This window comes from Armigeres subalbatus, unplaced genomic scaffold (genome assembly GCF_024139115.2).
Source record: "Armigeres subalbatus isolate Guangzhou_Male unplaced genomic scaffold, GZ_Asu_2 Contig138, whole genome shotgun sequence".
Lineage (NCBI taxonomy): Eukaryota > Metazoa > Arthropoda > Insecta > Diptera > Culicidae > Armigeres > Armigeres subalbatus.
In genome coordinates this window covers 28-51,125 of record NW_026942154.1, presented here as the reverse complement: position 1 = coordinate 51,125, position 51,098 = coordinate 28, and the positions used below count along the sequence as shown (strand labels likewise).

At 40.0% G+C, this 51,098-nt stretch overlaps 1 protein-coding gene and 1 long non-coding RNA gene across 2 annotated transcripts; both read right to left on the bottom strand.

The window, feature by feature from the left end:
• Positions 1-9,023: 9,023 nt before the first annotated feature.
• LOC134202732 (uncharacterized) lies at positions 9,024-9,440 on the bottom strand. The gene is made up of 3 exons (XR_009977317.1): positions 9,305-9,440; positions 9,168-9,237; positions 9,024-9,105 (listed from the first exon to the last, which is right to left on the bottom strand). It is a non-coding gene; the product is annotated as an uncharacterized LOC134202732 (long non-coding RNA).
• Positions 9,441-36,377: 26,937 nt separating this feature from the next.
• LOC134202730 (CTTNBP2 N-terminal-like protein) lies at positions 36,378-49,068 on the bottom strand. Its single transcript, XM_062677732.1, has 5 exons — positions 48,233-49,068; positions 47,965-48,128; positions 47,450-47,647; positions 45,910-46,070; positions 36,378-37,025 (listed from the first exon to the last, which is right to left on the bottom strand). Exons 1-5 carry the CDS (start codon positions 49,057-49,059, stop codon positions 36,378-36,380), a joined length of 1,998 nt encoding a protein of 665 aa, XP_062533716.1. The 5' UTR covers positions 49,060-49,068.
• Positions 49,069-51,098: the final 2,030 nt, after the last annotated feature.

Below are 51,098 nucleotides of genomic sequence, written 5' to 3'. Positions count from 1 at the left end.
CTGCGACGAAAAGGGACTAGCGATTGGAAACTCGGTTCGTGGAACTGCAAATCTCTCAACTTCATCGGGAGCAAACGCATACTCGCCGATGTGCTCAAGGACCGTGGATTCGGCATCGTAGCGCTGCAGGAGGTTTGTTGGAAGGGATCAATGGTGCGAACGTTTAGAGGTAATCATACCATCTACCAGAGCTGCGGCAACACACACGAGCTGGGAACAGCTTTCATAGTGATGGGCGATATGCAAAGGCGCGTGATCGGGTGGTGGCCGATCAATGAAAGAATGTGCAGGTTGAGGATCGAAGGCCGGTTCTTCAACTTCAGCATAATCAACGTCCATAGCCCACACTCCGGAAGCACTGATGATGATAAGGACGCATTCTACGCGCAGCTGGAACGTGAGTACGACAGCTGCCCAAGCCAAGACGTCAAAATCATCATAGGAGATTTGAACGCTCAGGTTGGCCAAGAGGAGGAGTTTAGACCGACTATTGGAAAGTTCAGCGCTCACAGCCGACGAACGAAAACGGCCTACGACTAATTGATTTCGCCGCCTCCAAGAATATGGCCATTCACAGCCCTACTTCCAACACAGCCTCCCGTATCGGTACACCTGGAGATCACCACTGCAGACAGAATCACAAATCGACCACAAATCTACCACACATCTATCTGGTGATGGTTAAACTGCACCCAAAACTATCCGTCATACACAATGTTCGGTGGCAACGACCGCCGCGGCGAGCATGGGACGCATTTGAGGAAGGAGAGATGCGGCCTCGAACCGCGTATTGTGGCGTCAAATTGTTGATTCAGTGTTATCTGTTCAGTTTTGATAAACTAAATAAATGAAATGAATGAATGCTGAGAGTGGCTGGGTTAGATTCCCGGTTCGATCAAGGAGGGTTTTAGATAGTCTCGACTTCTCTGGGCAAAAACAAATTATCTTATTAGGCACATGATATACGAATGCAAAAAGTGGCAATTTTGCTTTGAAAGCTCGCAGTTTATGAATGCGAAAGTGTTTGGCTGCGAGGCGATAAAGTGACAGTAATACCAACAAAGAAGAACAACAGGTACTCATGATCTTGATATCTACGGGCATGTACGGAAATAATGGGTTGCTATATTTATTGAACTCCAGAGTGATTTACAAAATCTGTGGGAATATTTTCCTCATCACGTAGGTATACTTTATCCTCTCCTCTTACATTTTTGAGAAAAATCAAGAACATAATAGTGGCTGCGAAGCATTATTGTGTAATTTTTGTCTGGTGGCAATGTGGCTTGTTCACAAATTACATAATATTGTAGTGTAGGGGTAGGGATGTGGTCAGTTCAAGCGTTCTTAATTTTCTATGGCTCTACATTCCACCTGGAACTTGGCCTGCTTTTCAACTTAGTATTCTATTAGCATTCCCAAAATTATTAATTGAAAGCTATCTATGCCCGCTAATGCATGAGTATGCATCTTGTGTGGCAAGTACAATGGATACACTATGCCCAGGGAGTCGAGAATGTTTCCCACCTGAAAACATCCTGGACCGGACCGAGAATCGAACTCGCAATCTCCGGATTGGCAATCTTACGCCTTTGCACGCAAGGCTAATTGGAGACCCCTCAGTTCACGCATTACCATTCAAGAAATAAATTGAAATAATAATACAAATGATGCAAGTACCCGCAAGCAGTCCCTACCGAAGCGACCGTGTGTCGTTCAGAGCGCATTTATTCTGTTTTTTCTTCATTGGCATTACATCCAGCATCGCAGCTGTTCATTAAGCACTTCCACAGTTTATTAACTGTAAGTCAATACCATTTTTGCATTTGTATTATCATGAGGCTCACACGATGATACTTTTATGCCAGGAACACTGATTAGGACCATTACGATAATCCAATGTTATGTGCTGACTGACGTTGCCGAGTTGCAGGACAAATATTTTGACTTTTTTTTAGAGTAAACTGAATGCCGTCGTGCCAATGCCAATTACGAAGGGCAACATCAAAATCTACAATGGCGACTTCACCGGCCACTGCAAAGATCGGTTTCAAAATATGTTTTCGATTTGCGCTCATCGATAGTAATCATATAATCGGCGATTTCACAACATCAAAACAAGTTATCGATTTGCTCTCAAGCTTTGCTCGGGTAGTCTCTCGTGATGAATATACTGAAAATCAAATTAACCACATCTACATGAACTAAAAATAAGGACCTTCTCATTAACTACATTAACTACCGACTACGAATTACTCGGATTCGGCGGAGGGTAGAGAGGTTAGGCCGACGATTCAACACTTTCCACTGGCTTTCCTTGTAAATACATGATGTGTGCTGAAAAGAACGAAGAAGGAAATTCAGACTCAGATAACAAATACACTGCAAAAAAAATTGACTTCTACTGGTAATGTAATCAATGAAACTAATGTAAATGCAGATCATGTAATAGTTTTCTCAATGTGATTATGCGTTGGAAATCAGGCACATAAACAGAGCATTAATCAAACCGTATAAATACATTACCTTACCATTATTACTACACTCTGTTGACAACAATACTTTATTCACCATGAAAATTCATTTACAAACCATTAAGTTTACATGATATTATTTAAACCGAAATGAAAGATGGCCACGCTTGCGACAATCTCGGTAGAATGTAAACAAAACAAATAATTCCATCACGGCAGCTGCAAATGCAGCGGGAAACCTTCGTTTTCGACCACAGTCATACCAAAGTGAAGATTTTCCATTACGACTACAAAGCAACATCCATAATGTTGCATTTCATCGGTGTACTTCATCAGGCGTTTACTTAAATCGTTGGAAAAACTTCGAATTCTTGCACTTCATCCAGTCAGATGTTTCCCCTTGACGATGCGCATTGCGCATGCGTTTACTCAAAGCATGTAAAGTTACATTACCCTCGACATTACCTAAACAGGACCCGATCACGACGGGTTCGATACTGGTATATTTGAATCGCCATAACTCAGAACCTGTTACTCTTTGGGCAACATTGGTTTCAAGAAGTGAAGACGGTAGAGTGGTATCAGAACGGGCTATCACTCTGCGGACCTGAGTTCGATTCTCATGATAACCATTTTTTATTTAAATAGGATAAAATAGAACATGTAAATTTAAAACAACACAAAAATTTGAGATGATAAGTGATGTAAAAATAAAATGAAATGTAAATTTCTATCGTTTATCATGCTCCAATTATGTGCATGATATTTGATGTAAATGTACATGATTCGTTCGAACAGTGTAGGGTAACCGGCGGTAATGTTGGCTCTGGATGTAACATTGGCTCATCACGCAAATTAATCAATATTTCAGCGATAATACGTCGATTTGTAGGGAGGTATTAACCACTGCTTCTATAGAAAAGTGTATCAAACATATCGGCACCAACATTTCAAAAGGGCGAAACTGCTTTTGTAAACAAGAGCTTCTCACGTCGCTGGTGGGCTAATTTGAGTCCACGCACGCAGTTCAACACCACTGACAGAAGCGGCGAATCCTCTTCTTTCATTCGATAGCGCTGGATTGCGTGGGCGGACACAAACAAGCCCACCAGCGACGTGAGAAGCTCTTGTTTACAAAAGCAGTTTCGCCCTTTTGAAATGTTGGTGCCGATATATCTGCTTCATAACTCTAGATTTATACACTTCTTAAACTATTACAAGCATTTATCTTGCGTGAAAAATCACTTTGACTCGGTTTTTTAGCAGCCATGTTTCGTTGACCTAGAGTTTTTCTTTTGCCCAATAAAAGAGTTTTATGAATGAACATACCTGCTTTCGAACATCAGATGAATGGATAACAAGCACACTATGTCAGCTATCATTTTAATTTCACAATTTCCATTAGTATACACGGGTAAAAATCCGTTCCCGGAAATGAGAAAATAATTCATGATTTCATGAATCCAACGTGTTTTCATGTTATGAAAATACACCATGAATATAAATCATGATTTCATGATTTATTTTCGCGTAACGCAACCAATCCGATACGATTTGGTTGTTGAGATCGAAAAATTAAAAAAAAGTTCAACAGGGGTTTTGAGCTCGAGTACACCGAGTGAGAGTCCGGCGTGCTACCTTTCGGCCGTTCTCGCTTCTTGGGAAGGGAGTGTTCGAAGTATAACCGGTTATGCATTTTGTCGACTGTTGAAGATTGCGCAGTACCATGAATAATGTTCCTGAAATCATGAATTATAATCATGATTTCATGAACTGGCATGATTCATGATTTCATGATTTTTTATTCATGATTGTGGGTATGCATTTGTTTCCGTGTAGCGACATAATTAACCAAAACTTTTTTGTCCAATACTGGGGGCACCCGTAGCCAACTGTTGGCATGCGCTTTCGATTTGTAGCACTACGTTAGTATAGGTGAAACTCTAAAATCAAAACATTCTCACCAATAACCCGTACTGGAGAAAATAACCGAAAACTGCAGATAGAATATCCGATGCTTGCGATTAGGTTGCTAAGAATTTTTCCCTTCACTTGTCATAAGACGAGCTTGTACAATCCCATTGAATTCCACCACTTAATTGTATCTTGACAGATACGTATTTCGACCTCAACAGTAAGGCCGTCTTCAGTGTCTCGTACTTTACTCAACTTACTTACGACTTAAGTGGTGGAATTCAATGGGATTGTACAAGCTCGTCTTATGACAAGTGAAGACATTCCACTAAAAAGCTCAAAATAATTTTCTTAAATAATATTTTTTGTTAAAACAGGTTGAGTTTCAGTGGTTAAGTTTCATTCACAAATTACATAACGCTAAACTCAACCCACACCAAGCCTCTAGTAATGCTTCATGTGTGGTAGGATTCTGAAATTTATAAAGTCCCTCACGCTCAGACAAGTTCCCTCCCAGAACCTGAAACATCATGTAGTTTGTAAATGGGCCCTCATGATGCTTTTCTCGAATCACGATATAACCGAACATACCAAAAATAATTGCCTACCTTACGGCTTCCAAACACGATTCAAGCAAAAGCGATTCAAGCATCAACTTTTCGTGGTTCGATACACCATTTTCTTCATAATTTCGCAAATAAATGATTCAAAGTGTAAGAATATTTAGTTTTATCATCTTTCGCACGCAACATTTTCTCGTTTAATAAAGAAAAAAGAAAAGATACAATGGATCGTATGTTTCATTAGATAAACTTTCAACGTCATTTCATGTGAATAATTTCAAGTCAAATTACTTGACAAAGCTTCATCATAATTTAGATTTATTATTGCTTTACGTTTCTTGGAGAGTATCGCGAGGGCCAGAGCAACACAACTGCCATGGTTTCAACTAGCAGTAAATCTCAAAATTATGCGGCAACCAATAATTAACGTATGCAATTTGTTTGAAGGCACAACAAGCAAGTGCAGTTTTAATACAGTTTTATTTTTTTTAAAGTTCTACACTTGCAAATATGGTAAATATTTGGGAAACAAATGATTCATGTAATAGTATTTTCGTTAGCATGTCCTTGGTAAGCGTGCTATTGGGAGAATCTGAAACGCACTTTCACAGTCAGTGTGGTAGTATTTTACATTAGAGTTCACGCTCAATAAGATGATTTGATTTTCTCTATTAGTTTGCATGCTGCCTTTATTTAACGCAAGCAAAATGACTGTTACTATAAACAGCAACCCATCTTTATCTCTCGTATGTTCGAAATCAACACTCACTCGTCCCAAGTGGGCTGAAAAATTATCCACCTGCTAAGGACAACGATACCGACATTTTGTCCATTTCTCTCGAGACTTTCGCTGGTTTAAATGAGATATTGCGGACATTCATCGTCGTTTTTTGCTATTTGGCGTCAAAACCAAATGTAAGCAAGCTGGCTGGTGGAATAATTCTGGTTGGAAATGCAATATATGAAGATTTATAACGATAAATGTGCTCAACCGTAGCATAATGGGCCAAGGTTTGAGCCGTTACCCCTATGTAAATCAGCAATGCAAAGCAAAAGTATTACCATCGTATATGGTACAGGTATACCTCGATTATATGGACTTTTTCCATGCAAAAAAGTCCATATAATCGAATTTTCCATATAATCGAAGCAATTTTTTTTTCTCGAAATTTGGGTTACACGATGAAATAAGTCTTAAAAGTTGAAAGAAAATACCCATATATTGCCTTGGGCTAATTGGCTAATTTGGTTTGGGCTAATTTTATGATAACTCAGTAAATGATGATTTTTTTTTATAAGAACGTAACCTTTTTCCAGCCACTAGTTTCTAAGATTACGTTAGTAATGAAGATTTCGCCAAGCTTAATGTGAGCACACTAATATTCTTGTTCACGAGTTCTAACTACAGTGCCTTGCTGTTGCAGCAACAAGGCAAACACTGAGTGGTCGAGAAAACTATATGTTCGCTTCAAAAACAAGTTTTATATAGAAGGACTGACACTTGTCCTCTTTCTATTTGATCGCATCAAATTGAAACCGATGGAAAATTTTGTCCTATTGCCTCCTATTGAAAATTGGCCGGATTGGACTATGGGCTCAGAAGATATGACCAAAATCCATTTGTTTATGCAAAAATCACGTGGAACAGTCTCTCTTTTCTGACACTTATCTTTAACAGATCTCCTTGCAACAAGTTGCGTTTGATTGATATTCTTAAAAATAATTTAAATGAATGTAAATAAAGAGTTCTATCCACGTATCAGTGTCATTTTTACAAGAACCAATTGACACGCACGTGAGCACGCACGCAGTTGTATTTTGTACAAGGCTAACGAAAAACACATCGCTCACATTACACAGCATGAACGAGTTTGCATGAGCGTTTCAGGAACACGCTTTGCTGAATGGTAAGGCAGCAATTGATTTAAGAACTGTTAACTCACACTAACTTGTGGCAACATATATTAGGCATTTAGACTGCTCGAAGATTTTTGAGTTCTTTACATTAAAATCATAATCAAGTTCGTCCAGAAGAAATAATGCCAGATTTTAAAACCATTTGAATCTTTATGTAGGGTAGAATACGGCTTTGGCAGGGTGCGACAGTTGTTGGCACCCTCAACAATATTTGCGTTTTCCAGCAAACATACACTATTTATGAACATACTTTTGATTCAATCACACAATTTCAAGTCTAAGCTTTCATTTAAATAAGTTGTTTGTGTAGAAGTAACAAGATTTGATGTGTTAATCACCGAAACAAATTTGCACCTACGAAATCCTTGCCATTATTGCATTGCCAAAGAAAGCAGCGCATGAAAAGCAAACTGTTACTTACTTTTTTGGATCGCCTGTTTCTCCTCTTTATTCCGTAAGACATGACAAATTAGGTACGTAAACTACTTTTTACACTTTATCACCACTTGATTGTCACCACAAAGAGCAAATTTATGCAATATTTGCTCTATGTTTTACTAAATAAAATCGAGACTGTTCGTTTTCTTTGGCAGCAGCACACTTCGGAATAGAGCGAGAGAATGTGTTTGTGAGCATATCAAACACACGCTAAAATAATACCACGCACAATTCTTTGTGATTTGATTTTAGGAAAAATACGAACAAAAAATCCGGCAATGGCATTTATTTAAAAAAAAGTGTTAACATACAAATGCTTCTATTCAGATTTTTACGCAGACCATGAATTATATCAAAAGTGATAGCAACACCGTAGTATTTTTACCCTTATATGGCTGACAGGACCGTTTTCCTTTTGCAACTTCAATACTTTCCAAGCTCATCAAAAAAATCATAACCATCCCCGTTCCTACATAGCGCATTTCAACCATAAATAATTGCCTACTTTTAGGGTATTATCTATTATTCAACTGTGAAACGTAGTGTAAGAATAGGGTGGCTCCAGCGGCTGGATAGGACAGTGCTGCCCATTATTCAACATATGAAGACTCACGAGGTGGAATATATTTTTAATATACTGTACTATTAGAACCGACTAGCTTCGTTTCACCTAAAAGTGATTAATTATATATTTGTAACATTATTTAAAAGACGGTTAAGTATTCGAAATTCGCAAATTTGGATTCCATTTTTTGGATTAATTTTCTATTAAAGCAGAAATTCGTACTTCATTTGTATGGGAATCTCCCTTCCAGAAGAGTACACTGAGCTGATTTCCCATCTAAAATTTATGTGCAATGCACATATATTTTTGCAATCAAGCTTTGCATATGTATTCTATTGGTCTTGCACATAGAATGCGAGGCTTTGCTACCCCTATATTTTATGTGCGGGCATAGATAATATGTAAATGCATGTTGAATATTTATTATTAGTTTAATTTTATATATTCTATATGCATCAACTAATGAGAACCAAGAGAGCTGTTTATAAAACCGTTTCAATATTTGTAGCGTTTCAATTCATAATTCAATAAATAATGAGAAGTGCTTTGGAACGTTGGTTTTATTTAGAAGATGTTGCTGATGTTGCATTTAAACAATTCACAAGAAATGTGTTAATGGTTTCTCTAGATCTAGGTATGTGTATCCTGTGCCTGTGTTGCGATCGGTCATCTAATGTTAGATACCTTTCTATACTACTGCCAGTGCCAGCTCGTGGAGGGCTGCTGCTGATGTTGCTGGGTGCTTTGAAGGTGGATGGCGACGCTTGCTGGAGTGGAGTGGGGATCACGCACGTATGGCGTCACCCGCTTGCCCGTCTGCGGAGGCGGAGCTGCTGATGTTTTTTGGTAGGTGCGATCAAGCGGCTCCGCTCCAACAGATGAGCAAACGGGTGGAACCACCCTTCGTCTTCCGGAGCATCGAGGACATTGAGCACCATACGTGAAAGGTCTTCAATTCGGTAGCAGGTAGCTGGGTGCCCCCATCCTTTATTTGTTGAGGTAACTAGCAGCAGCGGCAGCAGCTTTCTGCCTCCATTGGCAGTGGGGTGGAAAGGTTACATGACCGACCGCGAGCGATACTCTATAGAGATACATTCCAAATGGAACGGATTTTTATTTCCCTGCCGAAATGCCATCGATCCGTTGCCGTCTATTTTGGGATTTTCCTGCCAGAAAAATCTGTGTCATTGATCTCGTCTCTTTCCGAAAGACTTGTTCTCGAAAGTAACGAAACCTAAAATAAAACAAGTTTGTTGCAAACTATTATTGATGAAGAAAATGGATTCCTAAACATACTTCTAGCGTGTATAATTCGCATTCTCGTATAGAAACCACAACGGTGATGTGTTTCGGTATCACATTTTTTCTGGAATGAATAATGATAAATGTTTCCAATAGCCATCAATGTTTCCAATAGTCGAAAAAAATATTACCTGCACCAATCTTAAAAGGATCTGTTTGAAAGAAAAAGTCAGCACAACAATGAAGTTTCGCGTTCCACTCCTCCGCCATTTTTCGCGTTGTGAAACAAAAAATGTTTTATTAATTTTCAGAGTTTGATCGTTGAGTTGATGCTGGATTGGTTATGGGTCAATGCATTGGATATTCATTTACAGAATAAATAAATTTTAAGTGCCCAGCATCCCCCTTTTACGTGTATATACTATTGACATTAAATAAAATTTAAATGCTGCACATAAAACGGAGTTGGAGAGAACGAATTCGATTTTATATGCTTTTCGCACATAACAAATATTGTTGATTTGATTTCAGTGTAGGGGTCTAATACCATCATAAGAATCTTTATCGTTTCCAAAAACCTTTACATACAAATGTTCATGCCGTTTCCTAGTCTATAAGGGCAGACAGACAAAAATTCATTCTTACACTCCAAATAATCTAAACGTTGTTTCCACCTGATTTTTCAGGTACATTTTACGTGCACACGTAACTACAAATGCTTCAGAAAATTCAGGTGAAACTAACGTGTCCGGTGAATTCTATCCAAAAACTCAGGTAGAACTTACCTGACTTTCACGTAGAATGAAAATTTTATCGGAAAATCAGGTAAAAGTTACGTGAATTTCAGGTGGAAAAATTCTACGTACTTTTTCAGGTGGAAACAACGTGAAGATTTTTTTGGGTGTATGTGTATAGATTTGGTTTTACGGAGTTATGTCAGAGGGGGGACAACGATTTTTTTTCATATGGAGTTTGGCAAGTATGACAGTACCCTCTTATTTGGCGCATAAATTTATACTCCAATGTCAAAATGCTCATATACTTACATAAATTGTCGTGGTATTTGTGAAAATTTGTATTGTTTACCATTTTTACAAGAGAGAGTGGTGTCGAAAGCACATATTAAATTAAAGATTGCAACGAACAAGAATACACCAAATCTAAAAAAATGTAGTGTTTTCACTTTATTCCGTACGCGAAATATGCAGATAAATAAGTATGCTGGTAGAAAAAACTCTGTGCTAAGCAGAAACAGTTGTTTCTGGCATTATCCAAACTTTGTGCGTTTCAGAACATTCTCACTCACTGCAGTGTTTATTTTTCATAGACTACGGCGTAGTGTTAGTGCCGTCGGCATTCGCTTGATTTGAGGCAACAAATATTTGACACCTTAGCACCCGCCTGAGTTATGTCGAGCGGTCGTATCTTGTACACAACCACCATGATTTTTTTTGATGAAACAAACATATCATGTAAGGACCGCAAAGAGCAAGTTGTTTATTTGAAACTGGTTGATAGACTTTTAGCATTACAAAACTCTAAGACTCTAAGACTCTAAGGCATTACAAAAGACAAAAAATGTAAATCTTGGCAGCGAACAAAAAGCATTTAAGTTCTTTTCTCTAAAATGGCCAACATTATTCAAATAGGTTGAAAATGGTAAAAGTTATGAAACGGTAAATATCTGGGTACACGGGTGCCCTATCTGCCATTCACGTCTGTTTTTTGTTGGCCGCATAAGGGTTAAATTTGTTTTGCAATGTGTTTAAATGCTTTTGCCTATCTGTCTACATGACATAAAATTTATGCCAAGGCTAAAAATTCATGTTTTGCTTTAAACCAGTTTTGATAAACAATAAAGTTTGTTTCAAAATTGAGTGAAGCGAGATGAGCGTGCGGCCGATTAATATGAATGAATTTTATTATTGGAGAATATAAACAACCAGCATTTGGCACCAATACATTACCAGTTTTCTACTTCCATGTCGAGTTGCTAAAGGGAGCAAACTCATTGCTGATATCAGGGCTGGTAGCGACGGATGGCGCTCAAAATAGTGACTTTAGTGACCAGAGCCGACGAAAAAAAGTGACTAAATAGTGACTTTTAGTTTCAGTTGCAAGTTCGATGAGATGAAATCAAGCGTTTTTGGGTTGAAGGTGAATCTTTTTTTTTCGTGATTTGTGGTGGAAACATCTTACACTCACCACTCTTTTCTCTTAGAACGAAGTCAGAACCTCATGATAAATTTCTTTCAAAAAGCTCAAATTGCGGGAAGCACTGGTTCTGATGCATTTCAACTTGTTCTACACAGCAGTGAGGCCCGCAACACAAGATGAGCGAGAACAAAGCGAAAATCATCACTTCTCTGTGTCAGACCGCATCGTGCTTTCGTGCTGTGCGGTTCTTTCTCTCTTTGCGGAAGGAAGTTTTTAATACTACCCGAAGCTATTTTAATTTCAACGGTGCTTCTTAGCGCTATTTGTACCCACTGATCCCGTTACGATCTTTGCAAGGACCCGTGCCTTCATTTTACGTTGGACCCGTTTGCGGAAGTAAAATTCCGACAAGCGGTGGTAATCCTGCAGGGACACCGTTCTGGGAAAAAACCTCTTAGAAGGTCACGTCTCCACGCTCAGCAATGAGTATTAACAAAAACAAGAGGAAGGGGGAGTCTCTGAATTCTCCACTTCCTTCAAAGAAACAAGGTTTCAAGACCGTCCTGCCCAAGCGCGGAAAAATAGAAGGAAGCTGGAGACTTCAGATATTCCTTCTAAATCTAATGTTGACATTGTTTCTTCTCCTATCGAACTGAGCAATCAGTTCGATTTGATTAATGATGAAATTGAGCAAATCGAATCTACCTTTAGCCCAGGTGATTCGATTCATGCGAAGAAACAAAGGATTCCGCCAATTGTGGTATCTGTTGCCGAGTTTTCTGGCTTTCGGAATGAAATCTTGAAGTAACCTTCAGGGGATCAAGGTTTCATTTCAGATTGCTAGGAAAGGTGACTGCCGCGTTTTGCCGGGATCCTTTGACGATCGCAAACGTATTCTTCACTATTTAACTGAGAAGCGCCATAAATTCTTCACATACGACGACAAAACTGAGCGTTTGTTCAAAGTCGTCTTGAAAGGTCTCCCCAGTGATGACAAATCACTGGATGAGATTAAAATTGAAATTTCTCAATTACTTGGATTTTCACCAGTCCAAGTAATTAAGATGAAAAAGAAATCCCATTCTGGTACTTCCCAGAGGGGCATTTCTCAAGAATTTTATTTAGTTCATTTTAACAAAAGTGAACTAAATAATATGAAAAGTTTGGAAAAGGCCTGTATTATGTCTCATGTCCGTGTTACATGGGAACATTTCCGCAGGCCTGGAGGAAATTTCCAAAACCCTACCCAGTGCCGTAAGTGCCAAAAGTGGGGTCATGGAACCAAACATTGTCACATGGATGCTAAATGCATGATTTGTGGTGGAACCTCTCACGCCAAGGACGCATGTCCTGTGAGAGAAGATTCCAATAAATTTAAGTGCGCAAACTGTGGGGGCAATCATAAATCCAATTTCTGGGAATGCCCTTCACGCAAAAAAGTTTTGAATTCCCGTGCAAAATTGATGACGGGAAATTCCAATCGGATCCCAGATTCGACGGGTAGAAATTTTTCAAACGCTCAAATTTCGAAACCGGTTACCGGTCGAGCAATTCATACCCACCACAATTCACAAACAAATTTTGCGGCTCGTCAACGGGTAGCAAGCACTTCAGTAAATTCCCATTTTTCGAATGTACCTACGTATGCAAACATCGCTGCTGGTAGACAAAATTTCTCTTCTCAAAATGAGGTTTATACCCATGTCCCAAAGGAAAATAACGGTCATGTTGCCGATTCAGGTAGCATGACTGCTTCCGATTTTGATTTTTTAACTGAACAATTGCATCACATGATTGATGCAATGTTCAAAGCAAATACCATTCCTGAAGCTGTTCAGGTTGGTATAAAGTACACACAAAAATTGTTATCGGACTCCGTTTCAATGGATCCAAATAATTGTGTGAAAGTTCTAAATTGGAATGCCCGCTCTCTAAAGGGTAAGGAAGATGAATTATTCAACTTCCTTTCAGTTCATAATGTGCATATTGCCATTATAACTGAAACGTATTTAAAACCAGGACTCTCCATTAAAAGAGATCCAAACTATTTTATCTACAGAAATGATCGTCTTGACAGCGCCTGTGGTGGGGTCGCCATTGTCATTAATAGACGTATCAAACATAAATTATTTTCTTCGTTTGAAACCAAAGTTTTTGAAACCTTGGGAGTTTCTGTTGAAACAAATTTTGGACAATTTTCCTTCATTGCAGCCTACTTGCCTTTTCAATGCAATGGGCAGCAAAAGAATTTGCTGAAAGCTGATCTTCAAATTCTGACTCGCAACAAATCAAAATTCTTCGTAATTGGTGACTTCAATGCCAAACACCGTTCATGGAATAATGCTCAAAGCAATTCCAATGGTAAAATTTTATTTGAAGATTGTTCTGCGGGATATTATACTATTCAATATCCCAATGGACCAACTTGTTTTTCTTCCAGTCGAAATCCTTCTACAATTGATTTAGTTTTAACGGATTCAAGTCAGCTGTGTGGCCAATTGGTAACTCATGCTGACTTTGACTCTGATCACCTTCCTGTGACGTTTGAAATCTCACAAGAAGCCATTTATAATCCAATCAGCTCTACTTTTAATTATCATAGAGCTGATTGGGATTTATAATCGATAGGAATTTTGATGTTGATATTCCTCTCGATACCAAAAGTGATATTGATAATGCTCTCGTATCTTTGACAAATTTAATTGTCGAAGCCAGAGGCATTGCAATTCCGAAATGTGAAGTTAAATTCAACTCCATTATTATTGACGACGATCTTCAGCTACTGATCCGTCTTAAAAATGTGAGAAGAAGGCAATACCAAAGAACTCGCGATCCCGCGTTGAAAGTTGGCGAGATTTGCAAAATGAAATTAAAAAACGTTTCGCTATTCTGAGAAATACCAACTTTGAGAACAATGTCTCGAAGTTGGATCCCAGTTCGAAACCCTTTTGGAAATTAACAAAAATTCTTAAAAAACCTCAAAAGCCAATTCCAGCGCTTAAAGAGGGAAATAAAATTTTATTAACAAATGGCGAAAAGGCTCAAAAACTTGCTCAGCAGTTCGAGAGTGCCCATAATTTTAGTCTAGGTCTCACTAGTCCAATTGAGGATCAGGTTACACGGAGTTTCGAAGACATTCTCAATCAAGAGAATGTTTTTGACCCTTCGTTGGGAACCAATTTGGATGAAGTGAGATCTATTACTAAAAAATTTAAAAATATGAAAGCCCCGGGTGATGATGGTATTTTCTACATGCTTCAAAACTTCCTGAGAGCTCTTTATCCTTTTTGGTTAATTTATTTAACAAATGTTTTCAATTGGCATACTTTCCAGATAAATGGAAAAACGCCAAAGTTGTTCCAATTTTGAAGCCGGACAAAAATCCAGCTGAGGCTTCTAGTTATCGCCCAATCAGTTTGCTTTCTTCAATAAGCAAACTGTTTGAAAAGATTATTTTAAATAGAATGATGGTTCATATTAATGACAATTCTATTTTTGCTGATGAGCAATTTGGTTTTCGCCATGGGCATTCAACCACTCATCAGTTATTAAGAGTTACGAACTTAATTCGGCTCAACAAATCTGAAGGATATTCGACTGGAGTTGCTCTTCTTGATATAGAGAAAGCATTTGACAGTGTTTGGCATGAAGGTTTGATTGTAAAATTGATGAATTTTAATTTTCCACTGTACATCATTAAACTGATCCAAAATTATTTATCAGATCGCTCACTGCAGGTAAACTATCAGAATTCTAAATCTGATAGAGCTGGTGTTCCCCAAGGCAGCATACTGGGGCCCATATTGTATAACATTTTTATTTCCGACTTACCTGATTTACCACCAGGGTGTCAAAAATCTTTGTTTGCAGATGACACGGGCCTTTCAGCCAAAGGGCGAAGCCTTCGTGTCATTTGTAGTAGATTGCGGAAAAAGTTTGGATATTTTCGCCACTTACTTTCAAGAATGGAAAATTTCCCCAAATGCTCCTAAAACTCAGCTTATAATTGTACCACATAAGCCGAGAGCTTCTTATTTGAAACCTTCTAGTAGGCACATTGTCACTATGAATGAGATTCCAATTAATTGGTCTAGCGAAGCTAAATATTTAGGACTTCTGTTAGATCAAAAAATAACTTTTAAAAGTCACATTGAAGTCATTCAAGCCAAATGTAACAAATATATTAAGTTTATATATCCACTTATAAACCGAAAATCAAAACTTTGTCTTAAGAACAAACTTATGATTTATAAACCAACCATGTTGTATGCTGTGCCAATATGGACTAGTTGCTGCAATACCAGAAAGAAGGCACTTCAGAGGATTCAAAATAAAATTTTGAAAATGATTCTGAAGTTGCCTCCGTGGTATAGTACCAATGAACTTCATAGAATTTCTAATATTGAGACATTGCAACAAATGTCCAACAAAATAATTTCCAATTTTAGACAAAAATCGTTGCAATCTTCTATTGCAACGATTAACTCCTTGTACCCTTAGTATAAAATAGGTTAAGTTTAGTTTAAGTTGAAAACATTGTAATTCCTACATGGTTCAATTCAACCAGAGGAAAAAATTCTAACTGCCAGAGGCAATAGAAATGTATTAATAATAACTAAAAGCGTAACATAGCAAATAAGGATGATAGTGTTAGATAACACGGAACACCTAGTCTGAGAGATGAATGCACGTATTAAATAATTAGCAAATAAAATTAGTTAACAAAAAAAAGAAAAAAAAATCACTTCTCTGTGGGGGCTGCCTATCCGAATCTGTTTTTCGCAGTTGTATACAAGTTTGATTAATTTGTTATCTATTTCTACAAACTCTGATTGCCCTCTCTTTTAAACCCACTCAATTTCAGTCAAAAGCAAGACTACTCAAAACTATGAGTAGTCTTGCGAGCAAATCAAATATTTACGCCACTGGAAGTGAGCGAAACATGACTATCATAAGACCTGTTTTTCTTCCCCAAAAAATGATTTCTCGGCGAAAATCTGCGTGAATGAGCATGATGCATGAGCATGGGCTCTTCTCGTGTCGTGAGAATGAGTGAAAATTACGATCACTGGTTTAGCCGAATACCTACTTAAGAAAGTTGCAAAGAACTCTACGATTTGTCATAGGTGTCACGGAAGTTTTTGGAATCTTTAGTGCGAAAGAAACAACAGTACGGATTGTTTTGGTAGAAAACGAAACAAAAAAATTTAAGATTCATGTACAACGAGCCTGGGATTGAACGCTCGACCTCCTGCCTATAATGCAGGACCATGATCTCTGAACTTTTAAATATTTTTTCCCTAAAATACGCAGATTTTCCGACTTGCTGTGCGTATTTATGAACGATTTTTGCTATGGAATTCGACAGCGCATACAATTTTTAAAAATGGTGAGACTAGATCTCTTTTCTATGATATCTACTCTAAAAATATTTTTTTAGAGCAAACCCTTCATTACATCTGTCAAATCTACAAAAAATAGCCGCTTGAGAACAATTTATATTTTCTTGAATTTTTTCGCCAATTTTTGTATGGATGATTGATTTATAGCTTTATGCTGTGAAAAAATGATAGCATTTGGTCATTATTGGGAGAAGTTGTTCGCTGTGAAAAAATGATAGCATTTGGTCATTATTGGGAGAAGTTGTTAAAATTGGGCACTAAAAACATCTTTAGGAGGAACAAAATACAGTAAATAATAGAGTAAAAAAAAGGTTGTCATTCAAAAAAAAAAAAAATAACTCGCCACATAACGATCATTTGTCTAGAAGATCTGTTATAAAAATACGCTATAACAATACTACTTCAGTTCTCGGTAAAACAGGGGAGAATCAAGTCTCCCAAGGAAACAAGCCTCCACGCCTTCCCCCACTGTATAAAGTTTGAGTTTAAAAAAATCGGAATCGGGAGGTCTCCTGCTTGCATGACTGTATACCAATTTATAAATTGTGACGTAAAACATCTTCAATTAGTTAACTGGTGAAATGCCAATAAGAGCAGCGAATTAAATAGCTGGCGAAGTTTCCGAGCGATCATTTTTCCAAGATCCGTAATTTCATTTCCACCATGAACAAAGCATCATCCGACGGATACATCTAGCTTTAAAAAAAAATAGTGGATAGTTTCAAAATAGTTGAAAATAGTGACTTTTTGCGAGAAAAAGTGACTTTAGTGACTTGAGGTCGAAAAAAGAGACTTTTTAGTGACTTGCTCGAAAAAAGTGACCAAGTCACTAAAAAGTGACCCGCTACCAGGCCTGTGATATGTAATAGAAACTCCTATGCCAACAGAAGAAACGTTAATCTGTTACTTTATATTAAATTTACTGGGTTTGTGGTAAAAGCTGTTATATTTAGTGAACACCAACCATCAAAGAAAGAGCATACAAATGTATACCAGTTAAACTGGACCTGTGTTTTAGTGTAATTATTCATTATTTTTATCATTCAATTTGACGAATGTCTTAGACTGCCAAGAATAGGTATTTTCCCCTATCACATATTGAAATAAACTCTTCCAGTTTCGTGGATATACCTAAAAAATCAGTCTCAGTGGGTCCGATTTGCTGGATGTTAATGCATCATCCGGGGCCCTCCTTAGCCGTGCGGTAAGACGCGCGGCTTCAAAGCAAGACCATGCTGAGGGTGGCTGGGTTCGATTCCCGGTGCCGGTCTAGACAATTTTCGGATTGGAAATTGTCTCGACTTCTCTGGGCATAAAAGTATCATCGTGTTAGCCTCATGATATACGAATGCAAAAATGGTAACCTGGCTTAGAAACCTCGCAGTTAATAACTGTGGAAGTGCTTAATGAACACTAAGCTGCGAGGCGGCTCTGTCCCTCTGTGGGGATGTAATGCCAATAAGAAGAAGAAGAATGCATCATCAGCCCTTCTAAACTTAATTCCATTCACCAAAAGCAGAAAAAGGTTGGAAGCAAAGATCATACAGCTAAATATGGCAATCTCATCTCATCACTTGCTCCGCATACTGTCAGACAGACAACTAACTTCACGTTTTCGTATGACAGAGATCACCAAAAAATATGCGTTATTTTTCACCACCTATTTGTAGGGACGTGACCGTGACTGTTGCGGATTAAAGAATGTTATATATATATTATAATATACAATGAAATTTGCAACGTGGAAATGGTAAATCAATAGAGTCAACTGAACATATGACTCAGAGTGCACTTTCATATATAACTTCGAAAACATGCCTTACGGGCCTTTATTTGCCCCAATGTACCTTAATAAATATAGAATCAATGTAAAATATGACTTGCAATATTCAACATCTTTTTAAAACCCCAAAAGACGAAAAAAAATTGGGCGAAAAAAAATGTCCATATAATCGAGGTAAAAAGTCCATATAATCGAAGTCCATATAATCGAGGGTCCATATAATCGAGGTATGCCTGTATTGAGCATGGCAAATGCCGTTGGCACTTCGTGTTATGAAATAGACCCCATTTCAAGGTCCATAGCCTCTTACCCTCTTTGGCCATGCGGTAGGACGCGCGGCTACAAAGCAGGACCATGCTGAGGGTGGCTGGGTTCGATTCGATTCAGGTATGTGGGATGAAATCGACGGAACGATTGGTTCAACGAAGAGTACAGAAAGATTCTGCAGGAGAAGGATGCAGAGCGGGCGGTCGCGTAGAACGACATAACGTCAGATACAGCAGACCCGCATATTTCAGGGAAAGAAACATCGCCTGGAAAAAGAGGTGTGCGTAAAGATGGAGCAGCTGTGCCTTATCAAGAAACACGAAAGTTCTGTCAGAAGCTCAATGTAACCTGCAAAGGCTTTATGCCGCAAACCGAGAAGTGTAGGAATAGGGATAGGAGCCCCATGACGGATGAATGTGTGGTGCCCGAAAGTTGGAAGCAGCACTTCGACTAAAATGGGGCTGAGAGCACTACGTCAACCTGGAGAAAAGGATTCCATCCAACAGCTAAAGAACAAAAATCAGCCGGTAAGGTTAGTATCGGAGCAGAACTCATCAAAAATACTGTTTCCCCCAAAAGTCGTTGTTCTACAAAATTTTTGAATTTATGACAGACGATTGCTAATTTATTATATTATTATTCCTCTTTTTTCCCTGGAAATTTGAGTAATACAATTGTCACTGTGCGATTTATCGTTATATTCTTAAAAATCAGAAGCTGAACATTTGTCATAAATTTGCACGTTAGGATTTCTTCAAACAAGTTGTTCGAACAAAACATAAATCAAATCATATGATATTTGATGCTTACGACTTCCAAATTTTGTTAATTTCACCATATGTCGCATGCTTTTAACATTGAGTGCATCGTATAAACAAGTGAAATCGAAGTTTCTTTGTTTGAACAACTTGTTTGAAGAAATCTCAACGTGCAAATTTATTTTAGCTTCTGATTTTTAAGAATTTAACGATAAATCGCACAGTGACAATTATATTACTCAAATATCCAAGGAAAAAGAGGAATAATAATATAATAAATTAGCAATCATTTGTCATAAATACAAGAATTTTGTAGAACAACGACTTTTGGGGGAAACAGTATTTTTATACACTTAAAAGCTTGAAAATCACTTTAACATGGACAAAACGTGAACGGAACGAATAGCAATGTTCACAAGACTTGTAGAGCACACCCAAAACTTCCGTATAGAGGTTGTTGCGATAGTTTTCAACGTTTATATCTCTTGTTAGATTTTTCTTAAAATTGAAAATAGCCCAAAACACTAAATTGACTTGAGCCACCTCGAAGTTTTATCCGAATTAGCTGAAAATTTGACAAAAGACTTATTTTAGCATAAGAATTGGGATTCTGGGCTAACCGGTTGAATTTTTCATACTTTCTGAAAACATGAAGAGGTCTACTGAACACCCGCCTGAAACGTGAAGCAACAAAAGTTGGACTGGTGGTGAATGCGTCAAAGACAAAGGCCCGCATGGGAAGCAGTGTTACGATAGACGGGAATACCTTCGAGGTCGTCTACCTCGGATCCTTGCTAACGGCTGACAACAACGTTAGTCGTGAAGTACGAAGGCGCATCATCTGTGGAAGTCGGGCCTACTACGGGCTCCAGAAGAAACCGCCACCGCACCAAATGTGTCATGTACAAGACGCTTATAAGACCGGTTGTCCTCTACGGACATGAAACATGGACAATGCTCGAGGAGGACTTGCAAGCACTCGGAGTATTCGAGAGACGGGTGCTTAGGACCATCTTTGGCGGTGTGCAAGAAGACGGTGTGTGGCGGCGAAGAATGAACCATGAGCTCGCCCAACTCTACGGCGAACCCAGTATCCAGAAGGTAGCTAAAGCCGGAAGGGTACGATGGGCAGGACATGTTGCAAGAATGGCGGACAGCAACCCTGCAAAGATGGTGTTCGCTTCCGATCCGGCAGGTACGAGACGGCGTGGAGCGCAGCGAGCGAGATGGGCAGACCAGGTGCAAAACGACTTGGCGAGCGTGGGGCGTATCCGAGAATGGAGAGATGCGGCCTCGAACCGTGTATTGTGGCGTCAAATTGTTGATTCAGTGTTATCTGTTTAGATGTAAACTAAATAAATGAATGAACATGAATATCAGGTCCCAACGACGTTATAGACCATGTAGAGCGGGAAAAATACAATGGGGAGGCATTTTGCAATAATGCCGGAAAGCAACCCTGCAAAGATAATGTTCGTTTCTGATCCGTCAGGTACAGAATAACGGGGAGCGCAGTAAGATAGGTGGGCGCAACCAAGGATGTAGAGGATGTAGAGGCCTCGAACCTTGTGTTGTGGCGTTAAACTATTGATTCAGTACTATGTCTGAAACTCGATTATGCATATGTACAACATGTGATAGATTTAGTTCGGAAAAGATATTGGAGGATGACCGCCCCTTCGGTGGGCTTTGATCCCACGGCCCCAGTACGGTAGACAGGTGCTTTCCCTACTAAGCTACGAAGGACCTCCGTCGTCCTCCGCAGCTTAGCGGGTACTGATGAAACCAAATTCCCTGCACCGGCACCAGTCGAACTCTCGCAATACATTTTCAGAACTAACTCTCTCATATGTATTTTTGTACACATGCCAACCAAGTAGGATGAGTATTTAGTATTGTCCGGCTCCTCCACAATTGCTTCATCAGCAACGGCACTCAATGAAGTAGGGTTGTGTGAGGTTGTGCCAGTTGGTCGTCAGATCCCGACCCGACTACACAAGTGAAGAAAGATCGCCACTCGAGTTCAGTACATTCAAAGTTAATTGCCCGGTGCTGGGAATTTGATTTCATCCGCTAAGCTGCGGAGGAAGACGGAGTTCCTTTGTAGTTTAGTAGGGAAAGCACCTGTCTAGCGTACTGGGGTCGTGGGATCAAAGCCCATCGAAGGGGCGGTTACCCTCCACGTTACCCACCCATATTGTTATTTTCGAAAATATCAGAGCATGTAAGCCAAATGATTATTGTCATATTGTGTTTGGCTTCTGACAAAGGCTTGTTGCGAGGTGAGTTTGTCAGTAACAAACTCTGTTGACGACAAAGAGTATATTGTTAGGCGTTGCTCGAATATTGATTCCCTGTCAAGCACTTACACAGTCATTAACCCTTCTGTTACAACCCCCCATTTGAAAAAAAAATAAAAGGTTTATTGGTGTAGCTTTTGTGTCATTTTAACATTTGTTTTTCGCAACTTTCGCTGAAAGAAACAGAATCTATTCAAGTTTCAGGGGCTTTATGAATTTCCAGAATAGGCCACTTAGGTTTTGGCCATCTTTCAGACCATCATGCGATACATCAAACTTCATGATTTCATAGTTATAGCAATCTATGGTAGTTTGTACGTCCTGGACTGCATTTGATCCGATTAAAGCCGATAGTCGTGTTGACCGAGTAATTGTCCAAATTCCATGATGTGGTTTAGCAAACTTAATGATTAACAATGTTCTGGAAACTCAGATGTGAATATGTACATTAGAGTGATTCAAATTTTGACTTTTTTGCTCCCATATGCTTAAACGATGGCATTTGCTATTTTAATAATCGTCCTTAATTTTTAGCTAATTTGGATGTAATTTAACTGACCACAAGCAGTTTGAAGCTTGTATGAAAATTAACTATTAAAATATTAACTTTTGTGAAAAACCGTTTCGCATCATTGCCCATTAAGCAATAAAAATGTATGAATACGTTGGCAACATAGGCAATTTAACAAGGGAAAATGTCGTCGTTGTTGCTAAACGATTTGATGATGGCAACAAAATTTATAAGGAAATACTGAATTGTGGGAAATTCAATTTATCACGTAAAAGAATAACATCAACATCAATAATGAGCATTTCTGTTTTTTTTTTTAATTTTGCTCACAAAAGACAAATTGCTTCGCAACAACTGACTTTCAGCTTAGGATCTATTCTGTGATGGCAATCCATCAAATATTTTCTGGGCTGCTTCAAGAAACGATCCTTTACATAAGTGGTAACTCTCATAGTAATTTTCATATAACCTTCAAATGGCACGTGCACAATCAAATTACATCCAAATCAGCTAAAAAATTAGGAGGACTATTAAAATAGCAAATGCCATCGTTGAAGCACAGGGGAGCAAAAAAGTCAAAATTTGAATCACTCTAATGTACATTATGTGCAAGATTTTGATTTGAAAAATGTATAGGAGGTAACCACTTTCCTTCGATGGGATTCGAACCCCCGACCCTCAGGTTGAACTAAACTTAATGATTTAAAAAGTAGTGGCACTTCGATGCTAGTTTTTTAATTCCTGAATCATATTTGAACTGATTGGAATCGGTAGTCGGATAAACCTGGTAACTGGTTCAAGGGTCAATTTCGAGAAATAGGCAAACACCGCATCCAGTTAGCCTTGCAAGCAATACCGTCGCATTTGTAGGAGTCAGCGACGATACAGGATTCACAAGCATGCCATGATTACCAAACTGTTACTATGTATAGCAAATAAATAATTGTTTTTTCATTCACTATCTGAACATCGTACAAGACAGACGTGTTCTTATTTGATCTATGGCTATATTCCTACAGGTTATGGGCCTGCTAGAACGTTTTTTCACTAAATAGTTTTGAAACAATTAAAAGTTTGACTGATCAAGATTCTGCCGCAATTGGATTTGCCAGAGGAGATCAAAATGGAGAAATTCGGAATCGAACGGCTTGGAAATGAAAATTATGAAAACTGGAGTTTCCAAGTAAAGAGCCTTCTGATGCGAGAGGAATTATGGAAATATGTTGTCGGGAATCCGCCGGAGCCCGTCAATGATGCTTGGAAGAATGGAGACGCAAAAACCCAAGGGACAATATCCTTATTTGTCGGAATAATGCAGCAGTCCCTGATTCGAAACTGCAAAACCGCAAAGGAAATCTGGGACACACTCAAAAAGCACTATCAGAAGACATCATTGACAACCAAAGTGTCGGTATTGAAGAAGATCTGTAATCTTACTTACACTGATGGAGATGATATGGAAAGCCATCTACATGAAATGGAGGATATGTTCCTACGTTTGGCAAATGCAGGATTGGAACTCGGTGCAACCCTGACTGTTGTACTTGTTTTGCGAAGTCTACCATCGTCGTTTGAAACTCTAACTACCGCTTTAGAGAGCCGTCCAGAACAAGAATTAACAATGGACCTTATCAAGCAAAAACTATTGGATGAATCATTAAAGCGAAATGAGAAAACAGGAAGAACTGAAACAATTCTACGTACCGAAGCAGTATCCAAAGTAATTGTCTGCCATCACTGCCTGAAGCCTGGACACATGAAACGAGATTGTCGCTTGCTGAATCAGAAGAAGCATGGGAAGAATAAAACTTGTCCGAAACCACCAGCAATGTTCAAGCCAAGAGCCAGAATTGTAAAGGAAGAAGATACGTCAGAATTTGCGTTTGCTGTTACTCCATTGAGCACCCCTACTCCTGAGTCAAATGTAATGAAAGAATGGCTTGTAGACTCTGGGGCTTCGAGTCACATGTGTAGTGACGAAAGTTTTTTCCAAGTCATTGAACACATCTCACACATGTCTGTTACCCTTGCTGATGGTCGAGTTGCTGATGTGACTGGAAGAGGAACTGGAAAGTTAAGCTGTAGAAACGGAGACGGAAGAAAACTGTTATCTCACTGTCGGATGTGCTCCTCGTCCCGGAACTTGACGCGAATCTCATTTCAGTTGGTCAACTGGCTGATAAAGGTGCGGAGGTCCGGTTTACTGCGAAAGAATGTTTTATTGAACACAACAATCACGTTGCTGCGGTGGCTATCAGACGAGGTGGTCTGTACAACTTAATAGTTACACAACATAATGTGATGGCCGTTACGAAACAACATCCAAAGGATTGCTTGCATAACTGGCACCGTAAGCTGGGACATCGTGACGTTGACGGAATCCAACGACTGGTTCGCGAGGGTCTTGCAACCGGCATTTCTATACGAGACTGCTGTATCCATGAAGTTTGTGAATGTTGTCTTGAAGGAAAAATGACACGACTACCTTTCCCGAAGCATTCTCACTCACAGTCCACGAAGATAGCAGATTTGGTCCATACAGACATATGCGGGCCAATGAATACAGTATCGCCAGGAGGAGCGCGGTATTTTATGGTGGTGATTGATGACTACAGCCGTTTTGCAACAGTGTATTTTTTGAAACGAAAATCAGAAGCTATCGAACGAATTCAAGATTATGCAGAAATGGTTCATACCAGATTTGGAAGATATCCTGCTGCTATACGATCGGACCAAGGAGGAGAATACAAATCCAAACAGCTTGAAAGATTTTATCGAGCCAAAGGAATAACACCCCAGTTTACGACTGCTTATACGCCGCAACAAAACGGCGTTGCTGAGCGGAAAAATAGAACGCTAGTAGAAATGGCAAGATGTATGTTGCTAGATGCAGGTTTGGGTTACCGCTATTGGGCCGAAGCAATAAATACAGCAACATATTTACAGAACAGAACAACTAGCAGATCTGTTGAGCTGACACCACATGAATTATGGTATGGACAAAAACCTGATCTTTCGCATTTACACTTGTTTGGTTGTCAGGCGTACGTGTATATTCCAGCAGAAAAGCGATCGAAACTAGAACCTAAATCCACGAAGATGACGTTTGTGGGCTATTCGGATAACCATAAAGCGTATCGCTTCATCAACCCATCAAGCGATAAGATAGTTTTTAGTCGAGATGCGCGTTTCCTAGAGAATGAAAACATCAGCAAGCATCAGATGAAGCATAACACTGTGATTGAAGTCGAGTCCAGCGTTAGTTCAGAAGGTGACAATGAACCAGTCCACGATGAAAGAGAATATGAAAGCGAATCAGAGTATGAATCTGGTGAAGAAACCCTAACTTCATCATCCGAGGAGATAGTGACACCCGTACGAAGGTCTCAACGAAGTAATCTAGGAGTGAAACCAGCCAGATTTACAGAAACAACCAACATGGCGAAAAAGCAGAAGAACGTTTCTGAGCCAAGAAGCTATGTCGAAGCTATCAGTGGTGCAGAGAGCGTTCAATGGAAAGCGGCGATTGAGGAGGAGCTGAAGTCGCTTAACAAAAATTGTACCTGGGACTTGATGCCACTTCCAACTGGACGCAAAGCAATAAGATCAAAATGGATTTTCAAACGTAAAGAAGATGAGCATGGTAACGTTGTACGTTACAAAGCCCGCTTAGTAGCGCAAGGGTTCACGCAAAAATATGGAACCGATTATGATGAAGTGTTTGCCCCCGTAGTGAAGCAGATGACGTTTCGAGTATTGCTGTCGGTGGCAAGTCAAAGAAATATGGTTATCAAGCATGCTGATGTTAAGACTGCATATTTGCACGGAATACTGGAAGAAGAAATTTACATGCGATCACCGCCGGGATCCAACGTCACGGACAGTAATCTTGTGTGTCATCTACGCCGGAGTTTGTACGGTCTGAAGCAAGCCGCACGCGTTTGGAATAAGACCTTTGATAAAGTGATCAAGCAGATGGGATTCGTACAATCAAATAATGATTCATGCTTGTATGTCCGAAAGAATGGCAAGAAGTCTACTTACTTGGTCGTATACGTCGATGATCTTGTGGTGGCATGTGAGACAGAAGAAGAATATGAAGATATCATTCAAAATTTGAGCAATCATTTCGAAATAACGTCTTTAGGTGATATAAAGCATTTCTTGGGCATACAGAGAAACAGCCATGGAGTATCTTTGAAGCAGAAAGCATACATCAAGAAGCTTTTGGAACGTTTTGGAATGCAAGATGCTAAACCGTCCAAAATTCCTCTGAGTCCCGGCCACATCCAAACAAAGGAGGAGAATGAAGACAACTTGCCGAACAACAAACAGTATGCTAGTCTAATCGGAGGATTGTTGTATGTAGCCGTTAACACACGTCCGGATATAGCGGTCAGCGTGTCTATTCTGGGGCGAAAAACAAGTAAGCCTTCTCAAGCGGACTGGGTGGAAGCCAAGAGAATTCTACGTTACCTCAATATACAATGAACAACGAGCTAGTGCTAGGTCTGGACAATTCTCCGTTGCATGTCTACGTTGATGCGGACTGGGCAGGAGATTCAAGCGACAGAAAATCTACCTCAGGATTCATATTTCGTTTTGCCGGAGGATCAATAAGTTGGGGCGCAAGGAAGCAAACTTGTGTCACTTTGAGTAGTACCGAAGCCGAGTATGTGGCACTTGCCGAATGTTGTCAAGAGTTCCGGTGGGTTCAACGCATACTAGAAGACTTCTCTGTGAAGATTCAAATGCCGGTAATCATATACGAAGACAATCAAGGTTGTATCAAACAGTCTACTTCACCAACCGTGGGACGTAGATCCAAACACATTGAAACCAAATATCACTATGTCCGGGAGTTACAGCAAGATGGAGAAATTGAACTTCGTTATTGCCCCACCGAAGAAATGGTGGCAGATATGATGACGAAGCCACTCCAAGCCATCAAGTTGAAACATTTCCGGGAAGCTGCTGGAGTCCTGCCGTCGAGGAGGAGTGTAGGAGTCAGCGACGATACAGGATTCACAAGCATGCCATGATTACCAAACTGTTACTATGTATAGCAAATAAATAATTATTGTTCATTCACTATCTGAACATCGTACAAGACAGACGTGTTCTTACTTGATCTATGGCTATATTCCTACAGCATTGCCAATCCGGAGATGGTGAGTTAGATTCTCGGCCGGTCCTGGATGTTTCCGGGTTAAAAATATTCTCGGAACCCAGGGCATAGTGTAAGCAACGCTGCCACAAAAGATTCCAATGAAAAACTACAGCAACGCTAATAGAACACTAAGTTAAATAGCGAGCCAAATTCCAGGTAGAATGTGTAGTAGGGTGGCTCAAAAACACTTTTTCAAATTTATTGATGGGCCGCCCTCTTATTCGAATCTATTTGATGCCCTGATGCTCTGGACAAAATTTTAGCCAAATCGGTCAACGTTTGGGCGGTGCTAAACTCGTTGGAAGTTTATATGGAAAAATGTATGCAGAAACATCCAAAAACAGTGATTTGCAGTTGGAAGGCACAATTTACGATCAAGAACAATAATACTCATTCAGTTCTTGTAGAATTAAATACAGAATGTTATGCTGAAAACCGCGAGAAGATTAGAGTTTATCAGGCAAAGATATTAGCATTTTACTGGAGTGTTGTAGGGGTGAATTTATTTCTTTTCAAAGGTAAAAGAAACGAAATTTGCTCAAACCCCACTTCAGAGAAATGTTAATAACTTAGCCGGGCAAACTCTAATCTTCTCGCGGTTTTCTGCATAATATTCTGTATTAAATTCTTCAAGATCTGAATGAGTATCATAGTTCTTCATCGTAAGTTCTGCCGTCGAACTGCAATTCACTGTTTTTGGATGTTTCTGCATACATATTTCCATATAAACTTCCAACGAGTTTAGCACCGCCCAAACGTTGACCGATTTGGCTGAAATTTTGTCCAGAGCATCAGAGCATCAAATAGAATTGAATAAGAGGGCGGCCCATCAAAAAAATTGAAAAAGGTTTTTCTCATACTAATTTGAGCCACCCTAATGTGTAGTTATTGGAAAAGAAGAAACAAATCATTTGTCATACCAAACATTATGTTTTCGAAAGTTACTGCATTATATGATACCTTCTATTTCCTGGGTAACATTTTTCTCCATTCGAACCAGTACAACAATGCTAAAAGGGTTCACATATGGTCCATGAAGTGAAAAACTACCATAAAATGTTATAAAACTATGAAGTTAGGTTGCTGCATGATGGGATTTGATAATCTATAACCGGTTCCAATCGGTTGTAATATGGTCTAGTGAGTACAAAACTACCATATAATGCCAGAACGTTTGAAATCCTGAAGTTTGATATGTCGCATGATAGGGTTTGCTTACTTCCCAGAATTGACCATTGAACCGGAACGCGGTACATCCTTGACTCGACTTAGTCAAGTACTATCAAGTGGTGGAATTTAATGGGATATTACAAACTCGTCTTATGACAAGTGAAGACATTCCACTAAAAGCTCAAAATAATTTTCTTGTGCAAACATCAAGTTTTGACATCGAAATATTTTTTCATGAATTACCAATTTTAGACTCAAGTATCGCTCTCAGTTTTGAAAGAAAAAAATTCATTGTGATAGAATCCAAACAATATAAATCATTCCTCATGGCAATTTCGGATAAATTAATTTCTCGCTAATTAGTTAAATATATATTTATATATTTTCTTGGTAAGTCTCTAGAATAGGTTAGTGTTTCATCTATCCAACACAGGGTACACATTTCGGTTCGTTTATTTTATTTTGTTTATGGTTGGGTACCAAGTATCACCATTCAAGTATTTTCCTTCTAAATCTTCGTTACGGATGACAGAAATATAATTCAAATGCAGTAATTATATTACATGTATGTTCATGACTTATACGAATTTGTATGTTTGTTCTGATTTTCAGTTTATTGATACGCCTCCAAAATATTTTAATCAAGGGTTTCTAAGTGTTGAGGAGCGATGTGTCAATTCACTCTCAAGCACGTGCTATCTTTGATTTCTATCGCTACAGTGTTTTCTTTTATATTCAGTAATAGCTTGGTTCGATATAAAATAATTTGTTGTTAATTTATGCATAATTTGTTGATCATATTCTAAACTAACCATATCCGTAAAAAATCTATCTTAAAGCTTTAAAATATCATACAGGAAGCAAAACATGGCGAAAAACAATATCTTAGCTAAGATGGTATGTAAGTCGAGTTTCCTCACTCACAGGAAATGCACCGCATAATACTATTCGAACTCATATTTGAAAGTATCTCCAATTAACTGCCGTATACGTTACTCGTAAATGATCGAAACGAGATAATCCTAAGAAAGCAATGATTCGGTTTTAATTTATGTTGACTTTCTTTTTAAAAAAAATATACGAGATGGTCAACCTTTGGAAGATTTAGACGTCAACTATTGCTACTGCTTGAATTAAAATAAACCTCGATGAATTAAAATAATATTAAAATTAAAATAAACATAGCGTTGTATCTACTCGAAATGCCTAAAACGACTAAATCAATCCCTCGAAGTTACAAATAGCAACCGCCCAATTCCCGTTTCCTGGAATCTCAATAAACTTATAAACTTCAAAATAATCACAGTTGTTCTATTATTTTCTTTCTAACATAGGGTAATATCAGCCTAAACCATTGGGATTAACGTTTGAGTGTGTATTATCATGTATGCTTAACCTGTTTAGTTTTAGGAGTTTATTGTATGGGTGTATTAGTGTCGGCACACATAGCCTACTGTGACTGCACTGTCAATGCTTATGTAGCAATAGAGAGGTACCAAGCCTCAATTGTTCTTCAGCAGTATTTCCTATAGTTTAATTTCACTTTTTTTTGTAACAACAATAACAACTGTCAACATGTTCTACGTACACAAACGCGGGTGGCGCGGATGCAGCATACTCTGATCCTCTTGTGAAAGATTATTGCTATTGTTTCCGCCTGAGAAGTGAGGCTGAAGTGTATTCACACGGGAAAAACGTTAGTTCTTGAATTTAGGAATAATAAATCAAAACATGGAACAGGAGCATGCGTTTGGCTTTTTGCTATGCTGTCTATGTTGTTGCTGGATCCTGTATTGAGTTTTCTTTTATTGATTTATATTTTCAATAACATTATTTTGTAAAGACTGTAAACTATTTTTCAGAAATATTCAAGTTGTTGATGTTGTCTGAGTGTACATTTTTTTTTGTTTTGATTATTATACTTATTTACTCCACAATAAATCTAAACATGTACAGTTTCACTTGGGTTCAAATTTCTGTTAGAATTCACCACAATCATTTTTCTAAAGACATGTTTCTTTCTGTCTATTTGTCCAATATGCTGTATTTTCATGATGATATTGTTGTAGGTATGTAGCGAAATGTGATCACAATGAAGAAAGCAGCAATAATGATTTTAAGGTGATGATGACTCACTAGCTTATGTTAGATTGCTTATTTTGTTGTTGTTGTTTTTCAACGATAGTTTGTCAAAATAAGATCCGTCTGCTGATTGGCGTACTACCGAAATTATACTGAAGTATGTCGCCCACCATGATATTATGATGTAATTCGTTTTTCGAATTATTTGCATCCTAACGCAACAACAGTGCCATGATATTTGATGAAGTGTGGTTGTATCTGTTCGATTCAGTGTTAGTAACCTACAAATTTTGAACAATCTACACAAGCAGTGCATCACTTTGGAACAAATTCACATAAAAAGCCGACCTCTTTCCATTACACATCAAATCTACATACATCCGTTTCAACAGCATTTGAGGTTAATAGGGTAAGGGGTTTGTTTGTTGGTGTGATAGTTGGTTAATTGATTGATAATAGCAATTTATATGAATTTGGCGATCAGGCCTGGTTTGTACTATTGAGATGAATATGATTTAGCGACGATATTTAGCGGGAAATAACAGTACGAGACACATACTGGAAAGCTCGGGTTTTGTGAAGGAGAAAGAGCAACTAGAAAATAATGTGCAGCGCCTGGCATTGGTGTAACGGCGTTGTACAATCAAAATAAGTTCCAGTAGGATAAGAAAAGTTCAGCAAGGGTAAGCGGTGGCATCACTGCAAAGATCAGTCATGTCGCTAAATTCGTGCCATGAAAAAACAGGAAATAAACTCAAATTAATCATTTAAAATCGTATTATGTTTAATCAAAGTATAAAATATTCTTAATCGTATTAAATACGGCAGACTAATATGGGCTGGTCATCTGTTGTGAATGTCGAAAGAAATAATTGCGTAAGCAATGAAATTAATGGAAGTCGATAAATTCGTGGACGGCTACTAACACAGTAGCTGTACGTGTAGGAAGCGAATATAAGTACCTTAAACTTTCGTGAAAAACGAAGAACAACTGCCTTCGACCACGAGAGCTCTACAAACGTCCGTCATTGATGTAACGGAGTTATACTATGAAAATTTATCTCAGCAGGATAAGAACAGCAAGGGTAAGTGATGGCATCACTGCAAAGAGAACCACAATTGAAGCAGGTATCGCAAGAAGAATGGTGAAGAGTGGAAGCAAGGGGAGATTGTCCTAACTACAATAAAAGCAAATAAGCCGGAATGGGGGAGCTACAACTAGATCGCTCTCTCTGATCGGTGCTCTCTGAACCGAATGGTGGTAAACCCGGCCCAGTGTTCTGTCATTACGTTTTCACGAAAATAAAAAGCCAATCGTTTGCAACTACCTTCTTGGCACAGACATAGAGCGAGTGAGCCATGTGAAGGATTTCGGCGTGATCCTAGACTTGCAACTAGTATTCAAGCAACACATTTCATTCATCGTCGACAAAGCATCAGAACTATGGGATTCATCTTCAGAGTTGCAAATAATTTCACCGACATATACTGTTTGCTCTCTGGTGCGCTCGACTCTAGAGTACTGTTCTGTTATCTGGAGTCCATCTTCCAACAACGGTGCTGGAGAATCGAATCGGTTCAACGCCGTTTCCTTCGATTCGCGCTTCGTAGGCAACCTTGGCAGGATCCGTTTCGCCTACCGAGTCGATGACTGAAAAGATGTCGACAAAGCCAATATGATCGCCAATACCCTGCAGGGACGAATCTACTGTGGAGTTATGTCGGAACAAATAGACCTGAACATCCAGCCACGCACATTGCCGCGGCTAAATATTGGGCGGCTACAAGACGGTAGACTAGCCCAAGAATAAGCGCAGAAGCTGGAAGAGCAGCTAGGCGCAGCATCTCTTGAAGATGGCTGGGGAGATATTCGATCCGCCATTGGATGCTCCGCAACCGCTGAACTAGGCACGGTGGCACGAGGGCGAACGAGGCACTATACAAACGGGCGCGGAACAGACAAAACTCGATTTTTCGGAGGAAAAAGCGCCAGCAGGAAGATCGAGTCCGTGAAGAGACGGAGCAACTGTACCGAAATTTAACCGTTCACGTAAAGGCCACGTGCCACAGCCCGATATGTGTAAGAACATAAACGGGAACCTTCTTACGAATGAGCGTGAGGTGATCCAAAGGTGGCAGCAGCACTACGAAGAGCACATGAATGGCGATGTGGCAGACAACGGTGGCGGTATGGTAATGAACCTAGGAGCACGCGCGCAGGATATACGACTTCCGGCTCCGAATCTCCAGGAAATCCAGGAGGAGATCGGCCGGCTGAAAAACAACAAAGCCCCTGAAGTTGACCAACTACAAGGAGAGCTGTTTAAACACGTTGGTGAGGAACTGGCTAGAGCGCTGCACTGGGTAATTACCAAGGTTTGGGAGGATGCGGTTCTGCCGCAGGAGTGGATGGAAGGTGTCGTGTGCCCCATCTTCAAAAAGGGCGATAAGCTGGATTATAGCAACTACCGCGCGATCACATTGCTGAACGCCGCCTACAAGGTACTCTCTCAAATTTTATGCCGCCGACTAACACCAATTGCAAGAAAGTTCGTGGGGCAGTACCAGGCGGGATTTATGGGTGATGAAACGCGCAGAGGGTTACGGCAAGGTGATGGTCTTTCGTGTCTGTTATTCACCATCGCTTTGGAGGGAGTAATACGAAGGGCAGGGATTGACACGAGTGGTACGATTTTCACGAAGTCCGTCCAGTTATTTGGTTTCGCCGACGACATTGATATCATGTCACGTAACTTTGAGAAGCCTACATCAGACTGAAAAGCGAAGCTAAATGGATTGGACTAGTCATCAACACGTCGAAGGCGACGTACATGATAGGAAGAGGCTCAAGAGAGGTCAATGTAAGCCACCCACCACGAGTTTCTATCAGTGGTGACGAAATCGCGGTGGCCATAAGAGTGATTCCACGATCTTCTGCGTATGAAGCAGAAGTACCGTGGAGGTACCATATTCTGCGCATTTAAGAAAATTTTGAAATAAAATCGTTGTTATCGAAAAACCATAATGATTTATGAATACGTTTATGTAGTAGATGTGTAACTATAATCCACGGAAGAATATGAATCATGAAAATTTTGATTAAATTGACTAAGAACATATATTATTAATCGATTGTTAAATTGCCACATGGTGCCTAAGTCTGCGCACATATTTTGAAATGTTCCATATTCTGCGCACAATGTTCCTAATTCTGCGCAAAATAATAATAGCTCAGTTTGGGTTATTTTTTGTCTTATGAAATGGTTTTGAACATTTATACAAATATTTAATTATTTTTGCACGTTTTAGTACCTTGTATGCTTCCTAAAGTCAATCCGGTTACACGCTAAGTATACGAAAAAACATCTGCTCCAAGACGAACTTTAATATAAGACCTGGCTAATTAGACCCAAACCCAATCGACTCAGCTACGATGAATGGAGATGATGCCTGTGTGTGCGTGTATGTATGTATGATGTATGTGCATACATCATATGTACATGGAATGGAAATAAATGTAATCCAACGCGAATAATAATAAGACCAGTCCTTCATAAATGCTAATATTGCCCAAAGTGTTATTTTTTCAAATTTCGGAACGCCAGTCCGACCTAGGAAATCTCCTAGTGAGGAATTATCTCGATTTTTCAGGGAATATTATTCATGCTAGTTACGTGATATACACATTTAGATTAGATAGGTACCACGAAGTTTAAAAAACGCTCAGTGTGGTGCGCAAGGCCAAGTAGCAGGTATCCCTTGATTCTTTCTGGATAATCTATCTTTGCATTTTTTTGCTCTTCTAGTTTTATTCCAGCATTTTTAAATATGTTTCCTTGCCAAAACAGTTGCTAGGTCTAATTTGGTTTGACAAGCCAGGCTTATTGTACCTATCCATTTCGCGCGCACAATTAGGAACAGAAAGTAAATTTTGTGCCATATTCTGCGCAACATAAATTGCATTCTATAAGATAGAGATTACACTTCGAAAGCCGAATTTCATCATATTGAAGCAACAAATAAGCTGCTTTTGCACTTCGCTTGTAAAAAAATGAGCCAGATTTTTTTTTTTTGCTCGAATTCGGGAAAAATTTGTTCACGTGCGTTTTAGCACTGCTGCTAATGGAGGCCATTTTTTTACATTTTTCGGTTTTACCGATTTTGTTTTTCTTAATATTCCCGTTATCAACGCTAGTTTATTGCTTTATTATCTGCCCATGACAACAATAAATTCCCAACATTTTGATGACATGTAAGTAAATATAATAATAACAGTAAAGAAAATTTAAAAAAATGTTTTAGTGTCAAAGTGCGCAGAATTAGGAGCCGCGCAGAATAAGGCACGCTCACGGTAGTAGTCATGTGAAATCCCAACTCATTCGCAAAGCAGCTCAAACCATGAATTAAGGTGTCAATATTGAATTCAGAACTATCTCGTAAGGTATGCAGGAAAACGGTATGGTGAACTAAAAGCAAATCCGATTGAAGTATACACAATTTAAGATACTATAAACTGATTATATCGACGTATTGACACCACCAGACTCATAAAAAAAACTAGTTTAAAAGCTGTAACTGTCATTCGTTCAAACTACTTTACGCAGAAGAATACCCTCAAATGTTTAAATTTATGTATTTTCAATTCCATCGGAGTAAAATTCCTTGAAAGATCTCATAGATCTTTTTACTTATACGTAAGCAAAAAGTATATTCCAAAAACACCGCAAACACGTCACGTTTGATAATCCGGATAGGCCTTGCTTACCCAACTAGCGTTCAACTAATACTTGTTTCTAAGAACAGTACACAGGCTGATTCCTTATCGATGAAAGTGGCACCAAAGCAATTTACAAATTCTCAACGCCTCAGCGGATCGCTCTTGGTTTGAGCACTTTAAAAAAATTGATCAGAAATTTTTAGCTGGAGAAGAGCCTGGGATTTAATGTCAATTATTAAGGGTCTAAATATATTTCTTCACTTGGCGACATTCCTCGCGAATAAAATAACTGAAGGGAGGAGCGAACGATGCAATACCTCTTGAAGGCAACCGTCCCAGATTCAATAGTGCAGTTAAGTGTTTCAGAATTGTTTACAAATTAACATAATAGCATGCAGATAACAGTACAGGATCAAGGGATCAGGAAAGTGAAGAAAACGTAAAAGCCGAATGTTACGGATGACGCCATTACCTATCAATTATCCAACTGTTACAACTAAAAATGGCATGGTTGAAACCCATCAAAACTGTCCAAATATGTAGATGTTAGCAAGTGCATGTAAATTATATGTTCGATGTGTTGTTTGTTTGTATGTGACTTGTGGCTAATTAGGTTAGATAGCTATGCATCCGTGATAGGATGCATTTTATGTATACACGGCAAGTGCGGCAAGCTTTAATAGATCTGTGGTGATGTTTCGCGATGTTTTGTCGCTCCTTTAACTGTGTATGCAACTATTTCTAGCCAGCAGGCAACGGTGTTATTATGTTATGTGTAATCATAGTGATGTCGGGTGATAACGGGCGGTGATGAATGGTAATGTGTTAGTTTATGGTCACACAACTAATCAAAGCAAGGATTAAGTAGTAGTGGGTGGTGCGCATGTGATTGGTGCCACACAATTCTGCACTAATTTATACTATCCCACCTTCGCAACCGATATTTGTCAGTATTTCTGCTGCGGTTGAAACGGATGCAGATGCGACTGACGTCGCAAAATTTTGTGGTGTGGTGGATGAGCCTGGGGCTGCTGAGCCAGAGACGGTGGTGGCGGCTGAGGCCTGTGATGCTGAGACTCCAGCGGCATTGTTGTTGGCAACTGTTGAAGATGCGATAAGATTATTTGTGTGCGGTACCGATCCACTGACACTGACCCGGCGGGGGGCGCCACGGAAGCACTGTTAGCTAGCGTAGTAGAGGAAGAAGGTGATGCTGAGGACGGTGATGGTGATGATGATAGTGATGACAGTGGTGAGGACACGGAAGATGGCGAAGGTATCGATGGTGAACCGACGGCGCTACTGCTACTACTACTATTGGCTAAACTGATACTACTGTTGTGGCTATTGGTGTGATTGCTATTGCTCAGAAATGGTATACGGGATGATACGGCGGCGGCAGCTACGGCAGCAGCGGCCGATGTTCCGGACAGCTTTGGCGGTATCTGCGGTTTGTTTGGCGGAATCGGAGGCGGTACACCGCGTCCTCCGACCGACGGAATTATTGTCTTCTTGATAGTCGCGGTGGGTCCTCCCACCATAATTCCGGCTGGACTTCCCGCTGGCGATGCTGACGCCTTTCGAACGGTGGCCATCTGTCAGACGGATGCGAACGAGGATGATGCGGTCCACATTTGTTGATTTTTTTTTATTCACGGATGGTGGAAGAGACAAGAGATTTGCGGTGTCGAAGTTTTTAATGAAATTGAATGGAATGATTTCTTTCTTTTGCTTTGGTTGTTTGTTTTTTAGAAGGAAGGCTTAATTTACGCTACAATCCTCATATTAAGAAACTTTTTTCTAGGCATGTAAGTTAATTTGCGTCGTTTTTTGATTGCAAACAGTTAGCATGTTTAGAATTTAAATTGCAGGTTGTTTCGTTTTTTTGTTGGGTGTTTTTTTAGATTCGTTCGATTCAAGAATTGTTGTAATTGGAACAGAAACAGAGAAAACAAAATTAGCTATTACTATCAATAGCTGGCGGATTGGTTACATGGGGTAGAAAAAGCATTCAATGTGTTAATCCAATATACTACTTTACCATTCTTGCATGATGAGTACGAAAACCAAACTAACTAATGACTGTATTCTGACATGGGTATTCGTTCGTAACAATTGAACGTTTAAACCAATTTTGTACAATTTACTACTACAAATGAATTAAAAAAAATCATTATCTTTCAATGTTTGCACCAATAAACCAAAAATGATGGAAAGAAAACTTATTGAATATGTTAATACAATACAAATATGAACACTTCAAAAGAGTAAAAAGCGAATAAGAAAAACTTGTAGAATTCGAAAAATGCTAGAAATATGATGCCTTTAATTTCACAAAAATTCTAGGAAAAAATGTAGAATTGAATAGTTTGTTCCTGAAATAATTTCTTGAATGTGAAACGAAAACGATCCGTGAAAATTTTAACGTTTTATGATCCTATAACTTGGTCTAATAGATCATTGTTCATAATATTTCAAAGTGTGGGGCATGAGAGTTTAATTTCAAAAATGTCATGACATCAAGGTTGCTTGGCACTGACTTAGCTCAGACAAGGCACGGTAACTGCTGGATGATGCATATCTTTGGTACTTCGTTACCTGAAGAAATAAAATAGGAGTGGTCCTTAGCCTCTTGTCTAGCAACTTCTATTTTTATCCCTAGTTCATCGTTTTGCAACGCGGAGTACGAGTAACCGTAGGGAAGATCGAGTAACCAACCCCCGTGGGAACTGTGCTGAATGCTGACAGGGGGAGGAGGTTTGCTCCTATCCAGAGGTGCAAATCTTATTGACCGTCTTTCCCCGAGGTGGTGCAATTCACAACAGCGTGTGTTCCCTAAATTAGGGGCGGCTGATTATCGTCCGAGTACTAGCGAGGGTCTCTAAGCAAAACTATGCATTACGGTCCTCCGGAAATCCAGGGGGTTTGATGGCTGGCCCTGCAATCCAGCCTTTAAAAATTATAATTAAGCTACGAATGAATCTCTCAACTTCGTCGGGAGCATTCGCATACTCGCTGATGTACTGAAGGACCGCGGATTGAGTAGCGTAGCTTTTCCAGGAGTTTGCCTGGAGTTTCCTCCACCAATTCCCTCAAAAATAACAAGTTGCTTTAGAAATTCCTGCTGGGGATTTCTCTAGAAATTCGCTTAATAAGTTTTTAGAAGAGATCATTCGGGAAACTTTTACCGAAATTCCTAAAAGAACATCTCCGAAAATTCATCCAAATATTCCCTCCAAAATGTATCCAAGAATTTCCTCCGAGCATTTCTTTCATGAATTCCTCTGGAATTCGAGGCAATTCCTGAAGAGTTGCTTGAAGGTATTTCTGAAGAAAAAAAACCCTAGAGGGGGGGGGGGGGACTAAGTCCTCCCTAGAGAAAAATTCGTCCCCCTAGGATTTGAAAAGATAGTTAGCAGTGATATCAATTTTCGGCATATAGCCTAAAGAGTTACTGAAAAAGTTTGAAGCAGAAGCATTGTCTCCCATATTCAGCCTATCATAATGAGATGAGTGGAAGCCAAATGAGCTTGTTTCTGATTACTGAGAAAGATTCCTGTGTGGCAGTGAAATAGCACTTGGTAATAATTATGAATAAGGCAATATCTAATTGATTTTACAATTTATTTTTACAATTTCCCAGAAAACTGTCTGTTGAAAACCGTACCATTTTAATATTTTGCCAGAATACTAATTCCGAGGTGACCATTCCTCTGAACGTATTATTCCCCAAAATGGAAAAGTAATTCTATTTTATTGAATTTTTATTCGTATCATTTTATTAAATCAAATGGTCGATTGAGATAAGGCAGAACACGCGATGTGGCCTTTCTTTTAAATCACGCGTTTGCTCGGTGCAATGCGACAGAGGAGACTACTCCTTCTTTTAATTTACGCAATAGCTCGGGATAATACTAAAGAGCCGATGATGCCTTCTTTTAAAGCTCGCGTTTGTTTGGAGCAATGCAAAAAAGAAGATTATTCCATCTTTCAAATTACGCGATTGATCGCGATAATGCAAAAGAATGGATGCTGCCTTCTTTTAAAGCTCGCATTTGCTCGGTGCAATGCAAAAAGGGAGGAAATCATTCCTGCTTTTAATTTACGCGATTGCTCGGGATAATACGAAAGAGTTAATGCCGCCTTCTTTTAAAGCACGCGTTTGTTTGGAGCAATGCAAAAAAGAAGATCATTTCTTCTTTTAAATTACGCGATTGCTCACGATAATGCAAAAGAGTTGATGATGCTTGTAATGATGCGTTTGTTCGAAACAATGCAAAAGGGAAGATCATTCCTTCTTTTTGAATGACGCGATTGCTCTGGATAATGCAAAAGAATTGCTGATGCCTTCTTTTAAAGCACGCGTTTGTTCGGTGCAATGTAAAAAGGGCATTCCTTCTTTTATATTACGCGATTGCTCGGAATAATGCAAAAGAGTTGATGATGCCTTTTGTGAAAGCATGCGGCTTCTTTATTGTTCATATCAAGAAGTCTATTTTGAAGTTCCGCTTTAAGTTGCGTAAAGATTATGATTATTGAAAATAGGATCATTTTCATTGTGTTATGCCAAACGACCATTATGCCAAACGACTTCGGCATAAAGGGTAGCACCGACGGGAACAACTTCGAGCTGCTCATTGGACAGCACTAATATGTACAGCGAATCATCTCGTCAGCCCACTTAAAAAGTGGCGTTCGTAACCAGGCTGATGATTAGCCCAGTTAAGGCTCAAATTACCGTCATCCAGTCATTGACGAGAAAGACAGCCACGTACTCGTACCACCCCCAGTAATAAAACCACCTACCGAGGAGAAAAAGCAGTCTCCAGGTCGATGGGGGAAGCACTTTTGTTTCAAAACTACACCATCCAATAGCAAAGACATAATTATATCCGGTGGAAGCTTCATTTGGTTGTATTTCGCTTTAGTTTTCAAAAAAAAACTGCCTTTTGCAACATTTTTTTCCAAGAGAGAAAATCGACGATTTACTATCACGCTCTCTTATATATCAGAGAGTGTGAGAGTAAATCGTCGATTTCCCCTCTTGAGAAAAAAATGTTGCAAAAGGCAGTTTTTTTGAAAACTAAAGCGAAATACAACTAAATGAAGATATAATTATGTCTTCGCTATTGGATGATGTAGTTTTAAAACTAAAATACTTCCCCCATCCAGTTGGAGACTGCTTTTTCTTTTTTTATTACTGAGAGTGGAACGAGCACGTGGCTGTCTTTCTCGTCAATGACTGGATGACGGTAAATTGAGCCTTAACAAATGGTTGCTGTATTGCCTTTTGATAAAAGTAATTCCTTCTTTGGAAGGAGGCTTGCCAACCTCTTGAAAGGAGCTTCTGAATCTCTTGAAAGTAGGCTTCCGCACCTGTTGATAAGAGGCTTCTGAGCCTCTTGTAGAGAGGATTTCAAACATCTTGAATGGCAGCTTTCGAGTCACTTAAAAGGAGGCTTCCTTTGCATCTTGTAAGGATGCTTCTGAGCCTTTTGGAAGTATGATTCCATGCCTCTTGAAAGAAGAATTCTGATCTTCTTGGTGGGAGGCTTCCGAGCATCTTGAAAGGAGGCTGCCGTACCTCGTAAAAGTAGGCTGACGAGCCTTTTGAAAAGAACATTAAGCCTCTTGAAATAAGCCTTCTAAGATTTTTGAAAGAAGGCTTCCGAGCCTCTTAAAGGAGATTTCGAGCCTCTTGAAAGGAGGCTTCCGAGGCCTCTTGAAAGGAGGCTTGAGCCTCTTGAAAGGAGGCTTGAGCCTCTTGAAAGGAGGCTCTGAGCCCTTGAAAGGAGGCTTTGAGCCTCTTGAAAGGAGGCTTCTGAGCCTCTTGAAAGGAGGCTTCTGAACCTCTTGAAAGGAGGCCTGAGCCTCTTGAAAGGAGGCCTTCTGAGCCTCTTGGAAGGAGGCTTCCAGGCCTCTTGGAAGGTGGCTTCCAGGCCTCTTGGAAGGTGGCTTCCTGAGCCTCTTGGAAGGAGGCCTGAGCCTCTTGGAAGGAGGCCTGAGCCTCTTGGAAGGAGGCTTCCAGCCTCTTGGAAGGAGGCTGAGCCTCTTGGAAGGAGGCTTGAGCCTCTTGGAGGCTTCTGAGCCTCTTGGAAGAGGCTTGAGCCTCTTGGAAGGAGGCTTCCAGGCCTCTTGGAAGAAGGCTTGAGCCTCTTGGAAGGAGGCTTCGAGGCCTCTTGGAAGGAGGCTTGAGCCTCTTGGAAGGAGGCTCTGAGCCTCTTGGAAGGAGGCTTCCAGGCCTCTTGGAAGGAGGCTCTGAGCCTCTTGGAAGGAGGCTCTGAGCCTCTTGGAAGGAGGCTTCCAGGCCTCTTGGAAGGAGGCTCTGAGCCTCTTGGAAGGAGGCTTCCAGGCCTCTTGGAAGGAGGCTCGAGCCTCTTGGAAGGAGGCTTCCAGGCCTCTTGAAGGAGGCTCTGAGCCTCTTGAAAGGAGGCCTGAGCCTCTTGAAAGGAGGCTTGAAAGTCTTGAAAGGAGGCCTGAGCCTCTTGAAAGGAGGCTCTGAGCCTCTTGAAAGGAGGCTCTGAGGCCTCTTGAAAGGAGGCTTGAGCCTCTTGAAAGGAGGCTTGAGGCCTCTTGAAAGGAGGCCTGAGCCTCTTGAAAGGAGGCTCGAGCCTCTTGAAAGGAGGCCTGAGGCCTCTTGAAAGGAGGCTTCTGAGCCTCTTGAAAGGAGGCTTCCAAGCCTCTTGAAAGGAGGCTTCAAGCCTCTTGAAAGGAGGCTTCTGAGGCCTCTTGAAAGGAGGCTTCTGAGCCTCTTGAAAGGAGGCCTGAGCCTCTTGAAAGGAGGCTTCTGAGCCTCTTGAAAGGAGGCTTCTGAGCCTCTTGAAAGGAGGCTTCCAGAGCCTCTTGAAAGGAGGCTTGAGAGCCTCTTGAAAGGAGGCTTGAGCCTCTAGAAAGGAGGCCTGAGCCTTCTAGAAAGGAGGCTTCTGAGCCTCTTGAAAGGAGGCTTCCAGGCCTCTTGAAAGGAGGCTTCCTGAGCCTCTTGAAAGGAGGCTTCAAGCCTCTTGAAAGGAGGCTTCTGAGCCTCTTTAAAGGAGGCTTCTGAGCCTCTTGAAAGGAGGCCTGAGCCTCTTGAAAGGAGGCTCTGAGCCTCTTGAAAGGAGGCTTCTGAGCCTCTTGAAAGGAGGCTTCTGAGCCTCTTGAAAGGAGGCCTGAGGCCTCTTGAAAGGAGGCTGAGGCCTCTAGAAAGGAGGCTTCTGAGCCTCTTGAAAGGAGGCCTGAGCCTCTTGGAAGGAGGCTTCTGAGGCCTCTTGAAAGGAGGCTTGAGCCTCTTGAAAGGAGGCTTCTGAGCCTCTTGAAAGGAGGCCTGAGCCTCTTGAAAGGAGGCCTGAGCCTCTTGAAAGGAGGCTCTGAGCCTCTTGAAAGGAGGCTTCTGAGCCTCTTGAAAGGAGGCTTCTGAGCCTCTTGAAAGGAGGCTGAGCCTCTTGAAAGGAGGCTTCCAAGCCTCTTGAAAGGAGGCTTCTGAGCCTCTTGAAAGGAGGCTTCTGAGCCTCTTGAAAGGAGGCTTCTGAGCCTCTTGAAAGGAGGCTTCTGAGCCTCTTGAAAGGAGGCTTACGAGCCTCTTGAAAGGAGGCTTCCGAGCCTCTTGAAAGGAGGCTTCCGAGCCTCTTGAAAGACGGCTTCCGAGCCTCTTGAAAGGAGGCTTCCGAGCCTCTTGAAAAGAGGCTTCCGAGCCTCTTGAAAGGAGGCTTCCGAGCCTCTTGAAAGGAGGCTTCCGAACCTCTTGAAAGGAGGCTTTCAAATCTCTTGAAAGGAGGCTTCCAAACCTCTTGAAAGGAGGCTTCCAAGCCTCTTGAAAGGAGGCTTCCAAGCCTCTTGAAAGGAGGCTTCCAAGCCTCTTGAAAGGAGGCCTCCAAGCCTCTTGAAAGGAGGCTTCCAAGCCTCTTGAAAGGAGGCTTCCAAGCCTCTTGAAAGGAGGCTTCCAAGCCTCTTGAAAGGAGGCTTCCAAGCCTCTTGAAAGGAGGCTTCCAAGCCTCTTGAAAGGAGGCTTCCAAGCCTCTTGAAAGGAGGCTTCCAAGCCTCTTGAAAGGAGGCTTCCAAGCCTCTTGAAAGAAGGCTTCCAAGCCTCTTGAAAGGAGGCTTCTGAAAGTCTTGAAAGAACCAACCAGGGTATCCAATTAGCCTTGTGTGCAAAGACGTACGATTGCCAATCCGGAGATGACAAGTTTTCGGATGGGAAATATATCTTTTAAACAAGGGCCGAACCTTTAGATTCTGGATTTTAGTTGAAAAGCTAGATGTACCAGTTGTGACTATAGCACCAGTTGTCGCACTAGTGCTTTATATGCCAAATGGCCAATCAAATCACCGCAAACCAAGTTCATATCGATAAAGCATATTCATATGATACGATAAGACCTTTGATCTCCTCCAAAACAAGCAAAGCATTATTGTAAAAATTGATTTTGCTTAATTTTTGACGTCCTTTGCACAAGTTACCGCACTAGTGGTCCCTACTTGGCCAATCCCATAAGAAAACAATGGGATTTGCCAAATAAGGAACCAAAATTAAGAATAGTGCTACAACTGGTGCATGCGTTCCTATTATGGATTAATCAATTTTGATGATTATAACAAATTTTATTGTGGTTTTCACAGCTGTTCTAAGGAGCAGGAAGTAAAACCTTTCGCTTGATATATAAAGTGGCCTTTTACTTATTTTTAAAAAATAGTTGTTCTTATGTATGGCGAGAATTGGTACACCCAGCCCAGTTAAAATATTTTTCAACATTAAATTTAGAGCAGGACGATTGCATTGGAGATTTTTGGCTTTGATTTACTAATCACCATGCATATTATGCACAAGACAAAATTATGATATAATAATTGATAATTGTGTATCAAAATTTTATCAATAAGTCTCGAATTGGAATTGTAATACGTCCGCCATCACGCATTTTTGTCCGAGATACCCCCTAGGGCCAGCGAAGGTACCCCGAGGGGTACATGTACCGCAGGTTGAAAACCGCTGCTGTATTACAAAGGATCTTTTAACGAAGCTAATCAATAAAACCAATTACATAGACATTTTCTTTCCATGTTTCTCGCACATTTTGAGCTAGAAATCAGCTCAATGCTTGTTGCATTGCAGTTGTGTGTACGTCACCAGCAGAAGATTTCGTATTATGAATTTCAACCGAAATAAGAATTACATGTTTGAAAATTGTAAGATAATTGATTATATAAACTTGCTTGAAAATATGTATTTGTGACAGTACATACCATTTCTGATAATGAGAAACAGTTCACGATTTCAGAGCTAAATAAAATTAAACTTGGCAGTGAAAATGCTCTTCTTGAATACTTTATTACCTTACTGTCACAAGTCTTTTCGTAGCCTTCGGCGTGGTAAAAATAATCAGCGGCGTAAGCAAATCATCAGCAGCGGCGCACAAGTCTATTCGTAAGACTAAAAAGATGACAACAAGTCGAGAAAATATCATACGCTAGGCTAAGGTATTTATAGGCCCCGATATTTCGTTCGTTTAGCTTTCAAAATTCACAGGACATCAGTATAGATCAGTATGTAGGTATAATATGGAATACCATAAATTTCCGCAGTTTATAAGCTACAGCATTTACATTCCATCTATAGAAACACTAAAGTGTTCGTGTTAGAATATCAAGCTATGAAAATAGATATTGTTTAAAAGCAAATTATTTTTGAAATTTCATCAATGTATATTCTTCACTGAAATGAATAAATGAAAATAAATAAGTGCTAAAGTGAGTTAAAACCATTCCTCCCCAGAGGGAACTGCCCCAGGGTATAACAAAAGTTCTATGTAATATGCATTATTTTCGAAATAGTTTACATAGTAGGTCTACGTAAATAGTAAATCAAAATATATTAAGTGAACATAAATATAAAGTTTGATCGAAATTGATAGACTTGTATCTAATATAAACTCAATATGATGAGGAAAGCAGTGAATATCCTGTGCCAACCCATGGGAGGAATGGCTAATAACGATAAATATTTAATATGGTATTGGAGATTTTTTCAAATGAAATAATAAACACAAAATTAGCCTGAACAACACTGAAGTGAATCAGCCATATATGGTCTTGATGAGCTTGTATCAAATAAAACGAATGTTCATAAAAATATGTATGATACAAAGGTACAAATGCCTTCATTCAATCACCACTCATTCTACAGACAATTTTTTAGCGTATTGTGATTACAACACTTACGAATGGAACGTGTAACTGATAAAAACAACACATAAAAATGATAACGAACGATTGCGAATGGTGCGCCGATTGGGAGGGCATAGATAGTTCAAAGTGCAACACAATATGCGGAAAGTTCGTGACAGGGCAATAATGAATAATTTCGATTTGGAATATCTTCCTTTTGTCAAATCAAACTGAAATCGTACAATCGTAAGCATGGTACAAAAAATGTCCTATCATCAAACAGGGTAAAATGGCAAACGACGACAAACGAGTGTATTTGGGTTGGGCAGTTGGACTTACCTTGCTGGGTGTGACCGTGTTGGCGTACGTTTCGGGAGACGGTGCCACCGGTGCGGCATTCGCTCCCGGAGGTCCCAACGGTGGAGACGTTATCGACAGCTGTGAGATGGCGGTTTGTCTGATAAGTTGCCCGGGCGACACAGAACGAGCGATTCCAGTTGCTGTGGAGAGTAGGGAACAGCGAATTAGTTGTGGTATCGATGTTTCTTGGAACATAAAGGAACGTTTAGGTAAATATAAGCGCAATGGTGATACACACAAAAGGACATGCAAATCAGGATCCTATATTGTACAATATTGCAAAGTGTCGTATTATGTTATTCTAGAATGATGTTTATTACGCTAAAGCCTCATAGAGCCACATACTAACAAATTATTATATTCCATTCTGCCTGTAATGTTTGATTTTGACAGTAATGGAAGTTACCCGGCACAAATATGTTCTACGAGTAAGGCAAAATGTTTGAATATAAAAAGGCATGATTTGTTGTCGTCTATGTACATGAATAAGATCCCTTTACATCAGTGGATGAAAAACCATACGAAAAATCGGCATCAACATTTCAAAAGAGCGAAATTTGTTTTGTAAACTAGAGCTTTTTACGTTGCTGGTGGACAAATTTGCCCCCCTGGAAATGTTATTCTGGAGAATGAATCATTCTATGAAATGGAATGGAATGGAGAATGGACCATTCTATGAAATGGAATACTGGAAAATGCGCTATTTCTTGTGGAGAGTTCTTACATTTTAGTCCCAATACATTTCATTTCGCGCTAATAATTGTCAGGCGATAACAATACTTCTGCACCACACACGGGCATTTGTTTACTTTGCTCGATATATAAGTAGACAGATTGGCAGTTCAATAGGTAGATTTGACACAACTGTTTGTGTCAAAGTAAGAAAACTATTGAAAATAATCCAATTACTATTGATTTACAATTTAAAACATTTTTTCGTTTTCCACTAATTCTGCAATGATTTTTTTATACCTTTTCAAAAAGTCGTGGACAGAAAGGGGTTGTTCGTGTCCACGGTCCATACAAATTTTTGGTAATTTGTATAACAAATGTCCACGTTGGGAGAAGATGCATGTAAAACTGGCCAAAACCAGTCCACGTGATATGGACAGCCCCCAAGGAGTTGAAATCAGTTTGAATTTTTTCTTCGAAATTGACGGAAATGGACTCATAAAAGTTGCCAAACTAAAGGTTCATGTAACAATAAAATAAGGAATATTTAGCTGAACTGTATTTGAATATTTTGAAGTTTACACGTTATCTGAAAAGCTTCTATGTAGGTAATCTATATTATAGTTGTTAGAATATTATTTACATTAGCTGATCGCTATTAGATATAAGCAAAGTGTAATGAATAGAAAAGCCACAAGAAAAGCAATAGAGCTACATAAATAAATAAGGAAGAGGTTAAGTACAGCAACGTCACAGCAATCACACATCAGATATAGTTTCTCTTGCTATAGAGAACAGTTACGACAGTTCACAGGTTCAAAACAAAAAAAAATTGTTATTAAATTACTTGGTCCGGAAACTGGCACGCTAGAAACCGTAGCAGTTGGCTGGACCACCTTGGTGGCCACACTACTGATCATTGCGGCGGCGCCATGCGGTAGAATCCCAACACCGGATACAGGGCCCGAGGCTGCAGCAGGTCCACTAACGGCGGCAGCAGCAGCAGCAGAGGAAGCGGCTGTGGTAGCAGACGCCGCAGAACCAGCTGCGACGGAAGCGGAAGAAGAGGATGATGCTACGTTTCCTACGTCTGCATTTGTGTTATTTTTATGTTCGGGATGTGTTCGTTTTAAATGATTTGAGGTTTTAATTTGTAAATGAAGATTGATGAAGGGAGAAACAAATTACGAAATACAGGAAATAGAATTTGAATTTTGAATTCTTTACTTATAATTTTGTTTAGTAATTTGTTGAAATATCCCAATTAATAATGTCTTAAGAATATAAACTACCGTACGAGAACTAATAAAATGAATTTTATGACATTTTGAAATAAAATTATCCGCTTTTGTTTGTACTTGCCTGATGCTAGTGGGACCCCTCCTATTGATGGCCTCGAAGGCATTAGACCGCCTGGTTTGGTAGGAAGCTGCGGGGCAACGATCGGATGGCGAATACCAGTCTGTTTCCTCAGCATTTCCAATTCTGTCTTCAGCTGCTGAATTTCGATCTCTTGCTCTTTGATCCTAAAATTATTAAAAGAATTATTGTGTAATCCAGACCAGAGATGAAAAATGTCTTGTTGAATTCGACATGTGCTGCCTTAGAATCAACTATCTAATTAACTTACCGCTTCTCCTCCTTGCCCAGACTTTGGTGCAACATTTTCCTCTCCAAATCGAATTGCTGAGTTTGCGTCTCCAATTCCGCTTCCATCCGGAGCGACTTTTTGCTTTCTTCCTCAAGGCCTTCGGCTATTGTGTCCACTCGCAATTTTTCTTCGGACAAGATCTGTGCCAAATCCTCACTCCGCTTTCGCTCTTCTATATATTTTATAATAATTTTCTTTCTCTCTGCTAGGAGCAATAGTACTATCTGCTTCTGGCGATTTTTTTCCGCTTCGAACTGTTCCTGAATTTTCTGTAGCTCCAATTCCGTCACTTTTCGTTGCTCTTTCTCATGCTCCAATTCCTGCTTCAACCGTGACCGTTCGATCTCTAACCCGTACGTAATGTCGTCCCCTTGGGCAGTGGTGTGTTCATGCTTCCGTCGTTCGTCTTCTAGTTCCTGAACAACTTTTTTGTATCGTTCTTCGGCATCTTTCAGTACTTCGACCATTTTGGCTTGAGTCTGTCGCTGCTGCATCACAAGCGCCGCCAGAGAATCCATCTGTTCTTTGACACCCAATCGCTGGTCGTTTAGCAGTCGCATCTCGTGCTCGGAATATGCCGCCTGAATGGATGACTGTCGGCTGGCGATGTTCCCACTGGAGGCCAAGTTGTCGCGGTAGAGTGCCGCGTGAGGATCGTTTAGGTTAGTGGGTTTGCTATATCGAGCAGTGTTGAGTAGTTGTTTGACTTTTTCAGTCTTAAGTACGGCGATGACTACGTCTCGGGCTTGGAGCTCACCTTCCAAGTAGCTCAGCAGTTTGAGGAGATCAGTTTTGCTAAAGTCCATCTTTGGATTGCGCTGAATTAAAAAAAAAGAAAGAAACGAGGTTCAAGTAACATTTAATTTGAAGCACATATGAAAAGTAGATGTAAGAAATTACATAGTTGTTAATACATAGTTGCTTCTTGTATATGTTAATTTTCACAAACGATATCTAAGGACGTAGAAAAATCGATTAGTATAGATTTTATATATTGTGTTATTTGTTTTTATTGATCAAATGTTCAATTTCATGGCTCTTTAATGATATCTCCGTATGAAAAGATTCATATTGAATAAAAAACAAGGGACAAAATGTTAGATTTGTAAGCCAAAATAAAATTATAAAATTTTGGTTAAAATTTGAATTACTATGTCTGAAACTTGATTATGCATATATACAACATGTGATAGATTTAGTTCGGAAAGGTATTGGAGCGTAACCACCCCTTCGGTGGGCTTTGATTCCTCGATCCCAGTTTGCTAGACAGGTGCTTTCCTTACTAAGCTACGAAGGACCTCCGTCGTCCAACGCAGCTTAGCGGGTACTGATGAAACCAAATTTCCTGCACCAGGTACCAGCCGAACTCTCGCAATACATTTTCAGAACTAACTCTCTCATATGTATTTTTGTACACATGCCAACCAAGTAGAATGAGTATTTAGTATTGTCCGGCTCCTACACACTTGCTTCATCAGCAACGGCGCTCAATGAAGTAGGGTTGTGTGAGGTTGTGCCAGTTGGTCGTCAGATCCCGACCCGACCACACAAGCGAAGAGAGATCGCCACTCGAGTTCAGTACATTCAAAGTTAATTGCCTATATGTCGGGTATTAGGCCACCCGGAGTGTGTTTCTGGCTGGTTGATTTCAGGATAGAAATCTACAGAGAACACTCATCGGCATGCATCATCAACGCAGATGGAAGAAGAACCTTGAGAGTAGCTCACAGACTCTCGGGCATCGCGGAGTACACACACTATGATAGTGTTCTAGATATCCCTAGTGGTTGGCAAAATAACAATAAAACGAACATTAAATTGATAAACGACTTAAATAATACAGGTAAACGAACGATGGGACTAGAAAAAGATGATGCCCCCCCCCCCCCCCCCTTCAGAAGAGACAAGCAGGAATCACCAACATTACCGGTCCCGCACACCAACAAAGAGATCCGTTACCGCGACCACACATACAAGCAATACAACAACAACATACAATCGACACTTACGATGTGACACAACACAGTGATAGCACTCCGGCGGCACTCGCAACAATAAACTCGCCACCGAACGTCTTTACAGCTGGGACATGGAATGTCTCAGGGTGCTCCCAACCGTCCGATCGGGACGTCATCGATCAGTTCCTAAACGACAACAATATTGCTGTTGCCTGTTTGCAAGAGACCCGTTTAGCCACCAGTACAACAACCACAGCGGCCTACGCATGGTTCAATGTAAATCGACAATCGGAGACCTCCCCCAGGATGGGAGGTGGAACCGCTATCCTGGTACATCGAGGACACTTCGGCAACAAATTTAAGTTTTTTCGAGTTGGAAATAATACCTGCGGAGTCAAGATCACTGTGTTTGGAGAACAACTTATAGTCTTGTCCATATACGCACGCTCGGCGAGCACCCAAGCGGATCCAGAGATAGGAGTTCTAATCAACTACTTAACCAGATTGAGTGAACGGCAGAGGGACAACGTCATAATTCTAGGAGACTTCAACGCCCACGTAGGATACAAAGATTTGCTTCCCGATGACAGAAAGCGTGTAGGACCATTACTCTTCCACCCTTGGACCAACTCAAATGGAGAAGCTTTGAAAGAGCTACTTCTTCTTCATAAATACCGACTCTCCAGCTCATTTGGACCTGACAAAAGCGTGCTATGCACATGGAAACGCGGTGGAAGCTGTTCTCAGATAGATCACATCGTGATGCCAATAATCCGCAGGTTTCATCCACCCAATTGCCGCTGCATAGAAGCACCAAATGGCTTCTCAGATCATCGGCTGCTCATTCTTCGCACTAAATACTGTATCAATGGAGCCAACAAATCACA

Coding starts and splice junctions, on each gene's coding strand:
- LOC134202730 (XM_062677732.1), bottom strand. CDS start 49,059: ATGGACTTTAGCAAAACTGATCTCCTCAAACTGCTGAGCTACTTGGAA. Junction 47,648..47,964: donor AGGGGTCCCACTAGCATCAG/GCAAGTACAAAC, acceptor CTTCCGTCGCAG/CTGGTTCTGCGGCGTCTGCT. Junction 46,071..47,449: donor CGTGCCAGTTTCCGGACCAA/GTAATTTAATAA, acceptor TACTCTCCACAG/CAACTGGAATCGCTCGTTCT.